Below are 71,504 nucleotides of genomic sequence, written 5' to 3' on the forward strand. Positions count from 1 at the left end.
CGTGCACCTGTGACTCCTGAACCCTTCCAGCCCGTCCCCCGGCCCGGAGCCTCCCTTCCCAGCCAGCGCCTCCCGCCCCTCTCCTCCCTTCCCTGCTGGCACTGCCTGTCTCTCCAGAATGTCCTGGGCTGGGAGATCTTCCCACACCCATTTCAGGCCCCCACACCATCCTCGGCATCCATGCGGCCTCGCCCTCGCCTCCTGACGCGGAGTTGCTGTGAGCCGGCGGCCACGTGGCCGGCTTCTTTCCATTTCTAGAGCCTCACACTGTTCCTGGGCAGCAGAGAACTTCAGCAGCGAAAACTCAGCACATCAGACAACAGACTGGAGTCAACAGCTTCCTACAGGTTACCTGTGGGTAACTCGAATTTACCAAATCCATTTACTCGTCTGCCACGTAGAGGATCATCAAAGCAGGGCAGACTTACAGCAGCAAGAGAACAGCACTGTTTCCCTGTAAAATCGGTAAAGATGTTTTGAAATAATCATGACAGTTTCAAGAGCACGGCAGGTACCGAACGCTGACCTGACGGTGGGCGCGTACCTCATGGGAGTCGTGTGGAAGTGACCGACAACATGCACCTGCACATTGACCTTGGACGCGCCCTTCCTTGAACTCCCCCCGCCCCCCACCGGGAGAAACCGTCCCGTGGAAATAATCAGATATCCCGCAGACACGCGTCGCCACAAGAACACTGGTCACAGAAGTGTTTGTCGTACTCAGAAATTAGAAACAGTCTGAGTGTAACAACGATTGGAAAGGCCCATTGTCCTATGCCTGCTGCTGGAATATTATACAGACACAGACAGGACTTTGTAGGCAAGGAACACGATGCAGTTTACTCTTGTTATGCGCCGTGGGTTCTCATCTTCTCTGGTCTTTAAATATTTGTATGCATACAAAAAATAAAAAAAGATCCAAAGCCTATGAAATCAAAACATGAATCGTGGTTATCACTGAGCAGTGTGGCCATGGGTAATTCTTTTTTGACTATTTTTAATGTTTATTTATTTTTGAGATAGGGAGACAGCATACAAGCGGGGGGGGGGGGGAGGGCAGAGAGAGAGAGGGAGACACAGAATCTGAAACAAGCTCCAGGCTCTGAGCTGTCAGCACAGAGCCCGACGCGGGGCTCGAACCCAGGAACAGCGAGATCATGACCTGAGTCGAAGTCAGAGGCTTAGCCGACTGAGCTCCCCGCGTGCCTCTGGGTCATTTGTATTATTGTATCTTATTTTTACTTTCTTCATTTTCATTTTTATGTTTTTATGTCTAAATTCACTGCTTGCTTAATAAGAAAAAAAGTACTTTAATGACCATGATAGAAAGCAAAAAAAAAAAAAAAAAAAAAATGAAACACCAATTAAGCAATATTGCCATGACCATGGACCTTTCTACCCACAACTGTTGTTTCTAAATATCATGAAGGAATTTGGATCCTGGAGCTATTTCTGGCCTGGGCGCTGCTGGGCTATATCCACTCTCCGTGGGAGGATGAGCCCCGTGGTATTTAGGAACCCAGAAACCATTCCCTCACAACCCCCTCACCGGCACGGAGGCCACGCCGCGTTGCGACAGGAATTTCAAATATGAGTGTTTTCCGTGGCTTGCGTGCCGGGCTTCAAAAATGCCCAAGCCCCACACCACATGTATTCAAGGAGCCTCTTCCGAGATCTCTTACCCTCAACAACAGTCAGGAGCTAAAGGTCACGCGAAGAAGAGAGACCATCGCATCTGCGCAAACAGGTTGAAAATACTTTGCACGGACATTTGGAGGCAAAAGTCAAAACTAATGTCCGTTTGCAATGAAACCGGTCACTGCGTCCTCACGAGGAACCTGTCAGGTGTGCTCAGAAAAGGCGTGGTCTTCCCGCAAAGCCAGACCTCAGGTGCCCTGACCTGGAGTAGCCCATCTGGCCCCACGCCAACTCCGTGAGCCCAACACGGTCGCCCCTGTTTCCCTAAGGAATCTAAGCCCCGAATGAGTCCAAGGACTCGTAGCTGTGGAATCCGGGTTCCACGTCTCCAATCCAGAACCATGTGTGTTCTAACAACGGGGACAAAAACGTGGGTTTTCGTAAGGAAAATCCAATACGGTACAATTAAAGCTACAAAAGCCTCTAAGCACCCTGGACAAGATCGTGAAATCAATGTATTAAACCTCATATTATGTTTTTTGGAAAACGCCTCAGCCCCTCATGCGGAACCTATATGTTCTCCTTTTAAAGGCAAATTTTTAGGAGTGCCTGGGTGGCTCAGTGGGTTGTGTCCCACTCCTGGCTTCGGCTCAGGTCCTGATCTCGTGGTTCGTGGGATCGACCCCCCCATCAGGCTCCATGCTGCCAGTGTGGGACCTGCTTGGGACTCTCTTGTCTCCCTCCCTCTCCGCCCCTCCCACGCTCACACTCTCTGTCTCAAAATAATTAAACATTTAAAAAATAATAAAACCAATGCAAAATGTTAGGTCCTCACTTACGCTTTACTGTTGAGCTATCCGTCTGTGCTGTGGGGAAAGTCACCAACTCCTCGTCTTCTGTGTGCGATGCTTCTCACCCAGACATCAGAAACCACCCCAGAGCTACAAGGATCAGGAAGCATTTCCTACTCAGATAAAAATAACGCGAACCTCTTCTGGGATTGTAAGTAGTTACATTTGCCGCAATCTGGGGAGAATGGAGATATCGCGCCCCTGGACGCACACACCTGACCCCTCCAGGCACAGACTCTCGGGGGCCCCGTCTTTCTGGAGCAGGGGGACATCTTCTACGCATCCTGGGGGGGGGGTAGGGTTTAAGTGCCAACACCAGAGGAGCCGACGTGTGAGACAGGACGGCAGCCTGCCTCTCTCCTCGGGAAAAGGATTGTAGCCGAGGACAAAGCGGCCAAACAGATCTCTCCTTGTGCAGGAAATGAAGGAAAAGGACTTAGATCCTCCTGCCTCAGAGAGCCTGAATTAACCTTCGGGGGCCCCTGAGAGTTCCTAATACACAAGGACCCTCCCTCACCCCCTTCTGTTTCATGGAGCAAGTGCACATGCAACCAGTAGGCTTCTTGGATTCACACTGGGCTTTTTATCCGACCTTGCTTTTCCACTGTAACGGAAACCCTTCCAAGGCAACACGTCCAGAACCACGAAGCGTCTTTTCGACTTGGAGTCAACCAGCAGCGTCTCACCGCGAGCATCGCTTTGAAGCTACTCTCGTTCCCTCGTACAAATCACGACTCCTGGTTTTGTTATAGACCACAGGTATATCATATAGCTTATTTGCCACAAAACCAAAGGACGCCTTTTTCACACATGAAAAGCCATCTTTTTCTGCGAATCCCTCTTCTACAATCGAAAGCACTCGGTGAGCTTAGAGGGCACGATACGACGGGCCAGGTAAGTTCTCACTTCTCGTGCTGATGCGAAATTCATGCCAATGAGGTATGGCCAAGTCTTTCTGAAGATTAAAAAAAAAAAAAAATCATGTGAATACATAATTCCCTCCCTTCCCCCATTTCTGTAAGTCACAGGGCATTTTCTCAGAAAATGCCGACACTCAGAACCTCGTTCCCTTCCCCTCGTTCCTTTCCAACACACACACACACACACACACACACACACACACACACACACACACTCACAGTTTCTCCAGGTCAGTACATCCCACTCCTATGTCTGTGGTCCTCCCCAGAAGGTCACGGTGACCCCCCTCTTTCGTGCGTCTCTTTCTGTCCTCCTCACAAGGTTGGAATTCACCCTCACAAGGTGTGGATTCAGCCACATCACGTACCTCGTTAAAATTCTCCCAGCCCTGAAGAATCGAATACAGTAACCTGCGGGGACCCACACAGTTGGGGACGGGGTTGGTGGTTCCTGTCACTGTGGAGGACAAACAAGACAATGGCGGGCAGGGCTCCAAAGCTGTGCAGAGGCAGGGAAGCAGCTTAAATGGTACCGAGGCGTGTAGATAATGCCAGCTCCTATCTATGCATGGTTACGCGGGTATCGATACAGACAGCTTTTCCTTTTGGGGACTAAAATTAGACAGTTCCCTGTGCAGATGTCAGACCTCAGTGATCCCTCAGTGGGATACAGCCTCTGAGATGACATTGATAGGCGTTTCTGTAGATGTCTGCATCCAAATTTTAATATACTATTTCAATAGTTGTGCTAAGGGGCGCATTGGGGGCTCAGTCGGCTGAGCGACAGACTTCAGCTCAGGTCATGATCTCGAGGTTTGTGAGTTCGAGCCCCGCATCGGGTTCTGTGCTGATGGCTCGGAGCCCGGAGCCTGCTTCAGACTCTGTGTCTCCCTCTCTCTCTGCCCCTCCCCCCACCCAATAAATAAAAACATTTTAAAAATATAAATAAATAAATAAATACTTGCGCTAAGGTCTCTATAGAGCATTTCCTCCTTTACAAATTTTACTTCAATTAGTTGATTAATTCTCCTGCTATGGTTTTAATAGCACATACATATCAAAATATATTGTTTTGCTATTTGATTTTGCCTTTTTCTTTGTATTTAAATTATCATTTTGTTCCTGTAATTGTTTTCTTACACTGTGTAATGTCTTACATCGTTATGGGTTTTTTTTTATTATTATTATTTCAGTTTTCCAAATTGTCTAGTCGGTAACGATTATTTGGTTTTGCACTTTTATTGCCATTCCATTTTATTATTTTATACGAATTTGTTGCCATTTTGTCTTTGTCTCTCTCTCTCTCTCTCTCTCTGGCATAGTCTTAGCTAATTTTGTCTATTTATTTCATGACCTTTGACTAGGTAAGAAGTACTCATGTTACAAAATTCAAGAGGAACAAAATAACATAATAAATGTAAATTCGGCTTTTATTTCTGTACCCTATCAGCCAGGTTATGAGTTTCACGCATACCCTTCTACAGATATTTATATTTATAATTATGTGTAAATATAATTATGTATATAATTAAAAGTACAAGCTACAGGTTATATAATTTCATCTCATGTGCACATTGATTTCTCATCTAACAATACATTGTTGCAAACTTCCAGAGCAGTACATTTACGGTATTTTATGCTTCTTACTTTTTATTTTTTTTCAGTTTGAATTTTTATTTTGTATTTTCTTTTATGATCTTAATTTCCCCACTTACTTCTTTTTATTTAATAGAAATTCATTGTCAAATTGCTTTCCATACAACACCCAGGGCTCATCCCAACAGGTGCCCTCCTCAGTGCCCCTCCCCCACCCTCCCCTCCCTCCCACCCCCCATCAACCCTCAGTTTATTCTCAGTTTTTAAGACTTTCTTATGGTTTGGCTCCCTTCCTCTCTAACTTTTTTTTCCCCCTTCCCCTCCCCCATGGTGTTCTGTTAAGTTTCTCAGGATCCACATAAGAGTGAAAACATATGGGATCTGTCTTTCTCTGCCTGATTTCTTTCACTCAGCATAACGCTCTGTGGTTCCATCCACGTTGCTACAAAAGGCTAGTTTTCATTCTTACTCAAAATAAATACATTTTATGCTTTTTAAAAAGTAGGCTTTACGGGGTGCCTGAGTGGCTCATTTGGTTAAGCGTCCAACTTCGGCTCAGGTCATGATCTCATTGTTCTTAAGTTGGAGTCCGGCGTGGGGCTCTGTGCTGACAGCTCAGAGCCTGGAGCTTGCTTCGGATTCTGTGTCTCCCTCTCTCTCTTCCTTCCTCTGCTCGTGCTCTGTCTCTCTCTGTCTCTTGAAAATATATCATAAACGTTTAAAAAATTTTTAAAAATTAAAAAAATTAAAAAATTTTTAAAAAAGTAGGCTTTATGTTTAGAGCAGTTTTAAGTATATAAAAAACCTCCACAGAAAATAGAGAAAGTTCCCGTACCTTCTACCTCTTGTACAAGCTTCTCCTACTATTAACAGCCCGTGTTGTCATGGTATATTTGTTACCATCAGTGAGACAGTATTGGTACATTATTATTAGTTAAAGTTCACAGTTAACACAAGAAGTCACTTTGGCTGCTGTCCCTTCTGTGGGTTTGGACAAATGTGTGAAGACGTGTGGCCAGCATGAAAGTGTGTACAAAACAGTTCCATTGTCCCACGCACCCCCTAGGTTCCTACCTGTTCCTCCCTCCCTACCTCGTAAGCCCGGGCAACCCGTGACCTTTTATCGTGTCTGCCTTTTCCAGAAGGTCATCCAGTGGAAACTACTCAGAATGTAGCCTTTTCAGATTGCCTTTCCCTTAGTTATCCACCTTTAAGTTTCTGCCATGTTTTGTTTTTTTGTTGTTGTTGTTGTTTTTTTTAGGTGACCATAGCTCATTGCTTTTCATCAGCGCAGAATATTCCACTCTAAGGGAGAGCCCCGGATTATTTGTCCATTCTCCTACTGAACACCATCTAACTGCTTCCAAGTCTGGACAGTTATGAATAACGCTTCTCTAAATACTGGCATGCGGATTTTTGTGTGGCCACAAAGATTCAAGTCATCTGGGTAAATACCTAATGATGAAGAGGTGAGTCACTGCAGATTTCTAGGGCAGTGAAACTTTTGTATGAGACTGTAAGAATGGAAACATAACTTTTTGTCAAAACCCATAAGATGTACAACACAAAGAGTGAATCCTAATGTAACCTACGGACTTTGGTTTATACTAATGTGTCCATATCGTCTCATCGGGGGTCAGGAACGTACACACGAATGCAAGATATCGATACTGGGGGAAACTGTCTTGTGGACGGCGTATGGGAACACTCTGTATTGTCTGCTCAGTTTTTTACAAGCTTGGAATTGCTTTAAGAAATAAAGTCCAGGGGCACCTGGGTGGCTCGTTCCGTTGAGCGTCCGACTTCGGCTCAGGCCGTGATCTCGCAGCTCATGAGATTGAGCCCCGCATCGAGCTGTGTGCTGATGGCTCAGAGCCTGGAGCCTGCTTCGGATTCTGTGTCTCCCTCTCTCTCTGCCCCTCCCTCACTCACGCTCTGTCTCTCTCTCTCTCTCAAAAATAAATAAACATTAAAAAAAAAAGAAAGAAAGAAAGTCCATTAATTTAAAAAGGGATATTTGGAGTTGATATTCTCAGACACTCAAGCATCTATATATTTTTGCAACTAGATACCAATAGTAGATTCTGCCTTCCTCATCATGAATGATTCTCAGGCTATGTATCTACCAAGACACTCAAGGCCCAATGAAGCCTGGAAAAGCCACTCTGAAGAATCTCCTTCGTTTTGACCACACTTGAACTCTGAAAACCTCAGGGTCCTGCTTCATTCACCATAATTTGGTCTCGCTGCTAATAATAAAATTATCCAAGGATTATACAAAATCTTCCCCAGGCTGAAGACTGCTTCCTGATTTACACGTGTTTTCTCTAATCTTTACCCCAAACAAAAGGTCATATTAGTAACATCATTCCCATTGTGTAGATTAGGAAACTGAGCGAGTGATGAAGAAATTTGGTCAGGCTTATCCTGCTAACAGAGGAAGGTTCTGGAAATCAAGCTCTACTCTGTCTGATGACAAGACCCATACTCTTTCCAGTATCTTTCACAAAATCCTAAAGGCTGGATGCCTTCCAAAGTTGATATTCCAAGTCCTATTCTTTAATTCCCAGCCATTAAATAAATAAACAGGAAAAAGCCCACGATGTAGCATTTCTTATCCACAAAGCTGTGGCAACCAGAGAACAAACCCCCTGCTTCACATCTATGGACAATTAGTTCAGCGGATTGTCCAATGTTCTAGAGGCTCCCAGGGGCAGGGGCGGGACTGGAGTCCAACTTCCTTCACACCAAATCCATTGGCTTTTCCTTGGAGTAACGGGGCCCCTGGAGACACATCCGGACACAAGGCCACCAAAATCTCGTTTCTTCTTTAGCATCAGCTACCCCGTCAAGATCGAACTTTCATTTGGTTCCATGCTTAGAAGTAATATTTCACATCCAGCCACAGCAACCACCTTTCCTGAAATAAAAGAAAAGTAAAAAGGGCTCGGAGACCACTCTCTAGAGACTGTACATTTCCGTTGAAGTATTAACACAATCTATTAGGTCACATTATACTCCATTGTGCAGAGGGAGGAAACCCTACTCAACAACAGTATTTGATGGCATTTTGATGTGCCATTCGCTGGACGCACCAATGAATGCGGAGGCTGAGGGCCAGGGCGGCCAGCGAAGCCAACAGCTTTCCTTGGATGCTTACTTCCCGGGCTTAAATGAGCTGGGCGCTCGCGAAAGATGTGCCTTGACACTGGAATCCAGTTGGAGTCTGGAATTACTGGGACTGTTTTCGGCCCAGGTGATCTATTCAGCAGATCTTCAATAGTGTGCTATGCCCTCGGCGAGCTGATTCCGGACGGAGCGGTCTGATTTGTACGCGGTCCTGCGGACGAGCGTTTGTGACAGGCACGCTCACACCTGCTTGCCGGCATCTTTGTGACACAGATGCCCGTGGTCACGTGTCGGAGCAACCGAAGTCTGTGGTCTCCATCAGGAAGCCCAAACCCAGAGACATAGGTGGGGGCAAGGCGGAGGAGTGGGTTTTTTTTTTTTTTTTTTTTTGGTCTTTTGCCTTGTGAAATTTTTTGTTCCGTAAGGACCTGTAAAATTATCCACTCACTTATTTAACAAATAATCACGTGTGTGTGCCGTGTAATACCAAGCATCGTTCTGGGCCCAGCGAGGCAAAGGCGGGAGGTAAGGGGAATGAGAGAGAGAGAAATAAAATGTGGGTCCCATAAGCACAGGATAAAACCATCACATTATAAGAACAGTTGAACACACAATCTAATAAAAAGAAAAAGCAAAAAGAGGTTGCCTTAAAACGTGAGGACTCCCGATCACCATTGGAATCCGGGTTTCTCAGGGCCGTGTGATGGCATCAGCATTAAGATAGTCACTGAATTTCGTTTTTCCGTGGTCACTGTATTTTACCTTTTCTGCTCCCGTCTCCACTTCTCGCCCACTGGGGACGAAAGCCCTGGGCTCCCGGCCTCCTGCAAGAAAGCTGGCAGGGTCAGGAGGAAGGACTGGCCGGACAGCCTCCTCCTTGCTGGGACATCCAAAACCCTAAACCCTTAGGAGAACGCAGAGGAGAGTCCAGACCAAGCGTGTGAGGAAATGTTTCTGGGCCACGACCTTCGCCCGCATCGTCACGAAGGTTCTCCAAGCTCCCGGAAGGAAGAGAGAAAGGGTGGACGAGGAGCGGCGGGTGGAAGAGGGCCTGGTCCCTGATTCCTAGCGGGAACCCCAAGGAGGCAGCACACTCAGGACAGGCCGTCACGCTGGAGCGGATCTGGGAAGACGGGGCTTTTGCACAGTGCGGGCAAGATGCTCCCACGCCAGCCTGACGCGCAGAGGCCTGAAGAGTCGGCACATCGCACCCAGTGCTGGAGACGGTGACCGAGCCGGAGGCCAAGGTGATGCCTCCCGGATGCGCTCCACGCGGGCCCGTTGCCGCGGGGCTGCCCGAGAGCAGGGGCCTCCACAGATAAACTGGGGAGCACAGGTGAGTCCAGCACTAGACGTCCCCGGGTTCCCTGGGACAGCGTGTCCCTAACTGTCTGGGGGCTCTGCCACCTTGCCTGAGGGCAGTCTGGAACCTCTGAAGACACCGGATTATAGGAAGACGACAAGAAAAGTGTTCATTTCTTGCAACATCTGGGTTCTGGGCTGAGAGATATAGTTGTTACACCCTGATTGGTAAGCTCTGAAAAAATTAAAAAAATATAAAATTCTGGGTCCTTTTCCCTTCCCGAAATTGTAAAAATGGCGTCATAGAAATCTCATAAAGGCTTCTGTAAACGACATCCCGCGTGTCCTATCTGTCCCTTTAAGCAGGTGTTGAAAAGCAAAGGAACAATGGAAGCTTCTTTGCAAAGGGGAAGTCTTTTGTAGGCACAGCTGATGTATGTGAAGGTCATGTTATGTGTGTGTGTGTGTGTGTGTGTGTGTGTGTGTGTGTGTGTGTGGAGAGGGAGACAGAGAGACAGAGACACAGAGACAGACATATTTTAAGGAATTGACTAGGGAGGTCGTGAAGGCTGGCCCGTCTGAAGTCCGCCAGGCAGGCAGTAGGCTGGACTCCCAGGGAAAACTGATGCCACACTCCCAGTCTGAAGGCCGTCTGGAGGCAGAGCTCCCTCATCCTCAGGGAACTTTCCTGGAGTTTTCTCTTAGAGCCTTCTACTGATTGGATGAGGCCCACCCTCAATAGGGAGGAAGATCTACTTTACTCAGCCTCTGATGATAAATGCTAGTCTCATCTAGACAATGCCTTCTCAGTAACATCTAGATGCGTTTTCACCCCCGCGTCCGGTCACCACAGCCCAACCAAGCTGACAAAGAAGAGAAGCCATCCCAACGTGGAGGAAGGCAGGGTCCAGCAGCCTCGGCGGGTTCTTGCTCTGCCCTGCCTCTGGCTGGACTCCAGGTGTCCCTCTCCTTGGTTACGCTTCCTGTGGACGCAGTGACTCACCCAGTGGGGGAAACCAAGTCTTCCTGCCTGAGCTCCTTTCACACCGGTCACTGATGCCCTGCGAGCCCCACCCACAGAGCAGAAGAATCCCACATGCCCAGCCACGCTCCTGTCCCCTCTACTCGGCCAGGGACGCTTCCCCCCACCCCCGGCTTTGCCCGTGGAACATAATCACCTGCTCCTACCTGCCGCACAGCCCGGCGTGTGTTTGCAAGATTCAGTTTTAATGGTAATGATGAGGATGTCCATGATTAGGATAAAGATGAACTTCATTCCCTTCGGCTCTGTTTTTTCCTAAGATTCAAGAACCAACTAGAATAAACGCACTGCAGCCTGGACACAGACGGCCACCCTCTCATCTGGAAGGTAAAGAAATTGTTGAAGTCAAATCGAATTTACCCAGTACACCTATGGATGTAAATTTTAGCTCCCCTGAACCCGCCCAAAGAGGAAATTCGGTTCATTGCAATAGAGGCGGTCCAAGGAACCGTGCTTCTCTTTCTGGAAAGCCTCATGTTAACTTGCAGCGCATTTTCGTGAATAACTTTTTAAGCTCATTTATGTATTTGGAGAGAAAGAGAGAGACAGCGATCAGGGAGGGGCAGAGAGAATCCCCAGCGGGCTCTGCACTGTCAGCACGAAGTCCACGAGGACTCAAACTCACGAACTGTGAGGTCACGACCTGAGCCAAAATCGGGAGCCTGACACTCCACGACCTGAGCCGCCCAGGTGCCCCAACTTGTAGAGAATTTAACTGACAACTGAAACATTCTTTAAAAGTAAAAGAGAAACTATTTCTTCACCAAAAACAGAACAACAAAACGCTGACAAACAGCCAAAGCGCAGAGCGGTTGGAAGGAGAGCTGCACGTGAACATGATTTACTCGGTGACGTTGCCCTGAAACCCCAGAGAAGTCTTGCTGGTGATTATGAAAGATGGTTCCAACTCTTCTACCCTCACACAATAACTAGCGTTAAAGGGTTTTCGCGGTAGGCAGGTTTTCTGGCGTAGATTTAATTTGCAGATGTTTTGCCGAAACACAAAGTAGACATGAATTGAAAATCTGTAAGTGTGCTCATTTGTAATGAATCAGGGTTGCTCCAAATTAGTAAAAGGGGGGGAAAATGCAAGGACTTTTTGGCCTTGGACAAAACCATGTGAATTTCTTTCACGGTCTTTCCTTGAAATAAGCCTGTATCATGCTCTTAGAGCTCCGTGCAGAGACGCTATCAGAGGTACGTTCTGGGGCTTCTGGAGCTTCTGCGTCTCCCGGGCATGACGCACACTCCCATACTTCCAGGCTACTGGAAAGTCTTCCAATCGTGCAAATCCCACGAAAGAGGAACGGAGTCGTGTGTGCTGTGAGAAGCACCCGTTTGGTTAGAACCCTCCCAAGAAAATCTTTTTTGTTTCTTCCCGTGTCCCCATTTACAAAGAGGCAAATGATCACATTTGCTTCACCAAATTAAACTCAGCCCCGCTTCCTGCTGGGCACCGGGGAGCCCTTCTGGACGACCACCTGCGCGTCGGCTGCTCTTTTCCGCGGGGCCTGAATGTCATTACGTGGCGTCAGCCGCCTGACACGCTGGCGGAAATGTGGCTTTGCCACAGGGCTACTCTGCTGGGTGGGCAAGTGGAAAAGCCGGAAGACCATGATCCAGGCAGAGCAAACACCCCCGAGATTCAGGAGAAAGCCTGCTGCGGAATGTGATGTAAAACCAGCCACGAGGGACGAGACTGTAAGGGGGGGGGGGAGGCAAAGGGAGAGAGAGAGAGAGACAGACGAGACCAGCTCCCCGCGCATCTGCACAGCGAGGGCCTCCCTGTTTCTCAGTACACGCACCTACAGAGGAAGGGGCTGCCTCTGGCTCCAAGTCCAGCACAACTCTCCTCCCGCATGATCGCAGGCATGGGTATCCTTGCAATTTTCTTCAAGCAGAGCTCTGATCCACTCACACATGATCCACATGCCCCAATCAGTATGGATCAAAGTTCAGTGAACAGCACCCGCATCTAGATCGTACCACATATTACGGGGAGGGGACACTCGTTTCCACCGTTTGCCAGCCCATCCTCTTAATTAACAAAAACCCTTGTTCCTGGCATGCTCGGTGTGCGAGGGGGAAGACGGCTGCATTTTAATTGACAGAGAACAGAAGAAAAGACCACAAAACCGGTGCATGCCAGGACTCGGTAAGGAAAGGAAACTAACAAACAGATCTTAAAAAAAAAAAAGAAGAAGAAGAAAAGAAAACCACTAAGGCTCATTTGAACTTACTCGCAGTACAACAGGGCGACTTCCCCGCACACTACCATCCCGGAGGTGCCACTGAGGGTCAGAATTCTGTACCCTCAGGTCACCAAGCTGCACTCGACCATTAGGAGCGGAAAGAATGTCTCCTTATGTTCCCGTTGCCACAATTAGTATGGCAGAAAAGCACTCAGGTCTCTCAATGTCTGCAGCGGATGCAATGGGAGACATTGTTCAGGTCTGTGTAATTTGGGGGGTTATTGGAAGCCACATTTCACTCATTGTTGCAGTTGCAAAACCGCATTCCATAAATGTAAGATGATCGGGGACCCACCAGGCATGGCCGACGCAAGAATAAACAGGACAGTCTCTCCCCTCCAAGAATGCGTTCTAGACAAAGGACTGGGATGCAGATTTCCCCTCGGATTTGGCAACACGGCTTCCTCTGATTTGTAAAAATTGAACTCGGATGTTCCCTACCTAGTTCTAAACAAACAAGGCCCAGGAACCCCCCCTACGTTTAAAATAATACTCCTCCAAGCTTCTCCATCCGTGAAATCTTATCCTTCAAGGCCGTGATCAAATACTTGCTTTTTGAAGTGTTTCTTGGTCCCTCATCTTGGTCTCCCCGAGGCGTGCTGTTCACGGCCCAACGACGTGGCACCTGGTAGAAACTGGCTTAGCTGCTTGCACCCCGGACCCTCCCTCCAGACTGTGAAAGGACAGCAACGAAGCCTTTGAAAAACACTACGGTTGTCTAGCATAGGAGACCGTATCGTGAACACCACAGATATTCAACAAACTCTTGCTGGAATAGATTTTTGCTCTGGGCTCTGCAGGCAGGCAGATCTGAATTAGCCTCGGGCCCTACCAGATGTTGACTGCGCAACATAGTAAAGTCATTCATCGTCCCTGAGCTTCAGCCTCTGGGGTGCCTGGGTGGCTCAGCCGGTTGAGCGTCCAACTCTCAGCTTTGGCTCAGGTCGTGATCTCACGGTCCGTGGGTTCAAGCCCTGCATTGGGCTCCGTGGCTGGCCGCCTGGAGCCTGCTTGGGATTCTCTCTCTCTCTCTCTCTCTCTCTCTCTGCTCTTCCCCTCTCATGCTGTCTCTGTCTCTCAAAATAAATAAGGAAACTTCCGAATCCTCACTCTCTCGGGCCCCCATGGGGATTCAAGGGAGTAAAGAAAAGGAGCCTCGTGGTAGTCGTGGTAATCTGACAACATTCCTCCTTTTTCCTTTTTTCTTTTTGTTTTTTTTTTTTAATTTTTTTTTAACGTTTATTTATTTTTGAGACAGAGAGAGACAGAGCATGAACGGGGGAGGGAGAGGGGCAGAGAGAGAGGGAGATATAGAATCGGAAGCAGGCTCCAGGCTCTGAGCCATCAGCACAGAGCCCGACGCGGGGCTCGAACCCACGGAGCGTGAGATCGTGACCTGAGCTGAAGTCGGACGCTTAACCGACTGAGCCACCCAGGCGCCCCTCCTTTTTTCTTTTTGAACTTCACCTTTACTGGGATATAATTGACAGGATATCATTGTAAGATATTAAAAGTGGGCATCGTGGCGAGGTGAGGTAAGCGCACATTGTAAAAGAAGACCCCGTCTAGCTAACACGTAGACCACTTCCCATAGTTATCTGTGTGTGTGTGTGTGTGTGTGTGTGTGTGTGTGTGTGTGTGAACACTGAAGTTCTAGGTTCTCAGCAAATTTAAATTATACCAGTGTTATTTACCAGACTCCCCGTGTGACAAGGCTCAGACCTTACCTAGCATACAGCTGAAAGTACGTACTGTTTGACCAAGCTCTCTCCTGTTTCCCCTACTGCTTGTAGGGGAGCCACTTTTCTGCTCCCAGTTTCTAGGACTTTGACTTTTCATTTAGATCCCACATGCAGGTGATACCATGCAGTCTCGTCTCTCTCTGCCTGGTCCATTCGAGGCATCACTCCCTCGAGGTCCATTCGCTGTGGCAAATGGCAGGGGTTCGTTCTTTCTCGTGGTTAAATAATTCTCCACTTTACAGTTGCCCCCCATCATTCATCTGTGGCAGGACGGCTAGGTTCTTTCCACACCTTGCCTATTTTTTCTTTTGTCTTTATCCTTATTCCAGTGGGCGGCTTGGGAGGGTCTAAATGTCACGTGACACCCTAAAGAAATCGAAGAGGCAGTCTTTTGAAGGGACTGTGTTTCTTGCTTGTCTTAGCCTTTCCCTATAAAGTCCGAACACATAGTTCTGATTTTAACAAGAAGAGAAGATTGCGTGAGCACGCGCAGTTCGAAAACTGAGATGCGTTCACCCTGATGATTTTCGAACTGTGCCCTTAATCACCAACACTCACTCGATCTCTGTGCTTCCGGCACGCGACGTCCAAAGGGGATTCGCAGATCTGCAGCCCGGTTTGTGCTCCGTCCACCCGGGTGCGGGGGGTTTGCGGGGAGAACGGCCTGGATCCCACCGTTTTGACCTCTCAGATTTTTGTTTCACTCCTGGGCATGCGGTAAACTCCCGGACCCACACCTCACGCTGAAGGGCACTGGAAAAAGAATTTGGCTTTGCCAAAACCACCATGAAAGCCGCTCTTGACCAAATTGTCCTCCTGTGATGCCATCTCAGGGGGTAAACAATTCTCCCGTGACTCAGTCCCAACAACACATTCTGAAAAAGCACCTGGTGGGGTGCCTGGGTGGCTGAGTGGGTTAAGCGTCTGACTTCGGCTCAGGTCATGATCTCGCGGTCCGTGGGTTCGAGCCCCACGTCGGGCTCTGTGCTGACAGCTCAGAGCCTGGAACCTGCTTCAGATTCTCTGTCTCCCTCTCTCTCTGCCCCTCCCCCGCTCATGCTCTGTCTCTCTCTCTCTCTCTGTCAAAAATAAACAAACATTAAAAAAATGAAAAAAAAATGAAAAAGCACCTGCTTTGTTCGTAAGCTGTCGACCCCGGGAGCCCGTGACACCTCATGTTCCCTTTTTGGATTTGGCTACTTGCAGACTCAAAGCCAAATGTGTGCCCTTCACTGAGGTTGGCCTCATGGAATGCCTAAATACTGTTCCACGGCTGCTTTCTGCCCTTATGTCTTCTTTGCCCACAACGTCTCCCGTTTTTATTTTGATCTCTTATTTCACGCACATTTTTGTAAACTGCCTGAATTCTGTTTTGAAGGAAAAAAGCGGAAAAGAGCATTTCTTTTGCTCTGGTCCCATTGAGCAGCGTGCCCCCCTGAGGGCGAGGATTGCGTCAGGGGGCGGTGAAGGGCTGGCCCAGAAAGGAAGGGTGAGGCCGTGGTCGAGAGGCCCCGGGTTGGTTGGACCCAAAGGACTTTGTGCTCAATTCAGGGGACCTTCGGGGTTTACCAGACCTGCGTAAGGTCAGCAGCCACAGGATCCCCTTAGGTTTTCGAGAGGAGTGTGGGGGTGCTTCCCAGCCTCGGACGCGTGGGAACCGTTACCTGAGGACCCTGTTTGATTCCAGAACTCTGGGTGAGGCCTGAAGGCTGTGTGTCTCAGAAGCCGCCAGATGAGGCCAATATTAGTCAGGGGTCAGATTTTAGTAGCAAGAGCACAGCCTGGCGAGAACGAGCAGGCAGGAGCCGCAAGCTGTGAGTGGGGAGGCAGGGTCGGGGGTGGGTGGTGTGGACACTTCGGCCACCGCCCACCCTCCGTGGTAAACAGCCACGGGTGGCCAGGAGGGGCATCTGTGACGGCGCGCGGGGGCCCTCCGTGCGTGCTGCGTCAGGGTCCACGGGAGCCCTGGCCGGAGGCCAGCCCTGCCATTCGCCGTCTCTCCCTGCTGGCTCCTTCTGCATCCAGAGGCGCCAGCGCGCACGAAGCACCTGGCTTCTCGCCACCTGCCCCCGCAGCTCCTGTGGCTGAACACCTGCTCGCCCCAACGCGGCTGCCAGGGAGGCGCGGGGCTCCGGTGCCTCGGGGCAGGAGGGTGGCACCAGGGTGCCAGAGGCCGCAGGGGAAGGCGTCCCTTGGGGAGTCTGGGGAGGAGGCAGCTGGCACACTCAGGAAGGGGGGGGGGTCTCTGGAGAGCCGAGGTTCGGGCAGGTAGCTGGGGAGGAGGGGAGAGGCGCTTGTCTGCAGGGCAGCTGGGGCGGGGGGAGGGGAAGTGCATGAATACCGAGGGGGATAATCCAGGCTGGAGCCGGATTCTGAGTTGTGGGGACGGCCAGGCAAAAAGCAGAGGCTCCCGCAGGGAGGTGGCCGCAAGGCGTGTCGTCCCCAGAGTCACTGTGCCCTCCATTTAAAACCAACACGACTAACCGTTAAGCTGAAATGGAATCTGTTTTCCTTTGCAGAAGATAGAGAACATGGTTGTCTTTTAGGATTTGTTTTTTTTTAAGAGCTATTAAAAAGCCCAGTTTCCTCATTTGGGTGAGGGTCCCACTGGGATGCCTCTTTTCCTGTGTTCCATGAAGCCACCGGAATTCCCGTGATTTTCTAAAGCCCTTCACTCCAAAATGAGTCATCCAGAATGACATGTGGGATTAGCATGAGGATGTATACTTGAGTCGTAGCTCGCAGTGGTGGGTGACTTATAGACCTACACGGACGCACCCGCCATGTTGAATCGCGCGCAATTCACCGTCTTCTCACCCGGCACTGGATTATGACACCGAAATTTATGTGTGTGTGTGTATGTGTGTGCACGCACGCACACACGCACACGGAGTAAAGTCCTGGTTTGTGAGCATAATCGGTTCCAAAAATCAGCTTGTAATCCAAAGCACTCGTATATCAAAGCGAATTCCAAGATCCTTTGGCTCAGTTGTGATCTCGTGACATTCGACGTCACGCACTACTCGTGTTGCAGGACACGGCTCGTTTATCGAGTTAAAATTTATTAGAAATGTTTGTTCGACTTGCAGAACGCTCTCAGGACAAGTTCCTCGCAGTGCAAGGTTTTGCTGTATATCTCTATCTCTATCTCTGTCTCTATCATCAAGAGTTGTCCAGACATTAAATATACGTTGCATGCCCCCTGGAGATACCACTTGAGTTTCAAGCTCAGTAGCTTCCCCCGTCATTCTCCCCAAGCCAACAGGCCAGGCCTCCCCTCGTCCGAGAACCTGCAGGTGGCCAGTTCTCAGGAAACACCTGCCTGAGATTTAATGTCACACGGACACCCATATGCTGACAAGCCTAAGCCTTTAAAGCAATGCTCATATTGAAAAAAGACCCTCAAAAGCCAGAAAAAGACATTTTGCATAATTTATCTAGATTAGGGAGCCAGTCAAAGCCCCGCGAAGAGTGAGTGGCGAATTTGAAGATGAACCTGGAGGTGTGTGTGTGGTGCCCTCGGAGTGAGGACCGTGGATGGACGGACAGATGGACGTCACCACAAAAGTAGCACAGACGTTGGAAGGTGAGGGGTGCCCGGGTGGCTCAGTCGGTGAAGCGTCTGACTTCAGCTCAGGTCGTGATCTCATGGCTCGTGAGTTCGAGCCCCGCAACAGGCTCTGTGCTGACAGCTCAGAGCCTGGAGCCTGCTTCGGATTCTGTGTCTCCCTCTCCCTCTGCCCCTAACCCACTCACATTCTGTCTCTGTCTCTCTCAAAAATAAATGAACATTTAAAAAAATTAAAAAATATATATTTTAAGGGGCGCCTGGGTGGCTCAGTCAGTTAAGCCTCTGACTTCGGCTCAGCTCATGATCTCACAGTTCGTGGGTTCGGGCCCCGCATCGGGCTCTGTGCTGACAGCTCGGAGCCTGGAGCCTGTTTCGGATTCTGTGTCTCCCTCTCTCTCTGCCCCTCCCCTGCTCACACTCTGTCTCCCTCCCTCCCTCTCTCTTTCTCTCTCTCTCTCAAAACAAAAATAAGCGTTAAAAAAAAAAGTTGGAAGGTGAACGTGATGGTTCCGGACTGTCTGTCCGGTGACTGGAGTGACACAACAGCACTCCTGTCCTTGTCCTCAGTCCCACAGCCTTCTCCACTGTCCTGCCTCAGGGGGTCTCTGGACAACGCTGCTGGGTCCCACTGGGACGTTTCTGTGAAAACTTCCAGAAAGAGAAGTACTCAACATCAAGTCTGCACGTGCTACACACACACACACATGCACATGCACACACACACACACCTTCCAGCATAGATTTTAGTTCTCGTAAAGCCCACTTAAAAAACATACAAACATATGCATGCTAAGGACATAGTTTAGCATAAGTAAAGGTCCTTTGAGAATTAAGGACCACATAGTCCCCGCATTTCCTATGTCACCTACTTTATAACAGCGCTGTGCGTCTGTAAGTGACTCTGGGCACGAAGATTTCTTCACTTCTGTGTATGGACAAGGAAACAGTCTCAACGCAGTTATGTGACCTTCCCAAGGTCCACCGCCAGTAAAAGACCACAATGGTGCTTCGCTCCTGGTGCACATTTGGTGATCCTTGGACGCAGAATGTCAGGAGAGATGTTAAGGACAAAAAGCTCCTGGAATTACGCATTGTTGTCTGTGTTCCCTCAAACAGACTGCCCCCCCTTACCAACCTCCATATTCCCAGAAGAGAGAGAGTGCACCGGGCATAAACCCTTTCAAACTGAGCTGGCCACGGAGGAAGATATTCTGTGATTCTTAGAAGGAAGTTATTCGCACACGACTTTACAGTATTTATTTCTATGAGCCATCTCCTCGTGGAACCCATGGTACTAAATCCTGCATGGGTCTGTTCCGTCTGTTCCTCTCCACAGGATCACGAGCTTTGTGAGGACAAGCATCTCTACTTGCCCTCTGTATCCCCAGCGCTCAAACACAAGGCACGTTACCTGTACTCATCAAAGACACGCCCGGCTTCCGTAGAAGGCGCACTCTTCATTAATGACCTGATCTTGGTGGTTGGGATAGAGTTGGAGCTTAATAAATACTTCTTAAACATATAGACATGTACACATGAATGACTGAAGGATATTGATACCCCCTAAAAGAAAATACGGAGACACGAAGTGATGGGAGACGATCTGTTTGTAATATACTAAAGAGAAAAATTGTTCTCTTTGCTTGTTTGCTGTGGAATGTTCTCTCGGTAGCTAAAATAAACAGAAAATTCTGGGGGCGCCTGGGTGGCACAGTCGTTTAAGCGTCCGACTTCAGCCAGGTCACGATCTCGCGGTCCGGGAGTTCGAGCCCCGCGTCGGGCTCTGGGCTGATGGCTCAGAGCCTGGAGCCTGTTTCCGATTCTGTGTCTCCCTCTCTCTCTGCCCCTCCCCCGTTCATGCTCTGTCTGTCTCTCTCTGTCCCAAAAATAAATAAACGTTGAAAACAGAAAATTCTGTTTCTTGAGCAAATTCCACCTCCCCCATTTTGATCAGCGTGTCATCAGCAAGGATGAAGTCATCCCAAACGAGATTGGCTCCTAATGGCATTAAAAAATTGGTAGGGACCACGTCTTTTAAGCACAAATTGTGACTTCATCATGGCTCATCACGGCTATGGGCTCCCCAGGTGTAAACATACAGCAGTTCATCCAAGAGCCGACTGAGTATCTGATCTCAAGTCATGAGCTTTAGTTGGGTGTGGCCATGCTCAGTTTGATGGACAGAAAGAAAATGTTAAATCAGATATCCCGATGGAGCTCTCTGCTATCGTCACTTGTGAAAAGACCCTCTCAGCTTCTGTCTGGGTGAAGACGAGAGAATTACCTTTTTCTGAGATGGGGGTAGTCTGAAGTTTGGCCTCGTAGTGTTTCTTTCCAGACTCCAAGTTTAGTTGAAGGTGGAAGATATCACGGGTCCTGAATAACAGAATCAATCCTCAATGAGGTGTTCTATAATTTACTGTATTTATTACTTAGTGATGATCCCCTATGGTCTGTCAATTCCCAATAGAGCAGAAATTGTAAAATTTTATAAAGAGCACGAAAACCAGGAAGAGCCAAGCTGGCATGGCCTAGGCAGCACGCATTACCATTGAACTACAGCCTGCTCGACCTTGTCAATATTGTTCCTGCCGCCCCCAGCTTCACAAAGACCTCCCGACTTTGCAGCAATTGGTCCCTAACCTATCGAGAAAGCTCTAAGTAATCCTAGCAGGCTGGATCTAAATATTGCTTTCTCTCCTTTCCATCTCCTCTATCCGGAAAACATTCAGGCAAAGACTTCCTACCTTAGGAAGGCAAAATCATCACATCTCTGGAAGAGACGGCTAAAACGCCTTCTTTCCTGTGTTCCACCTTGATTCCCAAAGCGCCTTGGCCCATTTTTGTACAATCCTACAGGAGCTTCGTAAAGTACTTCTCAACCGTCTGGTAACTTCGGGGACATAGGTGGGACCTACTCAGCCATTTTCCCAAAGACAGAACTGTGGCTCTTACAGGGTAAGTTGACCAATTTAGTGAGCCGAGATTCCAAGCCGTAAAGCCAGAGCCCCTCATGCAGAATTGTGTGTGCTAAGTGCTCTCGGCGCACACTCAGTATACATCGGAGTGTGTCGGGGATGTTGGTGTCGCACCCAGAAAAGCAGTGGCCGCGCCCTCTAAGCGATCTGGATGCCGCACATTGTCTTTGGATTTCAGGCGGATCGTGTGGGGGGGGAGGGGCGGCCACCTGATTCTCATCTTTCACTTCTGGAAAATAGGAGCAAATTTACACGCGATTGATGTCAGTGGAGTCGGAGTTTTTATATCTCCCAAGTACTTGAATGTGTCATATAGAGCAGCTAATCATTTTCGTACAGGGCATAATAGGATGCTATATAGCCGTGCTGGAATTAACACAAACACAATCCACAAGCTACAGCCGCGATAGCTGAGCAAGTAAACGCATGACCAGGAAATACTATAAATATCTTTCCTTTTGTGCCTCAGATCCTATTCTTCGCTGTTAGGACCAAAAGCACACACACCAATAGTTCACTCATGCTGTCATTATTCCCCCAGAAAATGGACGGATCTCTTTGCTCTCTGCTTACAAGAGGGTAACTAGAGGCACGGCATCCAGTATTAGGAACGGCAGAGTTAGGTCCTGGGGAAAAAAAAAATGCTAAATATGCACGGATGAACTTGTCATTGCTCCCAGAAAAAGAGAGGTCTGAGGGAAGGAAAAAAACACACACACACACGCACCTAGCTTGGGGGGCGGATATGAAGCCATTTTAAACCTGTGAAATTATCACTATGGCCTCTCGAAGATAAGAATTACACTCTGAATCAGTTCAAGGGTGGATTTGTTCCCTGGATCCTTGGAGCACGCCGTGGGGAGGATGATGGACACGGACACTTCCCTACTGCGTTCACCCACCGCTTTATAGACTCACCTTGGGGATGCCCACCTGTTACGTATGATGACGGATGCTTCCTTTGAGATGCCCTCAATTTACCCACTTTGGAGGTCTAAGAAACCCTCAGATTTAGAAGAGCGTGTGGTAGCAGATACGTTTTGTGTAGAACTTTACAGATTTCGAGCCCCCCTGAATCTTGTGTCATTGGTGAAGGAGAAAGGGACCGAGAAGCAAAGTGCCAGAGGAGTTCTTTTGGGGGGAAATGCAGGAGGAACAGGGAGAAAGAATGCATCTGAACACAATACACTCTGTTCTGCACTGCCTTTTGCTCCAGGACAATCCCTATAGACTCATGCAAGAGAAAAAAAGAAAATAACGGTAAGAGCGAACTCCCTAAAATATGGGTAAGATATTGAAAGCAGCAAACTGCGTGGCTGGGAGCGAGGTCACCGCAGGAGGCAGAAACGGAGCAATGAGCTGGCCAAGGGGGACCGTGTGTCCTCTTTCTTGCTCTTGAATTTTCTTTTTCCGTCTCTGGCCACTCTCTCAGAGTGACCTTGACTTCTGGTCTTGTTGCTTATTTGTTCATTTGCTCGTTCATTTGCACGTCTACGCCCTACTAGGTGCCATGGTTCCTTGTTGACTTGAAGGAATATGCAGTGAAAGATGGACACCCTCCGCCTTTAGGAGAACTCACGGCCCAGGGGGACAGTCTTCTCTTTCGGTCCTGACACTGTGTTTCTCATTCTGCCTGCGCCACGACAAGCGGGACACCCATAAGCTAAAATCCACGTTAATTTTCTTGCACGTGTCAGCCGTTCTTGCCTCCGAAATACGCCAGGGACACCGGCTAGAGGAACTTCATTGTATCGCAGAGGGCTAGCGCTGAAACAAGTCTTTATAAATAACCCAGAAGAACTTCCTTTCTCATAGACTCGGGCCCCCAAGAATCTCCCAGAGGCCGGCCTGCATGCGGCGAAACAAGCAGACTCATCCTGCTTTCCAGAACTCACTGTCACTGGGCAGGGGGATCCGGGAAATCGGGGGTGGGGGTGCATGCAAAAAGGGCTGCTCTAGTGTCATCTCCAAGTGCCAGAGGGGGCGCACCGACGCCTCAACAGTTCTGCCCACCGTGCGCAGCGTGGTCAGGAAACATGGTTAAAAACCGTGTGTCCACGCACACCCAGAGTGCTGTCCCTCCACGGGATTTCCCTTCCGATAGCGCTCGGGCTGGGGGGCGGAGGGCGAGAGATCATCACCTTGACAACTTGGTTTCCAGCTCCAAACTAACTTACATTGATGAAGGGATGCCCTTTGGCTTGAATGAAAAGTTAAATCGTCCTTTTCTGGTTCTCACAGCTTTGCCGAGACCCCAAAGCTAAAAAGGGATTGATGTGGCCGTGCACGTCCAAGCCGTGACCATCAGACAGAGCAATGAAAGTCTGGCTGCGTGGTGAGCAGTTAGACCTTCCCTAACCCACTGCTGCCCAAGTGCCCATCAAAGTCTAGAAATCAACTAATGGGGGACATTCTTCAGAAAGACTATGTAAGAGAGGCCAGCTCTATGGCTCTTGTCCCCTCTCTCAATTTCCTGGGGCTGATGTGTCACTGACTTAGACAACAGGGCGTGTGTGTCTGTCTCTGTGTCCAAATTCCTCTTTCTTAAAAGGTGTCACGTCAGCCCTAGTGGATTAGAGCCCCCCGAATGACCAGCCACCTTCTCAAAGGCCCCGTCTCCAAGTACAGTCTCATCCGGATGTACTACAGATTAGGACTCCCATGTGTGAATTTGGGGCCAACGCAATTCAGCCTTCAGCAGTCCCTTCCTTGGCTCCTAAAAATCCATGTCCTTCCACATGCAAAACTCACGTGCCCCGTCCCAACATCCCCACAGTCTTAGCCGGCCCCGGCGTCATCTGTCAATCCTCAGCCCTGTCTAGATGTCATCTAGTTCAGTTATGGGTGACACTCGAGGTGAGTTTCTCACCATCTGTGAACCCGTGACACCAGACAGGTCACCTTCTCCCAAAGTACGATGGTGGGACAGGCAAGGACAGAGGTTCCCACGCTCCAAAGAGGAGACACCGGAAGGGGGAAAGGGGTCATGGTTGGAACCCTAGCAGGGACAATTCCATTCAGTTTTAAGGCTGACGCCAATCTCCTTTAGCTTGATACTCTTTGCTCTTGGGCCTGCTGGGCAGGACCTTTATCCGCCCCTCGCTGGACTTCACCTTGTCTGGGAACAAAGGGTTCCAGCCCTGAGCTGTGGGGTCCCAGCAGGGGTGGGAGCTCAGCAGGGGCTGAGGCATGTGGGAACTGGAGAGGTGAGGGCCAGGCATGTCTGCCCAGCAGAGTGAGCGGGCCAGAATCTGTTTGAGCAGAAGTTCCAGAAGTTTCCAAGAATTGGAAGGACACGGAGAAAGAGGGCTGGAAAGGGTGCTTCCTCCTGAGCAGAATGGGCATTTGTGACGGGAAACAGCAGCTGAGAAGGTGCTTCAGGGATCCCTGGAACAGGTGCCCCCACCCAAGAGAAGGGGGTGAAGTTGTAGCCGACAGACTGTGCTCAGAGCCTTTACGACGCTGACACTGCAGTGCGTTGAGAGAATGTTATCGAGACTGAAAAAGAGGCCGCAAAATGTCACCGTGGGCATATGTGGGGAACTCTGACCTCTTTATTTGCTGCCTGTACGGTCCACGTTTCGACAACGAAAATGCACTACTTTTAAATGGAGCGAGAACAATCATCCAGTTAAATGGTCATATTTAAAAAAGAAGAAACTTGGGCACCCGGGTGGCCCAGTCGGTTGAGCATCTGGCTTCGGCTCAGGTCGTGATCTCACGATCTGGGAGTTCGAGCCCCGCGTCGGGTTCTGTGCTCACAGCTCGGAGCCTGGAGCCTGCTTCGGATTCTGGGTCTCCCTCTGTCTCTGCCCCTCCCCTGCTCACTCTCTGTCTCTCTCTCTCACTTAAGAGAATGCAACGAAACTAACATCCCCTAGTGTAGAATTTCTGCAGAAATGATGTGTTTGGTCACATAAACACTATAAAGCTGTGAAACATCCACGTGACCTTGGAAGCCACTTGGCCTGAAATACTCACACACAGAAGAGGAATATGGCAGCCAAAATGGTTATCCATTGGTCTGAAGTCAGATGGGTGATTCATGGTGTAGCAGGAGGGGGAGAGTCTGGGTTTTCCCGGCCCAGAGTGTGGCGCCCGCACGCAGCCCTCTGCGCAGGGGTCTCTCCAAGCTGAGCAAACACAGGGATCCTCCTACCAGCCGCTCCTCTCTTCTCCCCCCCCCCCCCCGTCCATGGTTGTACGTTCGCACACCAACCGACAGCTAGTGTAACAGGAAGCAGAGATGGGCAGGATCAGTGAGTGCCCCCTCCAGGGAAAGGTGCAAAGCCCATGCCTCTCTACAGGTTTGCTTTCGCTCACTCTATTTCTTATCCGTGCTTTGATTATCTAGAATTTAATGACTGTGCTCCACACAGCTCTGCCTACGCTACAGGGATAACGCAACTAATAACGCTGTTTCGTGGCAAAAGACGAGGGGGGAGAAAAAAGATCTTAACTGCCTTGAACATCAAAAAGATGCAGCAGAGACAAGCAGAGAGAAGGAGAAAGAGAAAGGGGGAGCAGGGGAGAGAGAGGAAGAGAGAGACAGGTTGAGAGAGAGTGGGAGGGAGCGAGACAGAGACAGAGGATGAGGGGAGGTTGGTTCAACAAGGGCTGGAGAAGAAAACAAGAGAAGCTACCCAAGTTCAGGAATTGGATAAGGAAAGACGCGCTTCTCCAGGGCTCAGGTGGGGAGGTGGAGACACAGCAGAGGCCACTGTGCAAGAGGCATTGCTGGGACCTGGCCTCCTTCCACCCAACGGAAGAGGGCACCTCATCAGGCGTCACCAGCGATCACCTTCTCGGCCAGGTCCGTCCGTAGGCACCTGCCTCCTGAAGTTGCATCCACCACGTCCCAGAGATCTACAGGCCGCTCCCTGGCGAGATAGTCACTAGCTCCTCGGCGCCCGGCCTGGGGGGACATCCCCGAAACTAACGACCCATCCGTCGCTCTGGGCGGGGATGGTTTCTCTAAGAGCAGATGAAGATCCATTCATCGGGACGGTAGCCATGTGGAAAGAAATCAGATCTGATGTACTCCCAAACTTGGCGATCCACGCCTTTTTATTTCAGACTCCTGTAAACCTGCAGACACACACACTCACAACTACACACGTCCTCTTCCTGAGTGGTGACGGTGACACAGAGGCACTGCTGGAAAAGGAGCAGAGCCTCCGAGGGAGGGGCCTCCTCCGTCCCGAGGTGGATGGACGGGTGTCTTCTCCCCCCCCCTCCCCCTCCCTGCACACGGCCACCTGAGGACGGGCACACAGCGTCTTTGGAGTGTCTCTTTGGTTCGGGGGGTGAAGGGTTCGCGTAACACACAGGAGTCCTGTCGCCAGCCCACCTCGCTGGCTGCCCATCCCCCGGGGCACGAGACGGGGCGGCTGCAGGAAAATACAGCAGGTGCAGAAGCAGGCAGCACCGTGTGCAAGCTCGGAGGGCAGCCTGGGAGGAGGGCAGACCTGAGTTTTTAGGAAACAATTACTTACCTTTTTTATAAATAAGGGTTTTTTTTTAATCCCCAGGTGTCCAGTAAAATGTTTTCCTAGAGCAGTTTCTCATCAACAGACAAACAAACAAACAGGTGGAGACTGAAGTTGATTCATGTAAGTTTAATGAAAATAAGTTTTGTTTAAATTGCAGAAGCCATCGAGTTCTAACAAATGCCTAGTCACTAGGACCAGCGTGAGCCCGGGAAACAGCTTTATCTGGAACCACAAGCGTCTCTCCCGGGCACGGCTGCAGTTTCATTTGTGTGTAGTGTGAATGTGCCCGGGGTCACGATGCAAAGATGTGTTTCGTGTGGCAGGTCACGGTCAGAATAAGTTTGAAAGCCACTGCTCTGTGTTGCGCTGCCCTAATGCTCCTTTGCGGTTTTGCTGATTGCAATAGAGATAAAGCTAGAGAGGCCGAAAGAAAAGAACCCTGCTTTGCCTGCATTGCAAAGGGGAGTGGATTTTGTTCGAGGGCGAGGCGCTCCATTGGACATGAACTTGGGGAGCCCTATGGGCCCGGCCGCATGTTGGAGGAGGGTCTAGTTGCAGCGTGGTAACTGGGAGACCGGCTCGGTGTCTGGGGCTGAAATTCTGAGAGTCTTGAGGACAGCCGAAATGCACACGGAAACCAGCAGGAGCGAGTGAAATCCGGGGTCACTTGGGTGGGAGAACTGGCCGAGCTCCCTGGGGTGCGTGAACAAATAGGAAAATTCACTGGACATTTGGCGAGCGGCTACTGCCTGCCAGGGACTGCTGGAGGCACTGGACGGACAGAGGTTCGAACCACCACAACAGCAACATCTGTGGGCCTCCCCCCAGGCGCTGGTGTTCTTCTCAGCACTTGGGGATGACGGTGAGAAGGTGGATGCTGCCCGCACCCCTACTGGAATGGGAAGCGGGGTGGCCACTCGGGAAGACAGTTCGATGGTTGCTCACAAAGTTAAATATGCTTTGGCCACAGGATCCAGCTCATTGGTATTCACCCAAGGATTTGGAAACTTAGGTCCACACAAACACTCCGTATGGATGTTTAGAGCAGCTTTACTCACAATTGCCAAAACTTAGAAGCAACCAGGTGAGTGGATACACTGTGGTCCATCCAGACAATGGAATACTACTCAGCACACACACACACACACACACACACACACACACACGAGCTGTCCAACCATGAAAAGCCCGGGAGGAACCTTAAATACTTCTTTCTAAGTGGAAGAAGCCAATGTAAAAAGGCTACATGCTGCAGGATTCAAGCTATAAGACATTCTGGAAAAGACCAAGAAGAAAGAAACTGCAGAGAGAGTAAGAGGATTAGTGGTTGCCAGACCCCAGACGCAAATGGCATTTAGAGCAGTGCAACTATTCTGCGCGATTCCATCGTGATGGACATATCGTGTCATCATCCATTTATCGAAACCTATAGAGTGTGCACCACCAAGAGTGAGCCCTAATGTCAACTGCGGGCTCTGGGCGATTGTGATGAGTCCGTGTAGGTTCACAAACGTTAACCACGCACAGCTCTCATAGGGTGTGTCCACAGTGGGGGAGGCTGTGCATGTGTGAGGGACAGGCATATATGAGGATTTTCTGTACTTTTCACTCAATTTTGCAGTGGACCTAAAACTACTTTAAAAAAGCCCATTTAAAAGAAAATACGTAGCTCATACAAATAATATAAAAAGAAAAAACATGAAGTTTGGAGGCAGTAGGTTTGTATAATTCTTTTGTTATTATTAAGAATCAAGGGCTACATGATGAGATCCACTAAAATAATTACAGGAAGGAAGGAAGGGAGAGAGGGAAGGAAAGAAGGAAGGAAGGAAGGAAGGAAGGAAGGAAGGAAGGAAGGAAGGAAGGAAGGAAGGAAGAGGAAGGAGGAAGGAAAGAAGGGAGGGAGGAAGGAAGGAAGGAAGGAAGGAAGGAAGGAAGGAAGGAAGGAAAGAAGGAAGGAAGGAAGGGAGGGAGGGACAAAAAGGAAAGGAAAAGGGAAAGAAGGACACTGGAACTGGAATTTTCAATCCAAGGCAGAATATTCCAGAGTCTTAGAACACCCAAGCCACCGTCACTCAAACTTCAACAGTGTTTCATTAATAGGTGAACTCAGTGGATTTTAACCAACATTGTTTAAAGAAATGGAAAAGGAAGTAGCCTGTATTACACTGGATAAGGAGAGATACTCATTTGTGACACTTTGGTTCCTGCTTTGTATACATACAGCTTGTGTGCTGGTCATGATGTAAAATTACGTTTTATAAATAAGGTTCAGAGTCCCTGCCCTATGTCCTTCTGCTAGTGTTTTAATGAAGCGTACTCTCTGGCTGGGTGATTCAGAGAATACACGAGTGAGAATATCAACAGATTATTGTAGCAACTAAAGTATGTCCTGATGTACCAAACATGAAGTGACAGTCACTGGCAGCCTATGTGTGGAGGGAAGGGGCAGCAGGTGCCTGGAAGCACACCCCACCCCCACCCCCACCCCCACCCCCACCCCCACCTCCAGCATTGCACCTGGGGCTAAATGCAATGCAGGAGATCGATAATGCAAAGATCAGGTGAAAAGCAAGTTCTAGATGGATAGGCTAAAATGCCAAGGCCCTAAAGCACCATGAGAAAAAAACAGGGTCTGGAGAGTCTGGGAGTTCAACTGACACCCGTCACCAGGTCTGAGGATACGTACAAGGGGGGTTCCAGGTAGACAGAGGATACAGGGATCAAACTCAGGATTCAGGTCTGAGGCAGAGATGCCAAGAGCTAGCAGAACAGTGAGGGGAGAAGCCCGTTTCAGGAGAGTGGGTCAGGAGAGAGGAGATGGAAAGAATTGTCCTGCAGGGTATCATTTCAGCGATGGAGATAATGCACGTAGTCAGAGCTCTTGTGAAACGGGTATGTTCAATTTAACGGGTCAAATATTTACTCAGTGATGTTTTTAGTGTATTATTTGCTTAGCAAAATGTTTCTTGTTCAGAGGGAGTAGGAACACTTTGCATGTATTCTAAATGTGTTATCATGATTTTGAGCGATTTCGTATAATAGCTTACCCCTTACATAATAGTTCTTATAAATGAAAGGTCTTCTTTCTAAAGATACATTTGTAAAAAAATAATAATAATAATGATAAAAATAGTCATTTGTGGCTATAATAGAATGTACATCTTAAGACTCTGAGCGTTAATTATATACCCCACAATGTTTAATATTAGCAGGAAAACGTGCTATATCTATGCAGAGACGTCCATAGATATACACACACATGAAATGTATATTGGCTATGAAAAGATGATTCAGAGGTCTAATCCCGGTATGCATTCACCAGTTTTAAATATAGCAGACAAATTTCCATTTTACTAAGCTAAACTTTCAGGAAGTGTATCATTACAGAGGACTGCATTTTCCATTTGTTAGCCTCAAGTTCCTTTAACTAGTTGGTTGATGCTGATGCTGCAAGCATCCGTTTTTTTACGAGTAAATACTGTTCCTGTGAGAAGCATTCAGGTCTCAGGCATGTTCCCATTTCTTTTCTTTTAATGTTAGGCATATTTTAAAACCTTCCCATAGAGAGGGTGGAAAAAAAAAAAAAGAAGAGAAAGGAAAGAAAGGAAAAGAAAAGGAAAGGGAAGAAAAGAGAAGAAAAGAAAAAAAAGAAAAGAAAAAAGAAAAGAAAGAAAAAGTATACATGAGTTATTTAGTTTTTCTTTTCTCCCTTCAAATCCTCACTAAATTCACTAACATTAAGGAGGTGGGTAGATCGTGTTACAAAATAGCAATCTAGGTAATCCTTTTTGAAAATTGGGACCTTTCTATAGAAGACAGAGGGGGGAATTAGCTCCAGTCCATTCCCGTGGAAGTCTCCATGCCCTGCTTTTGCTCCGCCAACCTCTACTGTGTGTTTATGGAAAGACCCATCAAGTCACAGCACTTCCCTCTCATGGTCCCTGCTGCCCGGGCTCGCACTAATAAACAATCCCTGTCACTGGTTTTCTCTTCTCCAAGGGTGACCCATCTTTCTCAGAACAGAAATTATGTTTCTTATCTGAAAGACTAAATATTAACTTATATTTCCTCTGAGAAGATCATAGCACTCCCAGAATAAATCCATTATTTTCCAGCCTGATTGCACTTAATCTAATTCTCATTCTGAAGCTAAACATGATGTTTGCTGTCAAGTGAAAAAGGCAAATAAACACCGAATTTGCTTAAGATTCGCAAAGGCATTCTCTCTCAGAGTCTGAAATGCTAGATGCCCTCATGGTTTGCACGAAAATAATGCAACTGGGCTAAATTATTTCGAGGCTTCTGGCTGGAGTATGGATTTATCATGTGTTGGGTGGGGTGGGGGGGAGCTGTGAGGATTCACCAGTCCATCCACCCACCCTCCGGCCGTGTTCCCAGGAGCTGAAATGGCTGGGAAGTGTGCACGCAGAGACAGGAACACGAGGCAGGGCTTGCCTTGTGGGAGTGAATACGGATTTTCACACACTGCCTTCGGTTTTATACATCTCCAGACTTGCGGTCACCCTGTATGGATGACTGTAAATTCCTCTGGTTCCGATGGCTGGAGAGCATAGATTGCCCACAGGATTGGCTTGAATATCACAAGGATTGGACGCAGTGTTTTTCTTTACGATGAATAACGTGGGGGAGGGTACTGCAATGGTGGCGCGCGCGCGCGCACACACACACACACACACACACACACACACACACAACCGCGCGCGCCATGGTCTGTGAAAAATGTGAAAACATGGTACCATTTTCTGTGACTAAAGACATGGGAAACTGCAATGTGCAAGCCATGCAGTGTCGTTTGCAGGAAAGGAACCCGAAAGGGAGCAGCGGGTTGGGGTCACTGTGCGAGTCCTAAGAGGCTGACTTGTCTCGCGAAATACTCTGGGCAGTATCTCGGGGAATTACTCAAAGTTGCCGGCTCGCCAGCGCTGGAGGGTGTGAAGGCAGCGATGACGACAGGCAATGAATAGGAAGCAGGTTTTCTTTCAATCTCCCCGCAGAATATCCACAGATGGGTAACAGCGACTAAATAAAGAAACACAAAGAGAAACGGGTTTCCAAGTAGCACAGCGGGACCGACGGGCCATGGGGCCGCTTTACATAAGCCAGCCTGTTCTCCAGCTACGCTCGCAGTCCTAGGAGCAGTGCGCCCCACCTGGGCACAGACACGGGACCTATTTGGACTCGGAAGTTGGGGTGCACCTACTTTTCTCCTCGGTCCGTGTCGCTAACTAAAACAGCCGAGGCCCCGCAAGGCGTGCTGGCTCCTCGCTAGACGTTCAGGACGAGGCTGCTCCGGAGGGCGCTGGTGACCGAGAGAGGGGGAGGGGACAAAGAGGAAGAGGGGGAACGGGAAGGAGTGGGGAGCGGGGGGAGGGGACAGGGCGGGCTGGAGAGCCCGGGGGGCGGGGCCGTGCCGAAGCTCGCGGGTCCCGGGAACCGGGTTCAGAACCAGCCTCGGGAGTGGCCAGATGGAACGCGAGGACCGGGCCCCCGCCCCAGCCCAACCCCGCAGACCGTTACTCCGGCCTCCGCCTGGGGCGGGACGCACGCGGGCCGGGCGCGGCCAAACGGTCCCGCTGCGTCTCCGGTCGCCGCCGAGGCAGGGAAAACACGGGGAGAAAAGGGACAAAGCACCGAAAATGCAGACGGGGGGAAGGGAGAATGCAGCCTCTCGGGCTTTATATGGATTTCTTTGCCTTAGAAAAACAGGGAGAAAGGGAAAAGGGGGGAGAGAGGGAGAGAGAGAGAGAGAGAGAGAGAGAGAGAGAGAGAGAGAGAGCCCACGTGCCCGGGAGGTGTTGTGTTAAAGCGCCACCTGCCGTCGGCCGGGGCGCGGCGGGCTCCCCCGGCGGGCTCGGGCGCGCGCGGCTCCGGGAGGCAGCGGCAGCCACCCGGGGGCGCGCCGGGCGGCACCCGCCCGCTCCGGCTGCGCGCGTGCCCGAGCGTGTGCCCCGGGAGGGCGAGCGCGCCCGGTCGGCTCGCTCGGACCGGCCTCCCGGGGACCCTGCACAAAGGGGCGCCCGGCCCGGCCCGGACTAGTCCGGTTCGCCGCGGTGCAGCGCGCGGCTCCCGCGCATCCCGGGAAGCGGCGCATCTGTGCACACACGCGGATTTTTTTTTTTTTTTAAATAACATATTTCCAGACGTGCCTCCCCCCCTCCTCCTGCTCCCCCACCCCCCATCTTTGCAAAGCAGCCCCGAGGGCGGACGAGCGGGGGGGGGGGGGGGGGCGGGGGGGCGTGGCCGAGGAGTTAATAAAGGGAGAGGGGCGGAGCCGGGCAGCAGCCATTGGCTGGCCCGCAGAGTGATGTCACCCATATGACGCCCTGATAACTAGTTGGGAGAGAGCCCTCAACTTTTTGCAGAAGGAGCGCGCGCGCCTGGGAGTGCTCGGGGTCCGGCGCTTGCGGCGGGAGCCACGAGCCGGAGAGAGGGGGTCCCGGGCTGCCTCGACCGCCGCCGCCTCTCCCGTCGCGGCCGCAGCTTCCCGCGCTCGGGCGGCCGTCGCCGCCGCAGCCGCCGCAGCCGCTGTGTGCAGCCTGGAAGGGGGGGCGGGGGGGAGGGGGGGAGCCGCGGACGCGGGGTACCGAGGACTTTGCAACTTGCCCGGGAAGGTGGAGGGGCGAGAGGGGGAGGGGGACCTCCGCACGAGACCGAGCGGCCCGGGTTGGAGCGCCCAGCCCCGCGGCGGATCATGGTGCAGCAGGCGGAGAGCTTGGAAGCGGAGAGCAACCTGCCCCGGGAGGCGCTGGACACGGAGGAGGGCGAATTCATGGCTTGCAGCCCGGTGGCCCTGGACGAGAGCGACCCGGACTGGTGCAAGACGGCGTCGGGCCACATCAAGCGGCCGATGAACGCGTTCATGGTGTGGTCCAAGATCGAGCGCAGGAAGATCATGGAGCAGTCCCCGGACATGCACAACGCCGAGATCTCCAAGCGGCTGGGCAAGCGGTGGAAAATGCTGAAGGACAGCGAGAAGATCCCGTTCATCCGGGAGGCGGAGCGGCTGCGGCTCAAGCACATGGCCGACTACCCCGACTACAAGTACCGGCCCCGGAAAAAGCCCAAAATGGACCCCTCGGCCAAGCCCAGCGCCAGCCAGAGCCCCGAGAAGAGCGGCGGCGGCGGCGGGGGCGGCGGCGGCGGCGGCGGCGCGGGCGGCGGCGGCGGCGGCGGCGGCGGGGGCGCGGGCGGCGGCGCGGGCGGCGCCAAGACCTCCAAGGGCTCTAGCAAGAAATGCGGCAAGCTCAAGGCCCCCGCGGCCCCCGCGGCCGGCGGCGCCAAGGCCGGGGCGGCCAAGGCGGCGCAGCCCGGGGACCTGGGCGGCGCGGGCGACGACTACGTGCTCGGCAGCCTGCGCGTGAGCGGCGCGGGCGCGGGCGGCGGCGGCGGCGGCGGGGGCGCGGGCAAGACCGTCAAGTGTGTGTTCCTGGACGAGGACGACGAGGACGACGAGGACGACGACGAGCTGCAGCTGCGGATCAAGCAGGAGGCGGACGAGGACGACGACGATCCGCCGCACCAGCAGCTCCTGCAGCCGCCGGGCCAGCAGCCGCCGCAGCTGCTGAGACGCTACAACGTCGCCAAAGTGCCCGCCAGCCCCACGCTGAGCAGCTCGGCCGAGTCCCCCGAGGGCGCGAGCCTGTACGACGAGGTGCGGGCCGGCGCGGCCTCGGGCGCGGGGGGCGGCAGCCGCCTCTACTACAGTTTCAAGAACATCACCAAGCAACACCCGCCGCCGCTCGCGCAGCCCGCGCTGTCGCCTGCGTCCTCGCGCTCCGTCTCCACGTCCTCGTCCTCCTCGTCCAGCAGCGGCGGCAGCGGCAGCGGCAGCGGCGGCGAGGACGCCGACGACCTGATGTTCGACCTGAGCTTGAATTTCTCCCAGAGCGCGCACAGCGCCAGCGAGCAGCAGCTGGGGGGCGGCGCGGCGGCCGGGAACCTGTCCCTGTCTCTGGTGGATAAGGATTTGGATTCGTTCAGCGAGGGCAGCCTGGGCTCCCACTTCGAGTTCCCCGACTACTGCACGCCCGAGCTGAGCGAGATGATCGCGGGGGACTGGCTGGAGGCGAACTTCTCCGACCTGGTGTTCACGTATTGAGAGGGGCGCCCCGCTTCTCGCTCTTTCTCTCCGCGGGTGCTGAGCAGGGTTCCTCGGGAGGAAGTCGTGGTGGTCGTGGCGGTGATGATGATGATGATGATGATGATGATGATGATGATGGTGGCGGTGGTGGCGGTGGTGGCGGTAGGGTGGAGGGGAGACATGAGATGCTGATCTCGATATGATGTCGTGACACAAAGAAATTGGAAAAGATGATGAAAATTTTGGTGGAGTTAAAGTGAAATGACTAGTTTTTAAACCGTTTTTCCTGTCCCTTTTTTTTTGTTTGTTTTGGGGGGGGGTTGTTTGTTTGTTTTTGTTTTTGCTCCCCTCCCTTCCTTTATCGTGTCTCAAGGTAGTTGCATACCTAGTCCGGAGTTGTGATTTCCACCCCCACCCCCAAATGTGGTTTTGTAATTACTATTTCTTTTTCTTGAAATTCGTGATTGCAACAAAGGCGGAGGGGACAGGGCGGGGGAGGGGAGGGAGGACCCGCTCCGGAAGGCGCTGTTTGAAGCTTGTCGGTCTTTGAAGTCTGGAAGACGTCTGCAGAGGACTTTTCGGCAGCACAACCGTTACGCTAGGGAGTTGGTTGGAGATTTTTTTTTTTCGTAAGAGATCTTAAAGAACTGATGATTTTTTTTTAAAAAAAAAAGAGAAACAAACACAAAAACAAAAAAGGGACCATTGCAACTTTTTTATTTTATTTTATTTTTTTGGAGGGAGAAAACTGATGTCTTCTATGCATCCGATTCTTAACAAAACTGCAGGGAGCTTGAAAAAATGCAGACTGTACAAACGCTTACAAAAAAAAAAAAAAACTGTGAACTGACTTAAGATCAGAGTTTACTTTTCAGATCAAATTGTTTATGGTTTTACAAATGTGATTTCTACTTGCCAACTTTTTTTTTGTAACTTGTTCCCTTATACCTCCTTGATTGAATACCAGACAGCCTAGACCTCAGTACAAAAGGTATTGAAACATTTTTGATACATAACAGACCTCAGTCTTTTTTAAAAATTAATATATTTTCAGGCGTATTTTTGTACAGTGAAAAGGGAACATTCTTGCTGTGTTTTTTCAGTAAGACTTTCAGGCACTTCTTCCCTTTTGATTTCTTTTTTTCCTCTGTTTTTTAGCATGCAAGTATGTTGGTACGTTATGTCCTGGTTTTAAAAGGATTAAAATTTTAAAATAATCCTTGCATCTAAAGGCCTTGTGGTTTTAAAAAAAAAAAAAAAAGCAAACTTTTTTTTGTACAGCTATAGTAGAGATTTGTTCAATATTTGTAGGTAAAGATTTATTGAAAATGGTGATATAGACCTCAGAGCTGTTATCTTAGTCTAAAGATTGTATATGTACTGTACTATAGTAGGACTTTATGTATCTCATACGCTGTGATATGTGGATGGGGCCCCAGATGGAAGGTTTGAAACTGGATTCTCGATTTTTAGCAAAAAAAAAAGAAAAAAAAAGGCACATAGTTTAAAAAGTTTCTCATTTTGTGCAATATAATCTAAATAAAGTACAGACCATCTGCATATTTTGTAGCAAATGGTGGCAAAGCAGGCTCAATGCACTGTCGACATCGTTCCCTGTTTTTTTTTTTTTGTTGTTTTTTTTTTTGTGCTGGAAGTCTGTATCTTGACAATTTTAATAAATCAGCTGGAACTGATAGAAACTCGCATCTCCAATAGTCTCTATAGAAGTCCAACTGGAGGCCCATGTTGTCGCAGCGCATTCAGTGACGAGGCTGTTGTGCGGCGGATGGGAGTGGGATTAGGCTGGAAAGGGCTCACTCCGCAGGCCGGTTTCTTTTTCCTCTGCCTTCGGTGGCTGGTGATTGAAATCCTGGGAGGAGGATTCTTTCCCTCTGCCTTCCCTTCCCGCCCCCCGCCCCGTCCGTTTCCTTTCTCACCTCCGCCTCCACTCCCACTCTCCCCCCCTCCCCCCTACCCAGCCCGGCCGGGGCGGGGCGGGGCGGCCTGGGCGAGGACCCGGGGCCCGCGCGCGCCGTCGGTGTCCTGCGCTCGCTGGGGGTGCGCGTTCTCTGCGCCCGGGCTGCGTCCCGGCTGCGCGTTGCGGTGACCGCCGCCCTCGGGGCGCTCTGCTCCCCGCCGATCTCCTTTGGAGGGTGGGGACGGCCGTTTCCAGTTTTGAATTTTTCTTTCTCTCTCTTTTTTTTTTTTTTTTTTTCCCCTCCCCTAACGCTGCATCTCCGCGTGTGCGCAGAGGTAGATGCTGTGGGGAGCGAGGCCGCCGTTCCCGACCCCGAGCGGCGCCTGGGGCCGGAAGGGCTTGTCGGTGTCGGTCTCTTCCCGGCCGCTCCGCGCGGGCGGGAGAGCGGCGGGGCGGCGGGGGGGGGGACCCTGGCACCGCCACCCGAGCCGCGGCCACCGGGGTGTCGGCGGGGGCACCGAGGGCGCAGCCCGCGGGGGTCGGGCCCCGGAGGCGCGTGGGGACGCCGGTGCCCCGAGGCCCGCGGGGCGGGGTAGGGGTGGGGGGAGCGAACCGGGAGAGGCGCCGCCGCACCCGCGTACCCGCGCCCTCGCGCGCGCGCGCCGGCTCCCGGGCCGCCCCGGAACTTGCCTCCGGGAAGGCGCCCCGGCTTCGGGGGTGTTCTCCTTCCCCCGTTTCCTCCTGGGGCTCCGCGCCCTGCTCGCCGCGGGCCCTTCGCGCGGCCCTCCCCTCCCCTCCCCCTTTCTCTGGGCTCCGCTTCGCCTGGGCCCGCCCCCCCCCCCGTGCCTTCCGCCCCTCTTTTCCCGGGGGGCCGCGCCGGGGGAGGGGCAGGGGGAGGCCGCGCGGGGCCGGGGGGCAGGGGGGAGGCCGGCCAGCCCCACCCCCGCGCCCGGGCGCCCGCCGCGGGGGCGGTTTCGGCGGCTAATTGAAACTCAGCGCAGAATCACCACTACTCCTTTCTAACCTACTGACACGGTTTACCAGGGTTCGGCCTCCATTTTTACCCAGATTTGGCGAGACCGAACGGGGCGTCGCACGCTGCCGGCGATGCTAGGCCGAGGGGCCCCGCACCCTCCCTGCCTCCCCTCCCCCACTTCCGGGGGGGGGGGCCTGTGCCCCCCCCCCAGCCCCAAGCCGCGGCCTCCCCCCGGCCCCCACCCCTGGGACGCGAAGCCCGCGAGCTTTGGCTACCGAGGGACGGAGTTGTGTGGTTCCCCTTCTCGATGAACCATCGGATTCGGGTAGGACCCTGGGGACGCGAGAGGGCTAGGGGTTCGCAGGGTTCTCCGTACAGAACTGGATTTCTGGAGTTGGCTACCTTTTTTTTTTTTTCTTGAACCTTTCAAAATGATAGACCGATGCAGTCGCGGGCCGGACGTTGACTCTCGCCACGAATCCTCGAACCAGCGGTTTACAAGTGACAATTCTGTGCTGGTGGTTTTACGTGGCGGCCCCCGCTGCAGCTGCGAGACTTGTGGAAAACGCAAACCAAACCCATTTCTAAGACGGAGTCTATGTATTTTGAAAACCTGAAAACTTGGCGTGTGTTTTACGTTTTGATCCTGGATGAATCTTGGACTTTTTTTTTTTTTTTTTTTTTTGGTGGTGGTGGTGAGGTAGAAACTCTAAGCTAAGGAAATTAGTAACATCATTGGCCTCAGAATGGCAACAAATAGTCTTCATAGAATAAAAAAAGAATAAAAGAAGCTTATGTGGCGAAGTTCTTGATAGGAAAAAGGAAAAAAAAAATAGATGGTCAGCGATCTAAATTGAAAACCTGTTAGAGCTCAGGACAGGCGCTTGAATGCGCTTTTAACAATATTTAAGGCTGTTTTGCTGAATGCATTGTGAAGATCCTTGATGAATCCTTTCTTGAATGTCGAAAACATAATATAATACACAGGTATTCTTGCCACTGGATAGTCTTCAATAAAACTTTAATTGCATTTTTTTTTTTTTTGGTCTCTTAAGTAAGTCTTATTTTTAACTAAGCATTGACAGAATGTCTTAAAATGGTAACATGGGGGTGGGGGGTGGGCGCTAAAATCTGCAGCCTAGCCAGTGGTATCCTGCTGTTTATAACTAGTTCACAGACTTTGATGATGGCTTTTTGGTGAGATTTCCAACTTGAAGACCTTAAACCAGCATTCTCTTATTAATTCTTTAAACTGTGGAAATAATCTTCCAGTCCTTACACTCTGATATGCATCCCTTTTCTTAAAATAATAATAATAATGCTAATAAAAGGCAGTGTATTTAAACTGTGCTTTGCAAATATTATGTATGTTATGAATGACTACAGTCACAGGGCAAATTATTTGTAGAATGATTATCCTTTAGCGAGAAAAAGATCATGACCACCCTTTTGGGCAGAGATGTTTCTTTTTAATGTTAATTAAAGGGAAGTGATTTAAATATGCATGCGGATAGCAGTCAGGAGGATTTACTTGTTTTAATGTTGTTTTATTTTTATTTTTTGAAAAAGAGAAGGACAAAAGGCACAGGTTGTCTTTCTCTTCTCTGGGAGTTGAAACCGTCATCCTGCGATACTGGTCCAGTGAAAGAAATTCACATTTCCTGTTCACTTCAGAACTTAAGTGACTTTTGCCTAAGGAATCTGAGAAATAAAGCAAATAAGTTGCTCTATTTTAAGGTAGTCATTCAATATAAATATATTATATCGATCTTAACTTTTTTATTCTCTGGATGATTAATAATATGTATATTCTTACTTTTTCTTCTAATGGGCATATGTAACCTTGTGGACACTTTGGAGAGAGGTTTTCTTGCACTCTCCCATTTATAGAATCTTTATACTCTTTTACTGCGTGGTCCCCTGCTTTTAACAGATTTCTGAGGCAAATATATTTGTGCTTTTTTTTTAATGTAGGATGACCAGCAGAACGTAGCTTGATGAGTTGTCAATTTTATCAGTAGATAAGAAGCTTTCTTTCTTACAGTTTCAGGGAAGATTTTTTCAGGATATTTCTCAGTTCTTCTAAGGGCCAAATTTTATAAAATTTCCATTAGGAATGTCAGTTCCAAATACCCTTTGTATAGCCTGGGCCTGTGGGGGTTCCAAGTCTGAGCCTTACGGAACCCAACACAGGAATTCATGAGTTCCCAAAGTAACTGTCTCCATGCGATGACTCTTGTCCATGCTCCTCAGAGATTGGGCTTATTTTCATGACCACTTCTTTCTCACCGTTCATTGACGCCATTTTTTTCTGCCACATCCCCTTTCAGTTGATGATCTGGCAAATTCTGCTCTTTGACAACAACAGTTGCCTTTGGTTCGGTTTGGGGTTTTTTCGTTTTGGTTTGTTTTGTTTTCGTTTTTGTTCTTGTTTTTGTTTTGGTCCCTTCTGCGGAGCCCACGTTTTTGGTCACAATAAAGATGAAACAAAATGTATTAAACTCAGCTCTTTACCACTTTACTTTGCTGCTGCCTTTTTTCTTGAATCTTCACATCCTTTACTTTGCTTTTTCCATTGAGGTTATTATTTTTTTTTTTAACACTACCTAGATCCATTAGCTGGCTGATTAGTTTTATCTATTCCATGTGGATGCAGTGAGTTTATAAGAGAATTTCACAAACAAGTAGTTTTTTAGTGAACTTAAACAGAATTTTAAAGGAGACCTATTTTTATACTCAATAAAAGCACAAAAGTGCAGAAAGTATAAAATGGCTTACAAAGGGAAACATAAGTTCATAATGTTCCATGTATAAAAGTAATAATTTTATTGGGTAGAGATACTCTTAAAAGATTCAATACCTCTGCCAGTGCACAGATAGGACTGTTTTGAATGACTTGGGAACTTCTGTTGCCTGTAGTCGCAAACAGGTAACTTCTCCGTAGAGGAAACAAACCACGGAAAGCAATATGCCGGAGGTGAGACGTGGTTTTTCACATGAGCAGTTGAGGAATTGAAACAACCTGGATGTGCGTACGTGGAGGCTTCCTTACATCCTTTGATCAAACTTCTTTTATGTGGTCACGTAGACTTGGGTTTTCTCTGCTGTGAAAGTGACAAATAAAGCAATATGACAAAAAGTTTGAAACCGCGTAGAAAATACTTACTCTAGGGTCCCTGCAGTGACTTTGACGTTTACGTTATTCTATTAGACCTCGTACATTCCCTCCTCAAAGGAAGAGCAACTGGAAATACTAATGGGGTACCATGGAAAGGATTTTGAGCGAATCGATATTGACACAGGGCCCTCTAACACATTTTCCTTCATCCAGCTTACGTTCGAGAACACAGTGCCCCATCCCTTGAATCACGTAGGGAGAAGCGTTCTATCCCATTACCGTTAATTTCCCCATCTCGTCTACTTTTTACCCTTGTACATACGTCGTGGGTTTAAGAGTCTTTTGCATTTGTCTGTGACACCTTTTATTTGAATGGACTGTTTCAAAACGGAGGCCTGCCTTTCCGGTCTGGGGCTCCTGGTGGTCACGGCCTCCCACGATGCCCCGTGGCGGCCACCAGGGCAGAGCCACCTGGTAAGCGAGAGCAGTTTTCAGCATGACACTGTCACCGAGTCTGTACTTTCCAAGGCCACGTGGAACTTAACTTTCATAGCCACTGCAGGTTTGGGAGCAGAAAAGCTGAAAACCCTTTTGTTTAGAAGTCTGAGTGGTTTGTGGGGGGGAACCTTTTTTAGCGTTTGCATGCCAGCGCTCGCCCTGACGCTGTGAAACAGAGAGAGGGTGAAGCTCCCGGAGGCGGTGCGCTGGAGGATGAAATGTTCGATAGCACTAGGGGGAAAGAAAATGCATGGTCAAGTTTCGTCTTCTTGTAGAGACTATCTAGCATGCAGAGTTTAGTGTGTTAAACCAGTGTATGGCATTGCTGTATCAAAGTTGTAAAATTAAGCATTATTTATTGAAAACTATGTATTTTTTTGTAAAAACCTGATCACATAGAGAATATCAGTGGCTTGTGCTTGTGCCCCAGTGGAACCGGCTTCGTGACCCAACCTCCTTGGTATGCAGTGTCATTGCTCAGGGTTGAAAATAGTACACCCCAATGTCTCTTTGCAAGAGTTTTTCACAGAGGAATACATTTGTTCAAAAGACTCTAATAAAATTGTGTGATCGATCTGCACTTGTGGTTTTCATGTGACTTTTTTGTTTTTTCGGGGGGTTTTTTTTGTTTTGTTTTGTTTGTTCCTTCCCCTCCCGGCTTTGCCTCGGGTAACCGCTTGGTTAATTCCTAAAGAGTTGTCCCCCTAACTGATCATCCCGGACAGGCTGGAAACGTCCTGGGTGTCCTGGACACGAATAGGCCCCACAGGAAGGTTCTGGGCAGCTTGGAGAGCTGCTGAAAATGGGAATAAGCCTGATAATAAGGTCTCGAGGCTTTTAACCGGCCAATGGAGGGAATAAAAGCATAAACAAAGTACAGAAAGGCAGATGAACGGCTCGGTCAGAAATGCTTGAGGTCGAAAACGAAGGGAAATTACCAGGGGCAGCTGCTGCTGTTGAAGGGATTAGCAGCCAACTCCATTTCTCTGTGTCTTTTTTTTTTTTCTAGCAACAATTTACAGCGTAAATGTATTTTGACATAGAAACCATTCTGTATTGAGATTCATGATATAAATGCTTTTATGGATACCTGTAAGTGACCCTTGGAATTATGACCAGATTTTTTTTTAAAGATGCATTTACATGGTGAGTGTTTATCGTACATTAAATTCGGTTTCGTAGAAACACTTGTATTGTAACAGATTTCCAAGTGCACAATGAACACGGCCACCCTTAAGCTTTTAGTGACACCAAGTTTCACGGCCAAGCGTAGAGCAAATTTCAGAACCATCTCTGGCGACACTCTTTGATCATTGTGCGGCCAATGTTTTCACTCTATTCCTGAATATTTTAGGATGTCTTTCACCTCGGTGGGGTTTTATTTTTATTTGATTTTGAAGGAAACAAAGAATACATCCGGTGTAGTTTTATGTCGTAAAAAAGTTCCCTGCAGTTAACAGTGAGGGATCCTGGATGTGTTTCAAATTCTTCTTTGGGGCTCCTGGTGCTGTGTAGTGTGCTGCGTGCCTTTCAATGCTGCGGATTTTTTAAAAATAGGAATTATTTTTTAATGCCATAGTTAAATTTATCGGAGGGACTTCAGCTAAAATGTCACTGGTAGGAAGGGATATAAAGTGTGAAAACGTTGACATTACTGTCCTCCCAGTAGATGTAGGAATGGAAGAGGGAGGTGATGTACCCTCAGTCTAGGGATTGCTTATCTATAAGGTGCCAGAAAAAAATGATATGGCCTGGACAGAATGCCGTGACCCAAATGCAGATGACCGTCTTGTTGGACGATACATTGGTTCTACCTGAAAGTAAATACTTTAAGGACACGTGTAGCTTGGTGAGTTTACAATAACGACATCCTCATTTGGACATTGGCCAAAGCGTGTAGGACTTTGCATGTTGATGTTTTGAGCACAGTGGGAGTGGAGAGGGGCCTCAGCAGATGACTCACTTTCACTTTACATCTTGTCATCCCATAAGACTGAATCACAGGGCTACAGATGTTGTCATCTGTGATCAGTGTGAAAACCGGACCCAATCACGATGGGCCGCACACCAGTAGATCTGGAAAAGTTAAGGGAGATGCGGATCACCCTTCGGATTTCACTTTCCGTGAAGTCGTCACCAGGGCACATCAGCTGAGCTCATGTGCCATAGGTGCCCATCATTCACTGTCCTTCACGTCCCACACTCCCCTTTCTTGCCGGACTTAGTGACCACCTTCCACCCGCCGCCCCAACCGGGGCTAATACGGTCGGGTGACCACCAACTCGATGACAGCACCCGGAACTCATCTGGTCCCTCTCAAGAGTTCCAATGAACTAATAATCAGACTGTTTCCCAGACTTGGGGTCGAAAACAGAGACTGGCCGAGTTCTCTGCAGGATTTGTATTGAGAGGTCATGAGGAGACTCTTAGGGCTAGAGTAGCCATGACAAGCCGAAATGAGGTCGAAACCAAAAGGAAAAACCTGGAAGACAGAGACGAGGAGGCAGAAGCCGTGAGGGAAAATCACATGTCTTCTGAAAGAAGTGCCGTGTGTCTGGGGAAGGGGACAGGGTTCCGGTGGCTTTCTGGCCCCAGTTCAGCGGGTTTATGCAGTTCATCAGTGGCTGCTGACAACCTACCCAAGAGTCACTTGGCCATGTTACCCAACTAACAAAAACTTAACTTGGGCTTGAATGGTGATATGACCCGGCCAAGGAAAAGACCTTCTCTTGCCTCCCTTGCAGAGACAGGTGGCCTGTGACGTGGCTGTGATGGAGGAATGGTAGTGCAAGTTGTTCAGTGAGACCTCCAGGAAAACACCTCCGCAGGAAAGCCTACCTACCGCATGGGCACTTTTCTGCCATTATTCTTCCATCTGACGTATTCGTGACGGCTGGAGCTCCAGGTGTGAGCACGAAGCAGAGGGAGAAGGGCTCCCTGAACCCTTGACCAGCCTCCAAACCATCGCCCACGCTGCCTGTGTGTGAGTCCCGTTTGCTCAGATTTTCTCGTCAATGTGGCCAAGCCCAAACCATAACACCCACTCCTATTTCCTTGGGATTATTTGCACGGGTCCGCATTTCTTTTAACCCAATGAGTAAAAGTAAATACAGTCTAAGTAGCCAACGCATTGGGAGGATGGGCTAAATGTTGGGAAATAGATAGAATTTAGTCAGACTCGCAGAAGTGGGAAGTTGAAACAAAAAAAAATGGTCGAGAGAAAGAAATAGCGAGAGTTGTCACCAACAGGATATTGGGTTTCACCGCTGAAGTCCTAGGACGATTTTTAAGAAATCTTTACATTAAAGGTTCGAGATGAAGATTCAGGATGACACAATACCCTTCCCTCGTCTTCACGCCTCGAGCGTGTCCCGACTCGTCTGCTGAGATCCGGCTCTCCCATGTGCCTTGGTCCTCCGCACGACCTGTCTCACCGCCAGATGAGGCCACATGGTGTTTGACCGAATGCATGGCGTCTTAAAAGGAAGAGGTCCTCAAATACTACGGACTCCTCTATCTGTCCTATTTTGTTAAGATGTTGGCTTTCTAACTCGTAGAATGTCACCAGCAACACGCTTGGGGGGTGAGCACAGAGGAAACTCACAGAGCTACAGCAACAGACAAAAAGAAGGGGAAGAAAGTTGCAGATTAACAGAGAACCTGTAAAAAGTGAACAAACAGCTCAAAAGACGCATCGTTTTGTGTAACGACAGATGGCGTGACTCCAGCGGTCCTGAGCGTCTTAGTGTATTACGTATCGCATTACCAAAATCAGTGTTTATTATTTTTTTTTGAAGTTTCTTTGTTTTGAGAAAGACACAGCATGAGTGGGGAAGGGGGAGAGAGAAAGAGAGAGAGGGAGAATCCCAAGCAGGCACCCCGCTGTCAGCACAGAGCCCAAAATGGGGTTCCGACTCACAAACCGTGAGATCGTGACCTGAGCCAAAATCAAGGGTGGGACACTTAACCGACTGAGCCACCCAGCGCCCCCAAAACCAGTGTTTATAATAGTGATGCTAAGTCATCAGGAAAAGCTTCAATCATGTTAACTTTGGACTATTGAACAAAGCAGGAAGGTAAGAAACTTCAAATATTTCTACTCAACATAATTTTATTTATTAAAAAAAAACATTTTTCATGTTTATTTTTGAGAGAGAGAGGCAGAGAGCAAGCAGGGGAGGGGCAGAGAGAGAGGGAGACACAGAATCCGAAGCAGCTCCAGGCTCTGAGCCGTCAGCACAGAGCCCAATGCGGGGCTTGAACTCATGAACCCCGAGATTGTGACCTGAGCCGAAGTCGGACACTTAACCAACTGAGCCACTCAGGCCTCTGTAAATCTGATTTTTCTCTTGGTCGACGTTACATTAATGGGAATGGAGAAGGAAGGGAGGGGGCTATTTGAGAGAGATCCAGAGAACTCTTTTTTGTGACGTTTGATAGGTTAGTCATCAGAAAAAAGCATCTGTAGAGAAATGTCCTTGGAGTAGAGTCACCTGGGGCGCCCCCGTTAATACCTGTGGGGCTGGCCCTGGTTCTCTGCCCCCTTCTCCTTCCATCTGTTCCCTGGACGCTGCCTTCCCTGTCATCCCTTCCCTGGAAGTGGAAGGGGCCAGCATGACCTGGGGAGCCCAGGCTCAGCAGCGTGAACCCCCTGGCTTCCAGGCCTGGGTCTGCCACTCTCTGCCACGTGTCCCTGGAGAAGTTACTTAACCGCACTGTGCCTCCTTGTGCACTGGATGTTACACGAGAGCCCAAGCATAAGCCGTTGCGGGAGTAAATGAGACCCTCAGGTCACAGAAGGAACTCAGTAAGTAAAAAATACTGCCTTGGAGCTTGTCATCATATGAGAACAGGGACCCTTCTGCCTTGTTGGGCCCGGCATCCCTGGAACCGGGCACAGGAGCCTGGGGGTAGCTTCCTAAAATGTGCATTGAATGATTGACCAAAAGTGAGATAATGAACTGGAAAGCTCTTGTTCCAGGGCTCTGGGGAAGCATCTTGATGGAGACACTGAGTGGCCAACCCTTTGGGAGTAAAGAAAAGTCCCCCCAGTGGTGACCACTCAGGATTTCAGATCAGAAACCTGTTCGGTTCTTGCAAAGGAACTGTGTGCAGAAAACAGACTGGCCTCGGTGACTTTCTCTCCAGTATTCTCCTCCCCTCGGGAGAGGAAGGGGGAGGATAGCACTTTGCTGATGTGACAGGAGATGCTTTCTGAGCGGATTTCAACCACAGTGTCCTGCAACGACCCACTTGAAGGGTGTCATTCACATGGATGAGAGATGGGATGATACGATGTCTTAAAGACATCGTAGGGAAACAATTTAAGTAGTGAGACAAAACCCCACGGTCACTGCAGTAGGTCATAATTACCCCCACATCAGGATGGTCACTTTGACTTGCCCTATGGCTACAACAAGCTGTGGTTTCAGTCCGTTCTCTGCCTCTCAAGGAGCACGTAGGAAGGCACAGAGTAAGAGTTAGAAATGATCTTTTGGGGGCGTCCGAGTGGCTCGGTTGGGCGTCTGGTTCTCGATTTGGGTTCAGGTCATGATCCCAGGGTCGTGGGGTCAACCTGGGTGTTGGGCTCTGGACTGAGAGTGGAGCTTGCTTGGGATTCTCTCTCTGTCCATGTCTGTCTGTCTCTCTCTCTCTGCCCCTCTCCCTACTTGAGCTCACTCTCTAAAAAAGGAAAAACAAAACAATAAATGAAAATACATGATTTTTTGAGACATTGTGATTTTTAAAAATAAATCCATAGTCTCCAAACTGTAATAAGCTAGTGGTTGTTAGTTAGAAATGACCATGTACATGTCCCCGTTCACGTGGAGAAACTGTGTCTTAGTGCAGCAGTCCGGGAGAGGCTGAGAGGCCACTCAGCAGCTCCAGAATTGTGTGAGATCCTCTGAGGGATGGGGGAGCAGGGGGGAACAAGAGTGCTTTCTCTCTGTTCATTTTCTAGCTTACAAAAATGAAAAGATTTTCCTTTATTGACGTTTCATAATTGGATTAACAGCAGGGCCTGTATATAATTTTGAAAACAATATGTACGATGGGGGTAACTGCTCAAAAAATGTAGGAGCTAACATTTCACGATGAGACAAGGTTAGAGGCCTCTGTTCTGGAAAGAAGAGATGGCAAGTTATAAGGCAGGGCCCGGGGATGGAGAAGAGAGACTCACTTCCGGTGCTGTTGAGTCCCAAGGCCGAGGCTAGCTGCACGTATGAGGTACTTATGTCCCCCTCTGGTTCCCTGATTCTCATGCATAGATTGGTGGCCGACCTAGATCATATTTAAGGTTTCTTTCAGGTCTAACAAATAATACGATTTGTTCCTATTTATTGAGGCTCACAGTGCCTGTTTGGAGCCATCAGTATAGACCCAACCTCTCAGAGCTGGCAGGAAGTACTATTGAAGGGATAGGGCCAGACAGCCAGATGCTTTGCAGCCTGTGGACGTCAGGAAAGGCAAGCCCTAACTGAGGTCGTCCACACTGACAACACTTCAAACACTCAGTGGACCGAACTAAGTGGTCATTGCCCCCTGTGTTTTATTGTTTGGAGGATAGGTAGTCTGTGGTTTTGAAGGCCCTGGTTACTCCGTTCCAAGATAGATCTTTTGTGTTCGAACTTTATAATCAGTTTTACAATTTTTACAATAATTTACAATTCTTTTTACCAGCCCAGCAAATACTCAAAATCAAGTTCGAGTTAACTCTTTGGGGTGGGGAGGAAAGTCTATTGCCATCTCATTTGACAAACTTCTTTAAGTGAGAAAATGTGAGCACAGTACAGCATTAATGCAGACACCATAACATTTAATGAAGCACAACTCTGGTTTGTAAACCTACCAAACAAATATCAAAAGTCACATACTCAAAAATACAGACTTCTGGGTGCATTTCACAAAATACTGATGCAGTGTGTTTGGAATGAGACCCAGAATCTATGTTTTTCATCACGTTACCAGCCAATGCTGAGTCTCTTGGGTCACAGATCAGCTTCTGAGATCAACGGACCTTAAGTCAGTGAGGGGATCACACGAAAACCAAAATGGTTTTGTCACGGATTAGTGTCTCGGGTCACATAGTAATTTCCGCGGCTGAGGTGAGCACGGGGCCCTGGCTGGAGGAGACGGGGAAGAGGTATGAGGCTCGGGGGCCACCTGGGAGAACAGGACTTTCTAGGCCGTGTGCATGTGGGGAGCCGAGGACTCTAAACTGGAAGCCATTCACTCTCTCTGGAGCCACAGCATGGAGGGATCATGGGGAGTTGGGGGAGGGGTGGGCAGCACGAAATCCATATGCTGGTGGAATCCTTGGTTTGGGTCTGGGATGGGGCAGTGCTTTGGGTCGATTTCCTGGCGTGTTTTTCAAAACCTTTTTTGTATTTATTTATTTTGGGGCGAGGGGCAGAGAGAGGGAGTCAGGGGATCCGAAGCGGGCTCTGCGCTGACAGCAGTGGGCCAGATTCGGGGCTCGAACTCACGAACCACGAGATCGTGACCTGAGCTGACGTCGGACTCTCAACCCACTGAGCCACCCGGGTGCCTGACTTTCCTGGTTTTTAAACTCATTTATGCCTCCTCACTCTGCCTGTGCTTCTTGCCTCCTATGGAGTCTTGTTGAGACCTGAGATCCACATTTCACACATGTGCCCTGAGAGTTGGGATAAACCAAACTATATGAAATCGACACCTTGGTTTTCCCATTGCTTACCCACTGAGTGGTGCTGCCATGGGGGTTAGGAGGAGGGTGGGCAGAATTGGGAAAAAAAAAAAAAAAAACAACAACAGAAGGGGAAACCTATAAGTCTATGAACACTCAACATTGCTGACTATTTAACATAGTTCTGATGCTGACTTAACCTCTCCGTGCGTTTTCTCATCTGAAAGGTGGGGCAACAACCCTGACAGGTGTCATGCCCCTGGTATCATAAGGCACAGCAATAAAAATGATGGCAGTTTTTAAGTAATAGGCAGATGGTAATGGTGCATTCGGATTTTTGCCCACCTATAAAATCAAGATCGTAATCTTTGCTTCCTAAGGGTGTTCTACTGGCTAATGAACATTGCAAAGCTTTCTGAGACGTACCAGCTGAAATTACCTGGCATTAAAACTGGCCTCTGATGGTCTGAAGCTGGGGACTAAGGCAGAGGGAAGAAAAAGGAGAAATCCAGTTTGGGGCTGACGATTTGTTCTACGCCTTAGCCTACAAAATAAAATACAAGATCGAGATGCTCTGCAAGAGATGACAAAGAATCAAACAGGGACGTTTCCCACATAATTACAGGGAGCAGATAACAACAACAACAACAACTAGCCCCCATGTAACGTTAGTGGAATCGTTACCTCCTGAACACAGTGGATCCTTGACATAAGAAGTCTCTGCAGCAGAACATGGGGGAGAGACAGGAAGGACAGGAAGAGATGGTCCGGCACATCTCGGGGGATTTATCGTGTGCCTGAGATGGAAGGTGACAGTGAGTGGTGAAGTCTGTATGGTCCAGGGAGAAAGAGGAACAGAAAGCAGGAGTGCAGGTACAGTGGAGGCTGCTTCCCGTTGACCAGCCCAGACCTTAGCTGGAGCAGACAGAGGCTTAAGAAGAACAAAGGGCCAGATCGTTCATGCTACGGGCGAGGGTGGTGGAAAATCGTTCAGGGTAGAAGGCACAAGGGAAACTGCCCAGGTGCAGGAGGACGGTGGGCACCCGCCTCACAGAAACCCACATGAGTGGGATCACCAGGACCCCTCCGGCACTGCCCGCCCACTTGCTCAAAGTGGTTTCTGCCTGGAACCTATACCGGCAGGAACTGCGCAGTGGGCCCCAAAAGCGATCTGGGGGGTGGATACCAACGCAGAGCCCTGGAAGAATCACTTGGAGCACGTGAAGCAACACAGTACTAATCGGGGCCACCATTGCCCCAGTCAAACCCCACTTACAGAATTACTCTTTGAAGGCAGCTCCGTTAAGATTGGGAGGTATATTAGTCAGGATTCTCCAGGGAGGCAGAACCAGTGGGACGTATATATGCAAAGAGGGAAATGTATTGGAGTAGACCAATGGGATAAAGTGAACGGGGTAGACCAGCAGGCTGGAGACTTGGGGAAGCGCTTCAGTTCGACTCCGAAGGATCAGGAAGGGCTAATGTTGCAGCTGAAGTCTGGAGACGGCCCATGGCGAATCCCTCCCTTGCTCAAGAGAGGTCGGTCTTCTTGTTTTCTTTTTTCTTTCTTTCTTTTTTTTTTTAATATGAAATTTATTGTCAAATCGGTTTCCACACAACACCCAGGGCTCATCCCAACAGGTGTCCTCCTCAATGCCCGTCACCCACCCTCCCCTCCCTCCCACCCCCCATCAGCCCTCAGTTTGTTCTCAGTTTTTAAGAGTCTCTTATGCTTTGGCTCCCTCCCTCTCTAACTTTTTTTTTTTCCTTCCCCTCCCCCATGGTCTTCTGTTAAGTTTCTCAGGATCCACATAAGAGTGAAAACATATGGCACCTGTCTTTCTCTGCCTGACTGATTTCACTTAGCGTAACCCTCTCCAGTTCCATCCGCGTTGCTACAAAAGGCCAGATTTCATTCTTTCTCGTTGCCACATGGTATTCCATTGTGTATATAAACCACAATTTCTTTATCTCTTTTTGTTTTCTTCATGCCCTTCGCCTGACTGGAGGAGACCCCTGCACAAATATGGAGAGCGACCTGCTTTACTCAACGTCCGTCAACTTCAACGTTATAGTCTCATCCCCAAACACGTTCACACAAATAGCCAGGGTAAAGTTTGACCAAACATCAAGGTCCCGTGGCCCAGCCAAGTTGACCCAGAAAATGATGCATCAGAGAAGGGAAAAGCAGAGGGCTGCAACTGCCCTAAGGACAAGAATGTGAGCAGGATCTGCCTTCTCCATCTGGAGAAGTCGGCCTCTCCGAGGCAGTCGGTGCTACGGACATATCCCCGGCTACTTTCTGGACATGCTGTAACAACCTAAGGAACACCTTGTAGGACAAGGTAGCCCTTTTGTAAAACCGGAACTGCCTAACCTGGCATCCGAGGACTCTATGACCTGGTCCCAAACCATTTCCCCAAACTCAGTTAACTGACACGGGTCTGTCTTTGTTGCTTCGTTTTGCACCTTGTCCTTCCTGTGTTCCTTCAGGGCCCCATGGACAAGGCAGGGGGGACGTGCTGTGGGAAGGAGCCGGTGAGATCAGGATGCAGGACTTCGGGGGCACCAGTGAGATGACACGAAGTCACGTGCTCAGCCCTCACAGCGATCCCAGGAAGCAGGCGGTCCTCAGCGTTCCCATTCTGCAGATGATGATGCCGTCATTGGCGGCTCGCCTCACAGCCAGTGAAAGGCCAAACCGGGTGGGGTGAACCCACACAGTCTGGCTTCTGCTGACGGGACATCTGTCTCTGTCTCAACCTCCCCATGAATTTGGACAAGAAGTCACCTCTCGATTTTATAATATAGGGACTCAGGCTATCAAGGCTCTGGACTCTATCCTTTCTGTGAAGCTCTCCGTGGTGGGCTTTGTTATACTCTCAATATCTCCTCCCCTCCACTAGGTAATTCTGACCGCTGGCCCCTTCACGCCCCTTCCCTCCACACATCGTGGGGCCGGGATTTGGCTCTTACCGGTATTGTCAACATAACACCATCTGTTGGCTACAGGACTGGTCAGAGATGGGCAGATGGTCAAACTCAGGCCAACGAAAGAGGCTCGCTCGCCCCTTCTGGATGGTAATGTGAAAAGTTCTGAAGCCCGGAGTGGCTGCATCCATCTGGCCATCAGAGGGAAAGCCAGACTGAAGCTAACCATGATGTCATAAGCGGCAAAGCCGAGAAACACAAATATGGGTTGCTGCTGTCAGGCCTTTAGGGCAAACAGACCGGGAACCACCTTCCCTGCGGATGTCTCGGGTGAGCCTGGAAACCTGGCTCACGGTTCAGCCAATTCCAGTTGGGTCTGCATTCCAATAGTGAGAGCATTCCAAGAGGCTCTCTTGGGATCTCTCAACCGGTGGCGATCTCCCTTTTCCTTAGAGCACCGTTAACTGCTTAACTCACTGCTAATTTGACACAGTCACATGTCTGCCCCTTCATGTTTAAGGTAAGGTATTAGGTGTTTCCTTTCAGATTTATGCCTTAATTCCTCATCCAGATTGTAAACTAAGGTCTTTGACATCTTCCAAGAATCCATAATGGTAGTTCGTTACTAAGTGTTTACAAGACTGCATTTGGGAGGACCAAAGCAGGAGGCATCACAATCCCAGACTTTAGCCTCTACGACAAAGCTGTCATCATCAAGACAGCATGGTATTGGCACAAAAACAGACACATAGACCAATGGAATAGAATAGAAACCCCAGAACTAGACCCGCAAACGTATGGCCAACTAATCTTTGACAAAGCAGGAAAGAACAGCCAATGGAAAAAAGACAGTCTCTTTAACAAATGGTGCTGGGAGAACTGGACAGCAACATGCAGAAGGTTGAAACTAGACCACTTTCTCACACCATTCACAAAAATAAACTCAAAATGGATAAAGGACCTGAATGTGAGACAGGAAACCATCAAAACCCTAGAGGAGAAAGCAGGAAAAGACCTCTCTGACCTCAGCCGCAGCAATTTCTTACTTGACACATCCCCAAAGGCAAGGGAATTGAAAGCAAAAATGAACTACTGGGACCTTATGAAGATAAAAAGCTTCTGCACAGCAAAGGAAACAATCAACAAAACTAACAGGCAACCAAAGGAATGGGAAAAGATATTTGCAAATGACATATCAGACAAAGGGCTAGTATCCAAAATCTATAAAGAGCTCACCGAACTCCACACCCGAAAAACAAATAACCCAGTGAAGAAATGGGCAGAAAACATGAATAGACACTTCTCTAAAGAAGACATCCGGATGGCCAACAGGCACATGAAAAGATGCTCAACGTCGCTCCTCCTCAGGGAAATGCAAATCAAAACCACACTCAGATATCACCTCACACTAGTCAGAGTGGCCAAAATGAACAAATCAGGAGACTATAGATGCTGGAGAGGATGTGGAGAAACGGGAACCCTCTTGCACTATTGGTGGGAATGCAAACTGGTGCAGCCGCTCTGAAAAACAGTGTGGAGGTTCCTCAAAAAATTAAAAATAGATCTACCCTATGACCCAGCAATAGCACTGCTAGGAATTTACCCAAGGGATACAGGAGTACTGATGCATCGGGACACTTGTACCCCAATGTTTATAGCAGCACTCTCAACAATAGCCATATTATGGAAAGAGCCTAAATGTCCATCAACTGACGAATGGATAAATTGTGGTTTATATACACAATGGAGTACTACGTGGCAATGAGAAAGAACGAAATATGGCCCTTTGTAGCAACGTGGACGGAACTGGAGAGTGTGATGCTAAGTGAAATAAGCCATATAGAGAAAGGCAGATACCATATGGTTTCACTCTTATGTGGATCCTGAGAAACTTAACAGAAACCCATGGGGGAGGGGAAGGAAAAAAAAAAGAGGTTAGAGTGGAAGAGAGCCAAAGCATAAGAGACTCTTAAAAACTGAGAACAAACTGAGGGTTGATGGGGGGAGGAGGGGGATGATGGGTGATGGGCATTGAGGAGGGCACCTTTTGGGATGAGCACTGGGTGTTGTATGGAAACGAATTTGACAATAAACTTCATATATTGAAATAAATAAATAAACCAAATTTCTCTCACACACACAAAACAAAACAGAAGAATGCATTTGGGGACCACATAACATAATCACAGTGTCTTTACCTAAAAGTGTCTAGGGTAGCAATCCAAGAGGAACGGGGCAGTGACGGCTTTGATGTGTGGGGTCTGGGAATTCAGATATTCCAGGTGTCGTGATGCCTTGGTTTCTCTGCAACTGAGGAGTTTTCCAGGACGTAGGACTTTCGAGTTTCAACGTCAGAAAGCCCCAGGCACACCAGGATAATCTGATCCCCATTGGCACTGCTGAACCTTCTTCATTCGATCCAACTGCAAGGACTAGAGGGGTGTAAACACGTCAACAGTTGTTCGAACAGAATCTCACGATTAGAAATGCAGTCTCCGGCCATCCAGAGTTGTCTTGGGCCAGGTTTGCCGGTAACAGTAATATATATTATTAAATTATTTATAACCCCCCCTTCTTTTTTAAATGCCCCCACCTTTGCAAAACTGGAATTATTTAATCTTACAGAAGAAGCGTCATCGCCTGCCTTGCCCAAGGCAGCACAGATAATCAGGTGGTAGCTACAGTCCCGAAACCTCCAACTTCTCCTGGGAGAGCGCGTCCCCGTCACTGTGCTCTAATCGATAACCCAGCCGTTGTAATTAGGTTACTTCCTTCTTTAAAACTTTCTGTGGCTGTCGTATTTTTCTGCACTTGTGACTCGAGTTCTTAGCAAGCGTGTGTGGGATAAGTGGATGAGCTGAGAGATGCTGGATCTCCCCTCTTAGTTACACAGCAGCAAATCCCCAAGGAAAAACAGGGTTTGGGTTTGTGTGGTGTCTGAGAGGAACCTCTACGGAGTGTCTTACAGATGGCTAAGGGATGAATGCTGTGGGGGGTGTGATTATTAATGATTACTAATGATGTGATGTGACTATTAATGGGCAGCCACAGCTCTTTGTTTTGTAGGAAAGGCCAGTCAACAACTTTTAGACAAAATACAGGGGACTCGGGCGTGGTTAATGTCATGTCGTCCTGAGGGCACTAACAGATGCCCAGATAGCTGGTAAAAGGTTTCGTGGTGCGTGTGGAAGGGCGTTTCTGGAACAGATTAACATGTGAGTCAGTAGACTGAGTAGAGGAGACCGCTGGCACCAAGGTCTTGAGGGTCCCTTTAGAATAAAGAGATGAGGACAGGTCGGATTCCTCTCTGCCTGACCTGGTGAGCTGGGATGTCCATCATCTCCTGCCCTCAGACCTCGGAGTTCTTCGTTCTTGGGTCTTTGGCGGAAGTGGGGGGGGGGGGTTCATTCTTGGGTCTTTGGCTGGGGGCGGATGGTGCTGACCCCAGTGGCTTCCTGGTTCTCAAGGCTTCTGCCTTGGAATGAATTAAACGGCCTGGTTCTCCAGCGTGCAAATAGCGGATCACGGCATTCTGAACCTCCGTAACTGCATGAGCCAGCTCCCATGTTGAATCTCCCCTTATCTATTTCTATATATCCTGTTGGTTCTGCTTCTCTGGGGAGCCCTGACTAATGGAGACCCCCGACTAGTGAAGACCCCCATTCCTATTTCCAAACCCTAAATATCAAGAACGACCTTTGTCCTACTTCCAACTAATTCAATTCTTGAAAATGCCAAACTATGTAAAATACGTTATTTGGAAAATAATCAACGAATTATATTAATTACTAAGAAAAAACCATTTGGTAAATTTTTTTAGTAGTTGAAGCTTGATCTTTTTTTTTTTTTTTTTTTTCCTTTCTGAGAAATAAGGCCCCAGATAGGCTAAGAAAACAATTATGGCTCTATTCCAGCGATGGGCAGTGGTTCTATTAGCTTTGGGGTTTTTCTTTTTCTTTTTTGTTGGTTATTTTTCTTTTGGTTTGTAAAGGCCTCTAATAATCCTCAGAATGAAAGATACCATGTAATGAGTCTTATTATTATATTTAATACATTTTGTAGTTATTATTTTAAAAAGGAAACATGTAAAAATCATTTATTTCATTTGCTACATGGAGAAGTATTAGCATATTAACATAGCCGTAAAGTTACCATGACATAGACAGAAAATTCGTATTGCATATGTAATGTGGGTAAGTAATGAGGTAAGAAAATATGAGGGCTTACGAGAGAAAAATAAAAATATTCATGGTTGCCCACATCATTCCACTGGAACTTCTCTAATTCTTCTACAAAAAGTTATAAGACGTAGCAGACACTAAGTGCTGAGTAATGGCCTCACACCAAATGTGATTCTTGCTACTCTTGAAATAGTTGGTTTTCCCATGAGCAAGATTCAAAAAATGCTAATAAAATATTTACCAGCTATTACTTTTCTTGACCTATTAGTGGAGTTCACTAATGGACTCAGGCTTCCTAGACGGAACGTTCTATGTATTACTCTAGCCAGTAGCCCTCCTGTATGGTGTATCTGTGGTACTTTCTGAACTCTAAGGTCCCGTGCTTTTCAAGGTCGCACGTTGTCGTGAACCCGCTCTACTGTCATGTCCCAAACATCCCAGGCAGCCAGGGGTCCTAGGTGCAAGCATTAGGAGTCGGCTCTGGTTAACAGAAAACAAGTGATTGGAAATAGAATCTTCTGGAAGGCTGCAGACCCTGGTCCGGAACCAGGCAGAAACAAGGAAGGCTACATGTCAGCACCTTGCCCCCAAAGCCCCTCCACAAAAGCCATCCAGTGGGGCCTTCTGTGCTGCTTCAGGGGAACACGAGGTTTCTCAACCCTCTTCATCTCTGTCAGCGCTCCGTGTGGGACATTGACCCTGTCCCTGTGGCTGTGACTCCCCCAGAAATGCAACATCACCATCACCATGGGGATTTCCCCACATTTCTGGATCCAAGTTCTAGTTCGCTGGGAACATGTGTTCTGGTCTCTTTTAGCTTTGACAGTGAGAGGCAGCCACACGTATGAGGTGGGGAGTTTCATAAGGGGGGAAATGGATTCTGACGCAGGGAGAAATTGAAAGGACAAATAGAGAAATGTCACACGTGTATGCTTGCACACACACGAGGTTACAGACAGATAATCACGCTGGTGTTGGACAGGCTTTTGTGTCAGTTTTATTCTGAGCCTGCAAAAGAACGGGGGAACTCTTCCTTCCGCACGGTCTAGAAAGGTTTTGACTAACACCAGCGATCTCCCATGAAACTCTTTTATTATTTGAGGTGGCTTGAGAGGAGGGAAATAGAGTTAACGCCAATTTGTTTTGCTATCTTTCATACGCATTCAGTAGAAAGATTTTGAAATACAGGAACTCATAAAATAGAGAATGAAAAACACAATTCTCTCAGTATCAGCCACTGCTAAGTACGGATACATTTCTTACTCTCTGTGCACACACAAATACATATACACGCTATTTTACGCAACTCGCGGCATGCTAAATATTGGTTGGTATCCGTTGTTTTTTCTCATTTAATATTACAGCATCGGCTGTTGATACTATTAATTTTTCTTTTTTTTTAAATTTTTTTTTTAACGTTTATGTATTTTTGAGACAGGGAGAGACAGAGCATGAACTGATACTATTAATTTCTCTCTTTTTTTTAATTTTTTGTTAACGTGTATTTATTTTTGAGACAGGGAGAGACAGAGCATGAACGGGGGAGGGTCAGAGAGAGAGGGAGACACAGAATCTGAAACAGGCTCCAGGCTCTGAGTGGTCAGCACAGAGCCCGACGCGGGGCTCGAACTCACGGACCGCGAGATCATGACCTGAGCCGAAGTCGGACGCTTAACCGACGGAGCCACCCAGGCGCCCTACTGTGAATTTTTCAAGAATGATTTCAAAAGAGTAACGTAGTATGTTTATCCTATGATTCAATTAACTTTTCCTCTATTGCTAGACACGTGGACCTGGATTTTACAGAGAGCTCTTTTTCACTGAGATTCCCCCAGAATGGTGAGGGGAGACTGACTTCGGGGGGGCTGGGTCTGCCGGCCCCCGGGAAGCACCTGTACCCCCACCAACTTGCTTGCTTCGGCTTCTCTCCTACACTTTGACACTTGGCCCCACACACTCTCTGTTCCACGTATAATTGATCAAATCATTGATTTAGTTCTTCACCAGGTTAGGAGAAGAACAGCAATAAAAAAGGATAGGTAAAAAGTGCAGTGTATTTGGGGAAGACAGGTATTCACCCGAAAAGACTTTGCGGGTTCCCCTTACAGTGAGAAAGTTCGAGGTGGGGCGCTGGTGTAATTTGGCCCACGCAGCGGGGCTTCAGGCCATCTAGGACCTGGGGAGGTCTCCTCCTGGGTGGGATCAAACCTACGTGTGTCGAGATTTGTTTTCACTTCCAGTTCCGCCCCTGGCAACTCTCTAACAGGGCCCTGAGTGTCTCTGGGCCGTGACACCTTCTCTGTGAAAAGCAGGCCCTGAGAAAGGACCTGTGTGTGAACCCGCTGGGTGTGACAGCCACGAACGCCCATTTTGGGGTGCTGGCTCCGAACGCCAGGCCCAAGGCCTCCGAGTGGCCTCGTCCGGGTATAACCCTTCCGGTACCCCAGTCTGTGACGAATCAGAACCACAAATCGGAAATAACTGGTTGCACGTCCATTAGTCAAAAACATGTGGTTTTCAACATTTTGGGGGACTGACGTGCCTACGAACCCCGAAACAAATTCAGACCGGAAGGTGGGCTGGTACCAGTAGCGGAGTTCATTGACAGGCGTCCTCCGGGGAAGCTATTTCTCTCCCCTCCCTGTTTGGGGACCCCAAACAGGAACCGGAAAGAGGGCCCTGAGCCTCTCTCCGCTGCTCGCCCAGGCCTGACACAACTCTGTCCCTCGTTCCGGTGACTCACAGACGGCTTCCTCAGGGCCTCCATCTGCGAAAGAGTCTCCCAGTCTTGTCGCCGTCAGCCAATGCGTTTTTATCGTGGACCTCCCGGCGGCAAGGCCTGAATTAGTTTCTGGAAAACAGCAGATTCCCACGGAGCGAGCAGAGGAGAAACTGAGGTAAACAGATAAGCGTATACGGACCAGGGAGGACACTTTAAGTTGGGGGTTACAGAGAGGCTTGTGAGAGGGGGGACCAGCTTTGGTGGAAGACAGAGCACGGCCAGGCCAGGTGAGGTCTCTGGGGCCTCGGGGGTTCTGGAGCCTGGGGAACAGTAAGCACCCAGGCGCTGAGGTGACAGCACCTGGGGTCCCCAGATCAGAAATGACAGATCCGGAGGCAGGATGCGGAGACACATGAACCGCAGCCACAAAAAGGCACTGAGACACGTCAGAGGCAGACGTCAGAGGCCAGCCAGGACAGTGCTTTAGAGACATCTCGTGCCGGCCCAGGTTGTCCACACCCCCTGTGTCCCTCTGAAGGGACCCTCAAGGGGTACACAGCCCGGTAGACGGTTCGTGTCTGACACTAAGGCTGAGATGCTAACATGAGTGTATGTGTCTCTTCGGGACTTGATCATTTCAATCCCCAAAGCACGCACTCACCTGGACGACACTGTGAGACACGGCCGACTTCGGGAGAACAGAGGTGGGTTATTTCACACCGCCAGCTCCCCGAGCCCGCGGTCTAGCTCGAGAGGAACACGTGTGACCGTGCCGGTTTTGAGAACACGCGGAAACGCTCTGAGTGCCTTAGAAAGCTCTCTATCCACGACAGTTCCCCCTATGTTTAAACTACTTAGTGCAAAAAGGATGCTCTCAAGTTGCTAGAAGATTCGCTGACACGCATTATTATTCCCAACAAAGCCAGCTAAAGAGGTGTGTTTAGACGTGCATACAGATACTCGTGCACGTAAACCAATGATTAGACAGCATGTTAATGGTTTCCGAGCAGCGTCCCCAGACCGATAAAATGCATTCTAATAGTCAACAATGTGATTACATTTTTGCCCCTTACCGAGAACAGGTGTCTTCAAACTTCTCAAAGCTCCAGATCTGGCAGGCAGGTTGGCCTTTGGAACATGCCTGGGTCCGCTCCCAGGGTCAGGCAGCCCCGCCTTGCCCAGCACCCAGTGTGCCCTTGTGTTCCGAGGAGAAGGAGGTAGGAAGTTCACGTTAAGCGCCTTGGGGGAGGGGCCTCAGGGGGAGCCGAGGACCTGCCAGTGCCTGGCAAACAACTTGCCCTTTGTAAGTGACTTGGCCACTCCTTCCTCCGAGAGGTGGAGTCTGCTCTGTCGCCCCTTGACCTGGCCTGACATTGGGAATAGAATGCAGTGGAAATGATGTTGTCCGTGAGCCTGGCCTCAGAAGGCCGTGTGTGACTCTGCTTATACCCCGGAAGTGTGGCACAGTCACCACGTGAGCAAGCCCCCAGCTCAGGGGGCTGAGATAGCACACACCCCACGGTCAGGCCCACCCGTGGGTCCCCTCTGAGACCCCGCATAGACAAGAGGGCAGCCAGGATCACCGGCATTGACTCACAGCCGACCCAGGACCCTCGCACACCTGGGAAGGAGCCCAGCAGAGACGAGAAAAATCACCCGGCTGAGCCCAGGCTGAACTGGTGACCTGCCCAGCCACGGGCCAGGTCAACGGTGGTGGCTTGAGGCCACCAAGTTCTAGAGTGGCCTCCGTTCTGAAATACGCCTGTGTCTCCGATCATATCTACACCCACGTAGGTACCAAAGGACGGGGCGAAAAGAAGAATAATGTTCAATAGACACACAGGTAGAGACTCGCAGAAAATAAAAATCGTTACAGGCAGTGAAACCAGCAGACGTATAAATCTTGTCCCTGTGACTCTCTTAACAATTATTTCAAAAATACGCATCCATTCAAGTTCACCATCGGAACACCTGTGCGACTGGGAGAACTCGGGAGACGGTCAGTGTGTCTGGTTTCAGGCCCCAAGGTTGGGAGCGAACACAATGATGGTATGGCTTGATACGGCTTTACGCAGCACTTTCCTGTATGTTACTCTGCTTTATTGTTTAATATATATATATATATATATATATTTTAAGTTTATTTATTTATTTTGAGAGAGACAGAGGTGGCGCGAGTGGGAGAGGGGCAGAGAGAGGGAGAGAGAGAATCCCCAGCAGGCTCCACACTCAGCACAGAGCCGGATGTGGAGCTTGAACCCCCGGACTGTGAGATCATGACCTGAGCCGAAACCAAGAGCCGGATGCTTAAACGACTGAGCCACCCAGGCGCCCATACTCTATTTTTGATAAAGCGTACCTATGAGGTAAAGAGGAGCTTGACTCGGCATCGCAATTTTTCTGACGCTCAGAGTTTTGCGCAGTTTGCCAGGTAGCACGGAGTCCGCACGTCGGGGCCAGGACTCACCCCGCAGAGCTCCTCTGGGGAACCCTGGGCGCATTCTCCTGCCTCCTGCTGGCAAGTCCTCTAGCACGGGTGGGCTACAGGCCAGGTTTTGCTCTGTCACCGGTGTTGTTGCTGCCCCGACTGTTAACCTCGATTCTGTCTCCTCCCCTTCTGGATTAGTGTCATTCCCCATTTGCAGGAAGTCCGCTCAAGAACTGCCTAGTCCTTCATCACTAACCCGGAGCTGCCCTTCTAGGATGGGTTGAGATTCAGTCTGTAATCAGACCGTAACATCAGGTGATGAAAAGAAAAAAATATATATTGGAAACAAATAAAGTTTATCATCTTCTTACTAAACCCGACTCACGTTAACGACATACAGATGTACAAAACCCCTACAAGCACTACCTAAATCATGATTTTCAGGCATAAGCAACTGGTATGTATTATGGGTGGAATTGTACCCACCCCAACGAACTATGCTGAAACCCTCACATGTAGGATTAGCCTGTAGGAACTACCTTGGGGCACGATCTTGTTTTGAAGTAGGGTCATCGCAGATGGGATTACTTAACACAGGCTCACACTGGAGTGGGGTGAACCCCTAACCCAATATCACTAATCTCCTCATAAGAAGGGACATTTGGAGACAGACACAGGCGCAGAAGGAACATCCTGTGAAGATAAAGACAGAGGTTAGGGTGAAGCTTCGACAAGCCAAGAACGCCGAGGATTGCCAGCCAGCCACCGACGCCACCAGAGAGGCTGGCACAGACTTCTCCATCACAATCCCAGAAGCAACCAGCCATGCCGACGACCTTGATCTTGGACTTCTGGCCTCCGGAACTGTGTGACAGGATGAATTTTGTTTGCTTAAGCCTCCTCCCCCCCCCTCCGTCCGCAGGTTTGTCCGGCCGCCCAGCAGCTGACACGGAGTGCTCAAGCGTGTGTGCCATTGTTATTGAAAATGTACGATTCCAGTTGAGTGTGTCCAACTGCGCCCTCCTCCTTCTCCCAAGTCCCACAGAAATAGCAGTGAATATGTACATAGGGAATTCATCCATAATTATGCTAGGAACGTTGCAAGAAGACTCGTTACTGGGTCGGGGACTGTTTTAGAAAACCACATTTTTAGACAACCAAAAAGGAGCCGTTTTGAGACTCAGCATGACGGGAGGGGAGGCTGCACCCAAGGACACACCTACAAGTCTGTGGGGCACATGCTTCCTTGCTAACCAGAGAACCAGCGTTGTCCCGTGAGCAGCTTCTAGGCTCGGAAGGGCTTGAAAATCTGCGACGCGGAGAGAAGCTGTGTGTGCCCAACATCAAATAGCAGCGCCTGTCATAGCCAGGAAGTGTCTTAAGACCAGAGGCTGAATGACAACGTGGACTAGTGTTGGAAGGCAGCCCTTTCCGCCACCTGCATGGCCCTGCCCCGCCCACCCCACCCCCCAGATGATTTCTCTCTGCAGTGACTGCTAGAATGTCTGAAGGTACCGTCTGTAGATGCTCGGAGAGGAAGACACACCGAGGTGGGGTGGCGGCGACTGAGTGGGGACCGCCTCCTCCCTTGACTGCCTCCCCCTCAAACTTGGCATCAGCCAGAGAGAGGCAGGGTCTTCACCCGGAACACATCATCTCAAGGAGTGAAAACGTGGCCGCAGGCGTCGCATCTCTGACGGTACCTACGATACCTACCGTGTCACCAAAACCAACATTGCCAGACGTGTTTTTCCCTCTTGTGGACGTGAGGAGGGCAACTCTTCAAGCATACGATTCTAGTTGAGTTCATTTCAAATGTTTCTACGTTGTTCTACAACGTTAGCTGACATGAACGAAAGAGGCAGCTCTCAGTTTCGTTTGGATCTCAGCTTCCAAGTCCGGGGCCCAGAATTTTCAGGAAATAGCCAATGAACAAGGGACCTTGGTGAGAGTCTTCTGCCGAGGAAAATCGGCAAAATCGGCGGGATAGCCCAAGTTATGTTGTGATGATAAACCAAAAAACCAAGCAAAAGAAAACAAACAAAAAGCCCAGATTCGCGGGGGCTGGAAACAGCAAGGTCCATCTCCCCCCTCGTCACATCAGCCAGGGCCACTACCCCACACGTCACTCCAGGCCCCCAGCGTCCCGCCGGTCGACACGAACTGGCATCCTCCTGCACATCATTGGCTGAAACTAGTCACACGGCCCCAGGTGACCACAGAGATCCAGGAAGGAAGTCTTTCACCGGGAGGTCCAAAGCTGCACACGTACTAAGAAACATTCACAACTAACACATGGTTTAGATCATTCTTATTTCATGAAATGAAAAGTTGTGATGAACACCCACATCGTGTAATACTAATAAGCAAGTGAGATTATATAAAGCTGTTTATTTCCATGCAAACATTATCATTCTCCCCCTCTCTCTCTCTCTTTTATAATTTTCCCCCCAAACTGAACACAGTTTCTATAGCAAGCGTCTACTTGGCCCAATGGCAGAAACTGACGATTAGACAATTGGGTCAATTTAGTCAAATAGATGGGTTTTTTTTTGTTTGTTTGTTTGTTTTTTAGCTCAGGGTTTTGTGTACATTACAACGAGGAATCGGCTTCCATGGCCAAAGGCTAGGACTTCCTCTGGAAGCTACGCCTGGCCACATGGCTATTCCCTGAAATGTGCACCGTACTCCCTGGCTGGAGGTCTCGAGTTGACGCGCCTGGCCGTCGCTGGAGTGTAGGAGCCCTCATCCCGGTTGGGTCGTCCGGGTCGGGCGTCCTTCTCAGCCACGTGGAAGGAAAGGCCAACTGAAATCCGTCTTTGGTAAACAGGACGTGCTCCCGAAGGCCAGCCGTGGTGTGAGCCTCTCTGCCCAGCCCCGCTTCCCTGTGGAGCTCACTCTTCGCTGGTTCTTCGCTGACTCTCAGCCTCTTTGATGGGGCGAGGGGCCTGGGGAGTGAGCTGGGAGTGGGAGTGAGTGGGTGGCTCAGATCCGCTGGCAGTGGTGACGCTAACTCAGCAAGGGTCCACACAGGCGTAGCCTGCACACGGAAATGCCAAGAGGTGGCCGCTCGCGTTCCTTTTCCACATTTCTTGTTTATAGCCACTCTACTCTAAAGACAGTAGAGGTTAATATCTAATTTAAACGGAGAGGGTGGTGAGACCAAAAGGCATCGCATCAATGCGTCGGTCAATATTTTAAAATACTGCCGAGACACCCACGTAGACTTGTCCAGGTAAACGTGCCACCTCAATAGACGTTGTCCCAGTGTGACGATTGCCAACTCCTGGGTTTCTCTAGACCTAAGATCACATCTCTCTCTAGCTGTGTACCAGTTGTTTCAAATTAGGCAAAACAGTTCACCTGTGTGAGCCTTATTTTCCTCGAATGTTTGGTGTAGACCAGTGTCGGCATAGAATAGACACTCGGTAAATGGTAGTCCTCGCTACTGCTATTAAATTCATTATTGTGGGGCGCCTGGGTGGCTCAGTGGGTTAAGCGTCCGACTTCGGCTCAGGTCATGATCTCTCGGTCCGTGAGCTCGAGCCCCATGTCGGGCTCTGTGCCGACAGCTTGGAGTCTGGAGCCTGTTTCAGATTCTGTGTCTCCCCCTGTCTCTGACCCTCCCCCGTTCGTGCTCTGTCTCTCTCTGTCTCAAAAATAAATAAACGTTAAGAAAAAAAATTTTTTTTTAATTCATTATTAATTAATGGTAGGAGGCTCTAGAAGCGATCCGGCACAATGAAGGATGGGAAATTGAGTTGTATCTCATCCGTGCTTTATGAGTGAAATGTAACATAGATTAATTCAGGAAAATCAGTGGTCACAAAGTTTTTCTGTATTAATATAATCATATCTACAGAAAATTATTGGCGTGATATGATATCTGGGATTTGTTTCAAAAACTCCAGTAGATCAGTTATTAATGTAACATGATGGCCGGGAAGTATTGATTGTCAAAATGGGATAATGGAAACCTGGGCTCATAGTGTTCTATTTTCATGTATGTTTGAAATTTTCTACTATATATTTTTTAATCGTTGGTATGCATAACATATCTGAAGCCACCCAGACAAGGTGATTTTACATTTATGGGTATGCTGAATCAAATCACTTTTATAAAAAGATACCCCTTTAATTAATCGTCCCCTTCCCACATGGTGACATCTCATGAAATTTCCATAGAATTTGAAGGTCCCCCAAGGGAAAAATGTATTAAAGGTGACCTCATTAGATAAGATACAGGACAATGATCAGTTTAAAAAGATTATTTGTTTGTTAAAGTCTAATGGATTTTAGACTCACATATGATATTAGATTTATTAGATTTATAATTCAAAAAATATAATGTACCACATTCGTTAGACATATTTAGTAGAATATAGCTGTTCCATTAGAATGTGTCTTGAACCCCTAACAGGCTAGTCGTTCTATGAAATTCTTGATGGACATTATCTCGTACTGTTCCACAATGTTCTTCCATGGGTAGAATGGAGACGTCCCCATTTTACTGGTAAGTAAACCAAGGCACAGAAAAGTGAAGTAACCTGCTTGAGGAAATTCAGCGAGTAAATGAAGTCACCGTAGCCAGGTCTCTCTGGCCCAAAGCCCTCGACTCTCTTGTGCACTCTTACTTGGCCAACACTGCTGTTCATTTAACACCTAGAAGGCGTCCTTCAATATAAAGCCATGAATGAGATCATCCAATTAGGTCAACACTGAGAATAACGCCTCAAAATCAGATTCTGCCTGTTACGGGGAGAGTGTGATGTCTGGCTGGTGTCCGAGGCTGCCAGGCCCGGGTGTGACATCAGTGGGCAGTGCCTGGGGCTCATTTGAAGTCCCCCCCCCCCCATTTCTGGCCTGAGGGCACCTGCTTCCAGGCAAAGGTGAGGCCCAAGCCCAAGGGCTCTTGACCCTCGAAGCTGTCCACACTGGGGTTTTGTGCAAAAGCCGCCTCGCCTGTTCTCAGAGAGGCCTGCAGTGACAGCTCAACCCCAGAGGGTTTCCTGCTGACCTCGGTGACCAACCTGTTTGCCCTTCGGAGGGAGTGTTAACTCTTGGACTTTGCCCCTCTGCCACCGCATTTATCACTCGTGTTTATGTGTTTATACAACTGCTTACATTGATTGCTGGGTTCGTGGCCCCTCTGTTTACGCAGCTCTGGGGAGGCCGGACCCCAGCCCCATGAATCCCAATGCTCCCTGCACCCTGGCGATGACTATCAGAGGGTTGGTGCTCGGCAAAACAAACGTTTGTTGCATCCGATCCTTGTGTCTCTCCTCTGTGTTAAACCCCTTCGGCTCATCTACCTAAACCGTGTGTAATCCTATTGGTTGTAGCCAAAGCTCATTAATAAATGCACCAACTATTTTGTTTTTAAGTGGTGCTGTTTACACAGTCGGTCCGAGGAAGAAATGCATCTGGCGAACGTAGAGTGTGCGTTTGCGTGCGCACCGTACTCTCCCGAAGTTTGGGAGGCCTTGCTCTGCTCCAGGTCAACCACCAGCTCACTCTGCAGCCCCCGGCTAATCACAGAGCAGCACAGGGCCCCAGCCTCCTTATCTGCGGTTATTTGCCTGCAGAGATTAAGAGCTCAGCCTCTGCGCCGAGGAAGACGAATCTGAGTTTGCACAGAGGCTACGCGAACTACTTAGCTCTTGGGCAGGATATTTAGATTCCCTCCACCTCAGTTTCCTTATCTGTGAAAAGGGACTGGCAGTGCCTGTCTCAGCAGGTTCTCCTGAGGATTAGAGAAGACGATGCCCACAGAGCATGCGCTTCGCCCAATGCCTGGAGCATAATCACTGTTTTCCAAGTGTGGGTTTTTCTCACTACTCTGATCCCAGGCCTTGCAGAAGCTCGAACGAGATGATGCAGGTGTCCCTGAGTCTTAAAAGGGAAAAGGTATTCGTATACATGGAAAGAGTCTTGCTCCCGGGCCCCCACATTTACTCCATCTTAGCTGGGCCTAAGGTCCTGCCGTGATGGGGCTGGCTCCCGTCTTTTCCAGAAGAACAGAGTGGCTGAAGCAATCCATCAGCTTGACAAAGGACGATGACGCTCACCCAGTGACTGGGGAAAGAAGTGATGGGTCATCTTTTCACACACACACACACACACACACACACCCCATTTTGAAGTCTTTTGCGTTGATATTTGAGTCTTACAACTCACTTCCCACTACCCCCGCCCCCCGGGGTGGGGGGGGGCGGGGACCTTCAATCCTTGCATATTTTATAGCATTTCTCCTTCATAGGCATCAAGAGGAGATCCCTGTTCACGGCAGGAACGGTCGGGTCAGTCCAGGAACCCAGAGACGTAAAGCAGCAACACAGGGGGAAAGGAATATCAAATCAGTAAAACGCAAAGGGAAATTGAGGGCAGGAGTCGCCCTGCGAGAAGCCTGGGCGGTAATTGTGTCTTAAGTCCTCTTCCTGGGCTTCATTATCGCCATCAGCAGAGATGATGGCTCTGGTTTCACCGAAGGTGGGTGCCAGGGCCCCTGATGGATCAGCTACCAATCATTAACTAAGTTCTTTTCTTCCTTCTCTCCTAAAGGACCAGGGCGGATTTGAGAGCAGTGATCTCAGAACAATAAAATGGCTTTAGAGGTGGAGAAGACATTATGAAAGAGAGAAAACAGCAGCTCCTGGGGATCTCCTATGTGGGATCTGGCCCAGCCCAGCTTAGAGCCTTTGCCACCACATAGCCTTGGGCACTTTCTCTGTATCTCCAAGCCATTCTGAAATTGAAAACGGGGGCAGAGGCATTTGAATGGGCCCTGAGGACCCCTGGCCTGCCAAAGTCCTCTGCTTTGTCATGATTTTCAGACTCAGTGAGAGGCATGCATAAGAAAGCTGAGGGTAAGGGGAAGGGCCTTTGGGCTGACTTCCTCCAAAACACTAATCTTCTAGAAGGCTTAAGGATTCCAGGGGCTCGTGGACATATTAGCATACTGCAGACACTTGCAAGGGGCTTTGAAATGTCACTAAACATGTCGGCAAGTCGCCTTTCTGTGTTTTTCACAGCAAATAAGAAGCAAAAGGAAATCTTTGGCCAAACAGGTCATCTCTGATACTGATGTCGAGACCTTGGAATAGAACGTTAACATGTCAGACCCTTCACGTGTCACCTCCTCTGCCCTAATGGGGATAAGACAGGGTGTCTCGAGATTCAGATAAAAAATACATATACGCCAGATTTTTTCTAAGCCTTTTGGTACTGTATAAACAAAGAATATATCACTCCTTATAGCCGAAGACCTGATGTAACTTGCACTGCCCTCTTCTCTGTGTAGAAGTCACACTTACTGCCTGCAGCAAGTTAAGAAAATAAAGATAAGCCTTAAAAGGTGAAAACAGGGTGGAATTCCTCTGTCCAGCGTTCACCATTATAAATACATTGTTCACGCCCTTTCGGCGTTTAAGTGAACTCGACATTAGATCGCGTGTGGCGTTTCTCATCATTTTATCTTATTTTCTTCATTATTTTAAATCCCAGGCATTTACACATTGCCTGAGAATGTACCACGTGCTGGAGACTGTCCCAGGCTTCACACAAAGCCAGCCATTTAACACAGCAACGGGATGGCTATTGTCACCAGCCTGTTTACACGAGGAGACTGAGGCACCAAGGTAAGTAACTCACCCAAGGGGGCTTAGCCAGGGGGTAACAGAGGCGAGACTGAACACTGGGCCTTTGGAATCCACAACGTGTGCCACTATCCACCAGGCTACACGGCCTCCTCTCTCTCTGGACGGGTGACCCCGTTGACGGGGAATAGTAGGTTTGGCCACGAATTACTATCAACGTTTTCTCCGCTGCTCTTGGCGAGGCCCGTTGCTAAGCGTCTTGCGTATACACGACATCCTGCCCAGTGGCTCTCTGTCCAGCTGCACTCAGGTGAAGTGAGACCTCCCTTCCAGAAAAGACCGGTCACGCACGCACGGGCCCTTCCCGCACACCGCTGGACCCTTCCCATGCTCCCGGGCCCGGCCTACACCTTGCGGCGCTCTGGCTCCCGGATGGCCCCACCCACAGGCACCTCTGTTTCCTGAAACCCACACGGCGCAGGTCACATTTTAAAAATTCATTCTTCATTTTCATGAAATGCACACACACGGTCGTAAAGGGAAGAAGGATTAGGCTTTTATAGCCAGGTCCCATGTTTTCCCCTGTTGGTCCACCACGTTCTCCACGGGTAGTGCAAAGCAGCACCCCGAGTAGAACCCGTGTGTCCCTGTGTGTTCCTGGATGGGGGACAGCTCCCTGGAAGAGAACCTGTCAGCTGTCCTGCAGAACGTTCTGGTTACGTGCAGCTTACCGAAAGCTTGAATTGATTTAAGCTAAACATTTTGGAGAAGAACACGCTATCAGTGGTCATTTGATCTCCTAAGTTATGTTCTTTTAAGTCCTCTTAACATTAGTAAGTTCGTATAACGCCCCAGAAGATTATGGCTCAGAAAAGAAATCGGGTGGGGGGGGCGCCTGGGTGGCTCAGTTGGTTGAGCGTCTGATTTCGGCTCAGGTCATGATCTCACACTTTGTGGGTTCGGGTCATGATCTCACACTTTGTGGGTTCGAGCCCCGCGTCGGGCTCTGTGCCGACAGCTCGGAGCCTGGAGTCTGCTTTGGATCCTGTGTCTCCCTCTCTCTCTGTCCCCACTCATGCTGTTTCTCTCTCTCTCATAAGCGAACTTAAAACAATAAAAATAAACCGTGATTGTTCTTGTGTATACCTCGCAGCATGTCCCACGCGTCAGCGTGGCTGGAGGCTTTGTTTACGAAGCCAGCGAGTGGACTGGTGCCCTTGGGTGACGGATCCAGGTAGGCACTGCACCTGCCCAGCAGACCGTCGTCGCTACAGCTCTTTGGAAGTGACGTTCCAGAACATCCGTGTTTCCGGAGCTGTCTCCAGGCTCTATTTGCCTGCCTGGATGCCGCTCATGGCTCGCATTGTCCACTATTAATAACTCCCCTGTTCTGGGACGTTTACAGATAAGCTTTCACGCGCCTTTCGAAGAACGGTTTCCTGTTCTGAGAAGCTCACGGTGTCACGTGCCCTGCTGGGCGCCGTGGGAAGCCACCCTCCGCGGGGAGAGAAGAACTGGCATTGGCTGGTCCCCCCCACCCCCCCGTGCCGTGCTGGGCACCCCTGTCCTGTCCGCACTCGCAGCCCCGTCTGTTACCCACGGTGTTCAGATGAGAATGCTGAAGAGCAGAGAGGTTAGTTAACTTTTCTAAAGTCACACAGCTCCTGAGCAGTGGAACCGGGATTCACGCCCCGCCTTCTGGTGAGTTCCAGGTTCCTGTTGCAACTGTGCACACCTGCGGATGTTGGCCGAAGCTGCCAGCTTGAGTCAAAAGTGCTGCCATTTACTACTTTTTATTTCGTTCTTAGAATGACTTGATCCGACTGCAAGGACCCCCCAGCTGCCCCCAGCAAGGGCTCCTTCTCTCCTGGAACCCCCTCCTGCCGCTTTCCTCCATCCTGTGTGCTCCTGTCCTCCCCCCTCGGGGTCTGGGATGCCCTGCGGCCCGGGGCACAGCAGGCCTGGGACGCACCATCGCATCGGAGGGGCAGCTCCCGCCCACCACGGGGACGCTCTGTTGGTGCCCCTGCCACGCAGCTGCTTGACTCCCAAAGCCTTTCCTGTGCCCTCTGATAGATGAGAACCGTGCACAGTTTCTGCAGCTCAGAGGACGCCCCGTGGGAGCTGAGCTCCACGGCTGCTTGTGGGGGACAGGTTCGCGCACACATCGCCCACGCTTCCTGTGCCCTCGGGTCCTTCCCCTGGGCAGGGCCTGTCTGTGCCCAGAGCCTCCCCGGTGCCCCTTCCTCCACCGGTCAGGGCCGGCTTGCCTTCCTGGGTGAACCCACGGCTCAAAATCAACAGCGTCCTTTCCTAGTCACACAGTATCTGGAACTTCTCCGTGTCCTCGGGGGTGAACAGGGGATAATGGCATCGCTACCTTTGGGGGCTTGGAAAGGAAAACCCAAACACTAGCAGAGCGCCTGACAATAGTGAGCCCCGTCTTCCGTGTTCGTGTGCACGTGCCTGTGTGCGCACGCGGGTCTGGTGAGGCTGGCCGTCTCCAAAGCTCATCGGCCCGATGGAAACACTTTCTTCCTGCTCCGAACCCGCCAGTTCTCCAGGTGCGGAAGTCCCCTGGGAGTCGCAGGTGCCAGGCCAGTCGCCGTGCGCTTCCAACACTGTGGTGGCCAAGTGTGCCTTCGCTGGCTCCCCTCTGCACGCGTTCCAAAGGGGGAAGGTGCGTGTGAGTTCCCGAGGGCCGTGTCCACGTCTGGTCTGCTCTGTGTTCTCTCCCAGAGAGCGGGGCCGGGAGGCCTTCCGTGACCATCATCGACCTGTGTTGAAATAAACCAATGGATACGTGAGTGTCTAATCTCCCCAGACCCCTTTGAATTATGATTTTTGATATGCC

At 49.5% G+C, this 71,504-nt stretch overlaps 1 protein-coding gene and 1 long non-coding RNA gene across 2 annotated transcripts; one reads left to right on the top strand and one right to left on the bottom strand.

Moving 5' to 3' along the window:
• Window positions 1–30,972: 30,972 nt before the first annotated feature.
• On the bottom strand, window positions 30,973–32,382 carry LOC147582192 (uncharacterized). The gene is made up of 2 exons (XR_015248831.1): window positions 31,738–32,382; window positions 30,973–31,556 (listed from the first exon to the last, which is right to left on the bottom strand). It is a non-coding gene; the product is annotated as an uncharacterized LOC147582192 (long non-coding RNA).
• A 738-nt stretch (window positions 32,383–33,120) lies between these two features.
• SOX11 (SRY-box transcription factor 11) lies at window positions 33,121–36,191 on the top strand. The gene has a single exon (XM_086699947.1). The coding sequence runs from the start codon at window positions 33,229–33,231 to the stop codon at window positions 34,633–34,635; it is 1,407 nt and encodes a 468-aa protein (XP_086556073.1). The 5' UTR covers window positions 33,121–33,228; the 3' UTR covers window positions 34,636–36,191.
• The last annotated feature ends 35,313 nt before the right edge of the window (window positions 36,192–71,504 follow it).

The sequence above is a fragment of the Puma concolor genome, chromosome A3, assembly GCF_028749965.1.
Source record: "Puma concolor isolate L17-30 chromosome A3, mPumCon1.1.hap2, whole genome shotgun sequence".
NCBI classification, from domain to species: Eukaryota; Metazoa; Chordata; class Mammalia; order Carnivora; family Felidae; genus Puma; species Puma concolor.

Excerpts from the sequence above, each read along its gene's own strand:
- SOX11 (XM_086699947.1), top strand. The coding sequence starts at position 33,229 with ATGGTGCAGCAGGCGGAGAGCTTGGAAGCGGAGAGCAACCTGCCCCGG.